At 38.4% G+C, this 72089-nt stretch overlaps 4 protein-coding genes across 10 annotated transcripts; 2 read left to right on the top strand and 2 right to left on the bottom strand.

Moving 5' to 3' along the window:
* Positions 1-22503: 22503 nt before the first annotated feature.
* LOC149753017 (uncharacterized) lies at positions 22504-25832 on the top strand. Its single transcript, XM_089924938.1, has 6 exons — positions 22504-22563; positions 22743-22800; positions 24780-25024; positions 25141-25344; positions 25447-25539; positions 25629-25832. The coding sequence occupies exons 1-6, from the start codon at positions 22504-22506 to the stop codon at positions 25764-25766; spliced, it is 798 nt and encodes a 265-aa protein (XP_089781064.1). The 3' UTR covers positions 25767-25832.
* A 3030-nt stretch (positions 25833-28862) lies between these two features.
* LOC149753016 (uncharacterized) lies at positions 28863-43205 on the bottom strand. Its single transcript, XM_089924937.1, has 4 exons — positions 43122-43205; positions 30053-30467; positions 29252-29933; positions 28863-29172 (listed from the first exon to the last, which is right to left on the bottom strand). Exons 1-4 carry the CDS (start codon positions 43203-43205, stop codon positions 28863-28865), a joined length of 1491 nt encoding a protein of 496 aa, XP_089781063.1.
* Positions 43206-51364: 8159 nt separating this feature from the next.
* On the bottom strand, positions 51365-53486 carry LOC149753015 (putative F-box/LRR-repeat protein At1g56400). The gene is made up of 4 exons (XM_089924936.1): positions 52545-53486; positions 51901-52080; positions 51517-51798; positions 51365-51385 (listed from the first exon to the last, which is right to left on the bottom strand). Exons 1-4 carry the CDS (start codon positions 53484-53486, stop codon positions 51365-51367), a joined length of 1425 nt encoding a protein of 474 aa, XP_089781062.1.
* A 16538-nt stretch (positions 53487-70024) lies between these two features.
* Positions 70025-71336, top strand: LOC149753014 (uncharacterized). Of its 7 annotated transcripts, none has more exons than XM_089924869.1 (5): positions 70025-70164; positions 70254-70359; positions 70514-70610; positions 70698-70727; positions 70809-71336. In XM_089924869.1, exons 4-5 carry the CDS (start codon positions 70700-70702, stop codon positions 71102-71104), a joined length of 324 nt encoding a protein of 107 aa, XP_089780995.1. In that variant the 5' UTR covers positions 70025-70164; positions 70254-70359; positions 70514-70610; positions 70698-70699; the 3' UTR covers positions 71105-71336. The 7 variants fall into 7 exon arrangements, with proteins under 7 accessions (XP_089780995.1, XP_089780997.1, XP_089780993.1 ...); XM_089924871.1 differs by having other exon boundaries at positions 70675-70727; XM_089924867.1 differs by having other exon boundaries at positions 70506-70610.
* Positions 71337-72089: the final 753 nt, after the last annotated feature.

Here is a 72089-nt window from a genome sequence, read left to right as displayed (position 1 = left end):
GCATATTCTCAAGAGTTGAGAATTTGAGCCATGTATCATTAGTGATTAATTTCTGAACGCTCCTGATCGATGGATCATCACGAGGACGGTGATCGATCCGATGAGATCAGTGCACAGATTACTTTCCTTATAGATGGACGAGACTCGAGTCCACAGTGTGGCGACACTGAAGTAATAGTGCAGGTGCTTGTTAAGAACAAGGGTAGTGAGCGTGACAATTACAAGAAGTCATTTGGATGTCTATCCACTCGTCAGTGACTTGCTTGATGTTGCAGTAGTGTGACTGGTCCTTTGACCTGCGATGCTTCGGCTACTCACAGTGAGGTTATTGTAGTTTGACTGCACAAATACATGGTCTCTAGCCATATGGGTCCATGCAGTGTAGATTGGCTACAGTAGGTTCACTGTAGGAGTAGGGTATGCATCTACAAGGAATCTATCGACCTTGATAGAAAAGGAGAGATCCTATGTGATAAGACTGAGTTCGTAAGACCTCGGCCGGGGCAGATTGCACAGTGGAGAAAGAGTTCTCCACTCTCGAACTTAAGTCGAATAAATCTTCACATATGACAGACGATGGGGTTTGACGAGTTGTCCATGACCTCCGTCCTGTAGGGATCCACGATAGTAGGACTGTATCACACGTTAACTGCACCTAGAGGTTCATCATTCTATTCTGCTGGGTAGCCACTACATGCTGCTAGGTATCATTGGTGGATGGTGGGACTCATAGGGATTATCTCGATGATCGATAAATCCTAAAGAGTAGAGTTGGAATCGTTCCAATCCATTGAAAGGAGTTTTCAATGATATTGTGATAGAGATCATAATATATCTCACCACCAGTCAGAGTAGAACCTATGGGGTCACACACACTAGAAGTATTGACCGATCCGATGGTTGAAAAGTGATTATGAATCACGAGTAATCAATTCGATTGATAATAAGTTGAAGAAGGAATGGAAATTGATTAATTGGACTTAAAACACGAATCCTACTTGGAATAGAATTCCTAGAGTCCTAATTGGATTAGGACTGGAAATCCTAATTGGAGTAGGACTGGGATTTCTACTTGAAATAGGATTCCTACATTCCTAATTAGATTAGAAGTTTTGAATTAAAATTGGATTCCTACTTGGAATAGGATTCCTAGAAGTCCTAATTGGATTAGGACTTCGAATTCAAATAAGAGTCCTAATTGGATTAGGACTAAAATTAAATATGTCCTAATTTGGATTAGGATTTCTTAAGTCACAATTAATTATTAATCTAATGAATCAATAAGACTCCTAATTGGATTAGGATTGAAGAGTTCAATTGAGTCAAAATTGATTTAAGTTCTAACTGGATTAGGACTTACCTAGATTGGATCCAAATTGGTTCACCCTTGGGCTAAGCCTAATTGGATTAGGGCTTGACCACATTAGGGCATTCCAAACCCTGCTTAATGTGGATTAGGGTTTACCATGAGGAGGGGCGTATGCCCCTCCCCTTTCCATGTGGTGAGGGATGAAGAGAGGGGGCCGGCGCCCCCTCTTAGGAAATAACTCTACGGCTCCTAGATTGTAGGAGCCCTAGATGGCTTTAAAAGGGGAGCAAGGGCCGGCGCCCTAAGTAGAAGTGAATTCCTCCTCCTCCAAGCCGTGGCCACCCCTCTCCCTTCCTTGGTTCAGCCGCCATCAGCAAAGGAAAAAGAAGAAGAGGCGTGCACCTCTCCTTGGCCTCCTTCCTTGGTTCCAACGCAGGGAAGAAAAGAAAGGCTGCAGGGGCTTCGTTCCTCTTCCTCTATCCCTCCTTCTTCTTCCTCCTTTCAAGCACATTCAAGAGTTGAAAGAAAGAGAGGAGATCAGCCATCAAAAGAAGTCTTTGCAAGGGAGCTAGCACCCCGGGAAGACAAGAGAGCTTTGATCAGATCTCTGCTTCGTGTGGATACTCGTAGAGGCCGGGCACTTGAACAGCTTCAAGCGAACCTTCATCCAAAAACCACGATCATCAGTTTGTGGTGATCATCTACCCGCACAAGATGAAGATCTGATCTTCTAATGTTTTTAAAAGTTTTTAATCATTACCCATCTACGAACGGTTCATGAAACAACGTTCATGAGATGAACGTCGATCCCGCACATGTCGATTCCGCTGCCATCTGAATTTTTTTGAATTTTCTGCGGCATGGGCGGGTTCCCAATAGTGGTATTAGAGCCTAGGCATCGTAGATTAAGGTAAGGATTAATTATTAATAGGCTTAATAGATCTGAAAATTGAATGATCATGCATGCTGAAAATTTTCTGCATGCAGATTTTTTCTAGGGTGCTGATTTTTACATGCTGATTTTTATGTGATAAAAAGATGATTCTAATTGCATTGTTAATGGGATTACAAAGTTTAGAATCATGATTAGCATGATCAGCAACCTATGTCATGAGATAATCAGTTAGTTTTCAGATCTGAAAATTATAATTGTTGCATATGGTGATGATCATAGGATTCAAACCCTTTTGGTATTAAATGTAAAGACCTGCGATGTGATCTGCAATGTCATGTAATTTTTCAGATGCTTGCATGCATCTTATTTAATATTTTGAGAGGCCTGCGTGCCTCCTAAAAGGAAGATGTAATTTATTTTATTTTTATTTTATATCTGGTTGTATTTCTGTGATGTGATGTACGTCAACGATCAAGTCGAAGATGATGCATGAGATGAGCAGGGGTCTAAGCGGTTGATGGCGATTGGATCAAGAGTTGGTCAAGGATCGAATCAAGGAGGCTTGGAACCAATTCAAGAGTTGAAGACTAGTTGATTGATTGACGTGCATGTGCTTGTAATACGACCTAACTAGAATCCATGATCATCACCTATTTAAAGTTTAGCTTTAATTACTGCTGCGATTATAACTGTCTGCAACGTGCCGTTTGCATGTGATGTGAATGAGAGTCGGGTAGATAGGTTTACATGTGATGTAGCAAACCCAATTGAGACCTAAATTAAAACCTCCTCAATCAAGTCGAGAGTGAACCGACATGAGCAAGTTATATTAGATTAATTGATCTAATTGGTGTCTAGGAAAGCATGAAAGATGGTTACTTAATTAGGACCTTACTCTCTGAGTAAGGAGAGCCTCCCACCTGCTTACCTGGCCAATTGTTCGATTACCTCTTATGAAGAGCTCAAGTTGCAAACACTAAGACCTGATTAACCAATATTAAGTCAACAGGTCTTCCACTGTAGTAGAGCTGCTAAGGCCTTTCTGATGTTGATTTGTCTCGGCTGGACACGGTGGTCAAGTTGCATCGGAGGGCTGGACCTCTCTATAGACATGAGATGTTGTAGGGTAAAGGTGCGGTTGGGCACCAATAACTATTAGGTGAGGACCCAATGGCGACTTTATTCCTACGGTTATACAGTGGGTCTGACTTAACTAAGAAATGGGACCAATAACTGTTAGGTGAGGTTTTCATGGCTTAGAGACCAAGTTGCACTGCAACATGCTTGAGAAGCATTGTACAAGAGTTGTACACTCATCTATCTATGTGTCGCCAATAACTATTAGGTGAGGTGTCATGTAAATTGGTGAGACCGCAGTATCCACTAGAAATCCTAGTCGCGTAGGATTTCCGTTTACTTACCAGGGGAGTGTAAGGGATTCGAGAAAATAGTGGGAGGTACATTTGTTCTAAAAGACCTTAGAACAGATTAATGATCAAGTACAAAAGTCTAACTAGAATCTTTACTCTCTGCAGATACAATGTCAGCTTCAAACCCTTTGACCCGTATTCTTGAGACCAACCGACTGACCGGAACTAATTACAAGGACTGGCTTAGAAACCTCAAAATTGTTTTGGACTGTGAGAAAATAGGCTACATACTCGATTCAGATATCCCCACACTACCAACACATCCTACTGATGTTCAGCGACAGATGCATCAAAAGTGGATGGATGATGACATTAGAGTTAAATGCTATATGATGGCATCTATGTCAAATGAACTCCAATGCCAGCATGAAAATATGAAGACTGCTAGGGACATACTGGCACACCTGCAAGAGTTGTATGGTGAGCAGAGTCGCACAGCTCGATTTGAAGTGTCCAAGAGGCTCTTCAAGACAAAGATGCGCGAAGGGCAGTCTGTCCATGATCACGGTCTGACTATGATCAAGGACCTAGAGGAGCTTGAGAAGCTCGGAATGAACATGCACAAGGAATTGCAAGTGGATTTGATCCTACAGTCACTTCCTAATTCATTTGGTTAGTTTATAGTAAACTACCACATGAATAAGATTGAATGCACTAAGACTGAACTGATCAACATGTTGGTAACTGCTGAGGGAGCCTTGAAAGGTTCAAGGGGCAATGTCCTTGCTGCTGAGTTGACTTCTGGTTCCAAGAGAAAGTCTACTTGGAAGAAAAAGAAGCCTGCTAAGAAGCAGAAGAACAAAAAGCCAAAGAAGGAAGTTCAAAAGAAAAAGGCTAACGACAAAGGAAAATGTTTCCACTGCAATGTCGACGGCCACTGGAAGAGAAACTGTCCTTCATACCTCGAGAGCCTGAAGAACAAGAAAGGTGACACACCTTCAGAAGGTATAGACTTGCTCATAATTGAAACTAATCTAACGGTTTCTTCTACTTCTAGTTGGGTTATAGATTCTGGTTCTAGTGCTCATTTGTGCACTATCATGCAGGGTCTAAAGGAAAGTAGAAGGCTGGCGGAAGTGCAGTAATCCTTCGGGTTGGCAACGGGGCAAAAATTGCTACTGTGGCTGTGGGCACCTACCATCTGCGACTACCATCTGGTTTTAGTTTATTACTTAGAGACTGCTATTATGTACCTGTTGCTAGCAGAAATTTGATTTCTGTTTCATGTCTAGCACAGGAAGGTCATGTTTTTATATTTGACAAAGACTGCTGTTGTATTTATTTAAGAAATAAAATAGTTGCATATGGTTTTATGATTGACAGTCTCTGTCATTTACATATGGATGCATTTGTGAATGTTACCGAGCAAGAAGTGAGTGCCAAAGGATCCAAGAGATCCAGGGATGGGATAAACCAAAAATATTTGTGGCACCTCAGACTTGGCCATATTGGAGAGGATAGGATGAACAAAATGGATAAAGATGGGCTTCTCGGCTCGTTGACTTCCGAGTCATATCCAGTTTGCGAGTCCTGTCTTCAAAAAAAAATGGCTAGATTGCCCTTTGTAGGACATGGGGAGAGGACCACTGAAATACTTATCCTAGTACATACAGATGTATGTGGCCCATTCGATGTGCTAGCCAGGGGACGTTATTCGTACTTCATTACCTTTACCGATGATTATTCACGGTATGGGTATGTGTATCTTATGAGACACAAGTCTGAATCTTTTGAAAAGTTCAAAGAGTTCAAGAATGAAGTAGAAAAACAAAATGGAAAACCTCTTAAGGCTCTTCGATCAGATCGAGGAGGAGAATACCTTAGTGGGAAAATCTGGAACTATCTCAAGAAAAATGGCATAGTCTCACAGTGGACACCTCCGGGTACACCTCAACTCAACGGGGTGTCAGAGAGGAGGAATCGGACCCTATTGGATATGGTCAGGTCCATGATGAGCTTCACTGATTTACCTATGTTTCTTTGGGGAGATGTCTTACTTACCGCAGTATATCTACTGAATAGAGTTCCCTCTAAATCCGTTCCTACCACACCGTATGAGATATGGCATGGTAAGAAACCAAGTTTTGGTCATCTCAAGATTTGGGGATGTCCGGCCCACGTCAAGAGACTACAGGCGGACAAACTAGAGGCTAGGACCATAAGTGCTCGTTTTATAGGATATCCTAAAGAGTCATTAGGATACAATTTTTACGTCTCAGAGGATCACAATGTGTTTGTGAGCCGTCATGCCATCTTCTTGGAAAACCAGTTTATCCTTGATAGAGGCAGTGGGAGAAAAATTGAGCTTGAAGAGAAAGTCTCTGAAAAGCAACGAGTCATGGATCCTATCGAACCCATTCATACAGAGCCAGTACACGATGTCCCTCGACCACCTCGTAGATCTAGTAGGGTCTCCCATCCTTCCGATAGATACTTAGGTATACTAGAAGAGGATACCGAGGAAATGTTCCTAGTGGGAGATAGGGATCATACACAAGATCCCAAAACCTACGACGAGGCGATATCTGATATCGATTTCGAGAAATGGCTGGAAGCCATGAAGTCAGAGTTAGACTCCATGCATTCCAACCAAGTCTGGACCTTAGTAGACCCACCAGAAGGTATTGTACCTATTGGATGCAAATGGATCTACAAAAGAAAGATAGGTTCGGATGGAGAGGTAGAGACCTATAAGGCAAGGCTTGTGGCGAAAGGGTATAGTCAACGCGAAGGCATTGACTATCAGGAGACCTTTTCACCTGTAGCTATGCTGAAATCCATCCGAACATTGCTTGCCATTGCAGCATTTCATGATTATGAAATCTGGCAGATGGATGTGAAAACTGCTTTCCTAAATGGATATCTTGAAGAGGATATCTATATGGAACAGCCTTTAGGTTTCACTTCCAGTGATAGAGATCACAAGGTCTGCAAGCTGCAAAGGTCCATTTATGGACTAAAGCAAGCATCTCGGAGTTGGAACACTCGTTTCGATGACACAATCAAAACGTTTGATTTCATCAAAAATGAGGAGAAATCGTGTGTTTACAAAAAGGTTAGTGGGAGCGCTGTCGTATTTCTCGTGCTGTACGTGGACGACATCCTCCTGATAGGAAATGATATTCCCATGCTAACCTCGGTCAAGGTCTGGTTGTCAAAAGAGTTCTCCATGAAAGACCTTGGGGAAGCATCCTATATTTTGGGAATAAAGGTCTATAGAGATAGATCTAAAAGGATGCTTGGCCTATCACAGAAAATGTATATAGAGGAAGTGCTGAAAAGGTTCAGCATGGAAAACTCCAAAAGGGGTCTCTTACCCCTTAGGCATGGAATTCATCTCTCCAAGAAGATGTGCCCCAACACATCTGAAGAGATTCAACGCATGAGCAAGATTCCCTATGCATCAGCAATAGAGAGCCTCATGTATGCCATGCTATATACACGACCTGATATAGCTCTTGCTGTGAGTATCACAAGCAGATATCAGTCAAATCCAGGTGAAGAACACTGGACAGCTGTGAAGAATATTCTTAAGTACTTGAGAAGAACTAAAGATTTATTCTTGGTTTTTGGAGGATCATCAGAGTTGAAGGTAGAAGGATACACAGATTCAGACTTCATAACTGATGTCGATGATAGGAAGTCAACATCTGGATATGTATTCTTGTGCAATGGTGGTACGGTGAATTGGAAGAGTTCTAAACAACCGATCATTGCTGATTCTACTATGGAAGCTGAATACATCGCCGCCTCTGAAGCTGCTAAGGAAGGCTTCTGGTTCAAGAAATTCATTGCGGAATTGGATGTAATGTCATCAGATGCCATAACACTCTACTGCAATAATAATGCTGCCATAGCTCTTGCTAAGGAGCCAAGGTCTCACCAGAAGTCCAAGCATATAGAGCGGCGCTTTCATCTCATACGCGACTATGTTGAGAAGAAGTATGTCGAAGTGCAGAGAGTAGACTCCGCGGATAACGTGGCAGACCCGTTCACTAAACAGCTAAGTCAGCAAAAGACTGAAGTCCACCTTGAGAAGATGGGACTACGATATATGACTGATTGGCTTTAGTGCAAGTGGGAGATTGTTAGATGTATGTCCTAGAAGCCAATTTTGGCTGCCACATTATTAATTCTAGGACATAATTTGTACTTGACTTTATTATTATTGAATAAATGAAAGGCATCTTTTCCATTCATATTATTATTGTGTCTATGAATCGTCCAAGGAATTAATAAGATGATGATGCATATTCTCAAGAGTTGAGAATTTGAGCCATGTATCATTAGTGATTAATTTCTGAACGCTCCTGATCGATGGATCATCACGAGGACGGTGATCGATCCGATGAGATCAATGCACAGATTACTTTTCTTATAGATGGACGAGACTCGAGTCCACAGTGTGGCGACACTGAAGTAATAGTGCAGGTGCTTGTTAAGAACAAGGGTACTGAGCGTGACCAATACAAGAAGTCACTTGGATGTCTATCCACTCGTTAGTGACTTGCTTGATGTTGCAGTAGTGTGACTGGTCCTTTGACCTGCGATGCTTCGGCTACTCACAGTGAGGTTATTGTAGTTTGACTGCACAAATACATGGTCTCTAGCCATATGGGTCCATGCAGTGTAGATTGGCTGCAGTAGGTTCACTGTAGGAGTAGGGTATGCACCTACAAGAAATCTATCGACCTTGATAGAAAAGGAGAGATCCTATGTGATTTATAAGACTGAGTTCGTAAGACCTCGGCCGGGGCAGATTGCACAGTGGAGAAAGAGTTCTCCACTCTCGAACTTAAGTCGAATAAATCTTCACATATGACAGACAATGGGGTTTGACGAGTTGTCCATGACCTCCGTCCTGTAGGGATCCACGATAGTAGGACTATATCACACGTTAACTGCACTTAGAGGTTCATCATTCTATTCTGCTGGGTAGCCACTACATGCTGCTAGGTGTCATTGGTTGATGGTGGGACTCATAGAGATTATCTCGATGATCGATAAACCCTAAAGAGTAGAGTTGGAATCGTTCCAATCCATTGAAAGGAGTTTTCAATGATATTGTGATAGAGATCATAATATATCTCACTACCAGTCAGAGTAAAACCTATGGGGTCACACACTAGAAGTATTGACCGATCCGATGGTTGAAAAGTGATTATGAATCACGAGTAATCAATTCGATTGATAATAAGTTGAAGAAGGAATGGGAATTGATTAATTGGACTTAAAACACGAATCCTACTTGGAATAGGATTCCTAGAGTCCTAATTGGATTAGGACTGGGAATCCTAATTGGAGTAGGACTGGAATTTCTGCTTGAAATAGGATTCCTACAATCCTACTTAGATTAGGAGTTTTGAATTAAAATTGGATTCCTACTTGGAATAGGATTCCTAGAAGTCCTAATTGGATTAGGACTTCGAATTCAAATAAGAGTCCTAATTGGATTAGGACTAAAATTAAATATGTCCTAATTTGGATTAGGGTTTCTTAAGTCACAATTAATTATTAATCTAATGAATCAATAAGACTCCTAATTGGATTAGGATTGAAGAGTTCAATTGAGTCAAAATTGATTTAAGTTCTAATTGGATTAGGACTTACCTAGATTGGATCCAAATTGGTTCACCCTTGGGCTAAGCCTAATTGGATTAGGGCTTGACCACATTAGGGCATTCCAAACCCTGCTTAATGTGGATTAGGGTTTACCATGAGGAGGGGCGTATGCCCCTCCCCTTTCCATGTGGTGAGGGATGAAGAGAGGGGGCCGGCGCCCCCTCTTAGGAAATAACTCTACGGCTCCTAGATTGTAGGAGCCCTAGATGGCTTTAAAAGGGGAGCAAGGGCCGGCGCCCTAAGTAGAAGTGAATTCCTCCTCCTCCAAGTCGTGGCCACCCCTCTCCCTTCCTTGGTTCAGCTGCCATCAGCAAAGAAAAAAGAAGAAGAGGCGTGCACCTCTCCTTGGCCTCCTTCCTTGGTTCCAACGCAGGAAAGAAAAGAAAGGCTGCAGGGGCTTCGTTCCTCTTCCTCTATCCCTCCTTCTTCTTCCTCCTTTCAAGCACATTCAGGAGTTGAAAGAAAGAGAGGAGATCAGCCATCAAAAGAAGTCTTTGCAAGGGAGCTAGCACCCCGGGAAGACAAGAGAGCTTTGATCGGATCTCTGCTTCGTGTGGATACCCGTAGAGGCCGGGCACTTGAACGGCTTCAAGCGAACCTTCATCCAAAAACCACGATCATCAGTTTGCGGTGATCATCTACCCGCACAAGGTGAAGATCTGATCTTCTAATGTTTTAAAAAGTTTTTAATCATTACCCATCTACGAACGGTTCATGAAACAACGTTCATGAGATGAACGTCGATCCCGCACATGTCGATTCCGCTGCCATCTGAATTTTTTTGAATTTTCTGCGGCATGGGCGGGTTCCCAACATGGTATACATCAGGAGGACAAACACGAGCAACCTCCTCCTCTGTCATACCCTCGCGCTTCCAGTCGGCCTTCAACTTCGACTTATATTCTTTCCATTTGCGGTTGAGGGACTTTAGCACCCAATCATGGCTCTCTGGAGGGAGCACAAACTTTTTCTACACCAAAATAAAGAATGTTATAATAATATTAAATCAAAAAATTAAATTTATAACAATATTAAATTCAATTCTTTATCTGTACAAATTTAAGAAGCTCAACTTTATAAGAAGGAAGCATATCATTCCACTTAAGATAGTTGAGCGGACACAACTGACACCTACGCGCAACTGATCCTAAGAAACTTGATAAAAGGCTTCCAGCCCTCTTGATGGGCTGCCCTAGTTCGTTGCATTCGACGACCATCTTCTCATCCTCACGAAGCTGCCACACATCCCGTGCTCGAGAGGAACCCCGTGTCAACCTCACTCTCCCTTGTTCATCTATAAAAAATAATAATTAAAACATTGGAGGCAAATTAATTAAAATAATTAGATTGTAAATGAACTTAATATATGCACTTTAAATCAAATTACCCTGGATATGCAAGTCATCCATAACCTCCTGGCCTGGATGTTGCTGAGACTGGAACTCATGCTGAGACTCGGACTCGTGCTGCTGGGGCTGCTGGATCGCATGGACTGAGCAGAAGAAGATCCCACCTGAGACTGCTGGAACTCCACATCTCTGACTCGTTTTCCTCGGTGCATTTTGTTACCTAAGCAAGTACTTAAGCAATTGAAATCTATTTAAAAATGCAAGAGTAACTAATGTATAAATCATAAAATATTAAAAATTCATGGGGTACTCCACAGAAGGAAAGGCCCTGATCGCTAATGTATAGTAACTGATGAGAGCACAAAAGTGCGATCTACATGCTGCTTAAATTAGTATTACTGCTAACATATAACGATAAAATCACTAAGTTAATACTATATTTTTGTTTGGCACATGTTAGTATAAATTAAAGTCTAAATGCGCATTTGGTAGGGATTAGAGGGATGCATCATGGCCCCAAACCGCGCGGGCCCAATCTTGCTATGATCTGATCGAGTACATGTGTACCCAAACATCCGAGCCCGCATGCGATCTCCTAGTGATCATCGCATTCCCTCCTTTCCGGATTAGCACACACACTCTTTCGGAATAGAGATTCCCACTCTCACTTCATCACAAAGAAAAAGACCTTTTTAACCTCCACTCCTATGAAGATAGCTGAAAATACTATTTATTCCTCAAGTTACTGTTCATGCTGAAATCACTGTTCATATGAACAGTGTTCCGAGATGAAACAACAGTGTTCCGTGAAAACACTGTTCATATGAATAGTGTTACGTGAAAACACTGTTCATATGAATAGTGTTACGTGAAAACACTATTTATATGAACAGTGTTACGGGAACTTTTTTTTTAATAGGGTGTTCACTGTTCTTCTTCCTCCCAGCAGCTTCTTCAGCCCGTAGCTCCATTGCAGACCAGCTGCCATTCCGGATTTCAAGCAAATGAAGATCCCTAGCGATCATGCGTCAAGTTCTTCTTCCTCCCGTCGATCCAGCAGCCAGCCAGCCCCTCTTCCAAGCCTCCCAAATTAGCAAGTCGCTTCTCATCCCGCCTCTGCACCCACGGATCCACGTCCTCCCGGAATCCCTCCTCCGCAATCCGCCCAGCGATCCCGTGATCCACGCCTCCTCCCAGCAAAGAGCCCGGACGACTCCCTTCTCCGTGATCCCGTGCTGTGATCAGGCCGCCATCTTCAAGCATCCCACGGCACCCTCCACAGATCCCGCGTCCGTGAAGGAAGATCCCAGCGCCTCCTTCCTTCCGCATCAGCCCACCTTCCGCTTCCATGCAATCCCGGGCGATTCACCTCCCAGCGATCCCGCATCCGTGGCCCAAAGAAGCAGGTTCACGCCTTCCTTCCGCATCAGCCCGTCCGAATTCCTCCGCATCCAAGCGTCCGTGCCAGCTCTTCCGTGATCGGCACCTCCCAGCGCCCGGATCCGCGTCCCCACCTTCCGCTTCAGCTCCCAGCAGCCGTCCACGAAGCTTCCGCCCGGATCTCATCCGTGATCGACTCCTCCCCGCGTCCTCACCGCGTCTGCCATCACCTTCCGATTCCAGTCCGTCCGCGGCTATAAAAGGAGAAGGAGGAAGAGGAGGGGGTGTGCTCGGTTGGGGCTGGTCCAAGGAAAAAGAAGAGAAATGCTCTGTTTTCTCTTTTGAAAACAGAGCATATTCTGTTTGTTTTTTTTCTTTAGTTTTCTTTTTTTGTTTTATTAAGAGTTTTTATTTGAGAGCAAGTGTTTTGGGATTTTTAGTTTTATTCATGCTAAAGTTGTAATTTCTGTTTTTAATCTACGTTCTTCAAATTATGCAATCTTTTAATTTTTCTTTGATGCAATATATTTAATTTTCCTTCATGCAATCGATGTTCTAGTCTTCAATATCCCTAGCACTGTTTTCATCCATTTTATGCCAGAATTTTCTTTTTCATTAAATATATAAATGATCCTCGAATTTAAGTACCTGTCTTTCAATTAATTTCAATTAGAAAACATTCTCCGGTAGACCAGGGAATCCATCAACATCTTCAAAATAATGTTTTTCTTTAATCATTCAAAAATTGATTTCAAATCCGAGTGAATGTTCTAATTTTTATGCAACTCCAATCGCCTCCCTGTGGATCGACCTCTTACAACCACTATTCTTTGGGTAGAACAGGTAAGAGTAGAATTAAATTTAAACTTTGTTCGTCGGTTCTAACAACGATCTGTCTAGCATATTTTTAGGTAGACAGGAATCGGACGAACAGAATTTTGGCGCCGTTGCCGGGGAGGCAAATCGAGAAGCAAGAACGATCATGAAGATCAAATCAGATTTTGGATACCCGGAGTGAACGCACTCCGGTAGTAAGTTTTTATTTTTATTAATTTTTCTTATTTTGATTATTTTTAGTTAAGTAATTTTGTAGTTATTATTAGTTATTATAAGTTTTTTTTATTAGTTATTCTGAAATTTGAAATTCGAAATTTAAAGTTTTCTAAAAAAGTCAAAAAAAATTGAAAAATTTCCAAAATTCAAAAATTCAAAAAATTTAAATTCAAAATTTGAATTCTGTGATTTGAAATTTGAAATTAAAAAAAAATTTTAAGAAAAAAGTTAAGTAAATTAAAAATAAAAATTTAAAAAACAAAACAAAAAAAAAACAAAAAAAATATATATTATTTTTGCTAGTAATTGATAGGGTGCAATCCCCCGAGGTGATCATACCTCTATTGGGGCTCCTCACGGAGTAATCTCCAGAGCTTATTCAACGGGCATTCGGAGATTGACTGACGCATAAGGATTAGTTTTAGTTTACATTCAAGTTATTCCTATATTAAAAATTAAAAAAAAAACAACATAAAATTAAAAAAAAAAATTAAGAAAAATAAAAATAAAAAAATTGCTTGCTCATTTAATCAGTACAACCTAATGACATTGCATAAACTTTAAAAAATATTGATTATTTGCTGCATTTAGTATTAAGCATTTGCATAAAGTAATTAAGGGCAAAACCCATTAAAAAGATAAGGTCGGGAAGTCATTACCTGTCCTTAGCCCAAAAATCACCACCTTGCATACTTATCCTAAGCCAAATTAAATTAAAATCAAATTAGACGTTGGCCTTAGGGTTTTCGAGCTCAATTAGGCTCTTGGAAAGAAGCGGCTGAAAGCCACTCCAGTGAGGATTTAGTAATTGGTGATGTCTAGGAAAGTTTTACAACAGTGAGAACTGTTACGGGTATTGTGGTATCGGTGTATCCCTTCTGGCACCACCGCACACCCCGGGACTTTCCTGGTCACTGGTTACTAGATCACTTAACTGGTAAGCTCAAGCTTAATCTGAAAGGGAGATTAGGAGCTGTCTAATCTAGAGAGAATTTCAGGAACTTTTTAACCTGATAAGTCTCTGTGCAACTAGATTTAAGAAGCTACTAAACCTCACTTAGCTCTAAGACTAATAGGGTCAAATTGTTATGTGGTGTTGATTGTGGTCATCTGTGTCTAGCCCTTCTCTTCTCTTTTAGGATTTCGTTTAGGAGTCGAGTCTAATTAAGTTATTGATAATGTATGCATGGTAGAAGATCATTAAGGGATAAATTAACCCCATTTGATCCTGAGATTGACAGAACTTTTCATCATAACCTGCGAACTGTAAACCAACCGTCGATCTCTACAATGGGTGAACATATTAGAACCCTGAATGAATTGTTTGCACCCGCATCCGCTAGTCCCCCTACTTGTATAGTATTACCAATTAATAATGCAGCCCAATTCGAGATTCGGGCTGCAACAATAAACATGTTACCCAAGTTTCATGGGTTCGAGAGTGAACAACCCTACATTCATCTAAACAAATTTTTGACAATCTGTCAAACGTTTAGAAATCAAAACTTAGATGAAGAGGGTATTAAATTAAGGTTGTTTCCCATGACTTTAGAGGATCGTGCTGCTGCATGGTTGTATTCCCTAGCTTCGAATTCCATCACATCATGGGAACAACTATCTAGGAAGTTCATGGCTAAGTTCTATCCCATGGTAAGAACAGAAAAAATTAAGGATGCTATAAGAACTTTTAGAGGAAAAGCTGAGGAGGAATTTTCCCAACTTTGGGAAAGATTCCATGACTTGTTGGTCAAATGCCCACACCATGGGCTTGATAAGGCTGATCTAGTACATTTCTTTTACAAAGGACTACCTCCGACACATAGAAACATGATTGAGTCCATGCACAAGGGTAGGTTCATGGACCAAACCCCGGATCAAGCCTATGAATTTCTTGTTGACTTAGCCGAGAACGCCCAAAATTGGAGTAGCTATGGTGAGGAAGTAAATAGAGATGAGTTCGGGTCTAGAAAACTAAGTAATTATGAAATGAAAGCAGACCCAGAACTCAAAAATGTCATGTCCAATCTGGTGACTGGAATGAACAACTTAAGCAAAAAGTTTGATGCTTTCACTGTTTCCACTAGCTCAAGTTCATATAAAGAGTTAAATCCCATCATGAAAGTGGATCATGAGTTACAAAGTTTATGTATCTTGTGTAACAGTTCTGAGCATCTAGTGGAGTGTTGTCCTAGTTTACCCACCATAAAGGCCGAGCAAGCAAATGCTCTAAATTCATATAGTGCCTTTAAGAAGCCCACTCCCAACTCGTTCAGCCCAGTTTACCACCCTGATAATAGGTTCCACCCAAATTTCTCATATAAGCAAAATGAACCTATTCAGCATCAAGGTGGTCCACCAGGTTTTCAGAACAACTTCCCCAGGATAGGTCCACCACAAATGAACCAACCTTTGGTTCCATCTGTACCGCCTTATAATGCCCCTATCCCACAGCAACCTTCACAATTAGAAACCATGATGGCTAATATGATGAAACAACAACAAGATTTTATCAAGCAACAACAACAGACCAATACAGCCCAAGCCCAAACTAACCAATTTCATGCGCAAGCGATTGCAAAACTTGAGGTTAGTCTGAGCCAAATAGCTAACTCTCTAGGGGATAGGAAGAGAGGTGAACTGCCAAGTCAGCCAGTACCTAACCCTAGTAGGCAACAGAATCAAGGGCTGAGAGGCCAGTTTCAGATTGATTCTAATGGAAACCAGAACCATGAAGTCCAAGCAATTACTACTTTACGGTCTGGCAAGCAAGTGGACAATAAGGTTCAACTTCCTATACAAGAAAAAGAAGAAAAGCATGAACCGAATCCCACTCAGAAAAAGGCACAAGAACAGAAAACACAAGGAATAGAGGAGAAACCAATAGAGACATACACACCCAAGGCTCCCTTTCCCAGTAGACTTCAGGACTCAAAGAAACAATCTAACTTTGATGAAATAATGGAAGTCTTTAAAACTGTTCAAATAAATATACCTTTTCTCGATGCCATAAGACAAATTCCCTCCTATACAAAATTTTTGAAAGATCTTACCACGGTTAAAAGAAAAACCAGCATTCCTAGGCAAGCTGTTATGGCTGCACAAGCCTCATCTCTCATTCAACAACAGATTGCCCCGAAATTCAAAGATCCTGGTTGCCCCACCATTGAAATAAAAATAGGAGAGACGATCATCCAGAGAGCCCTATTGGATTTAGGAGCCAGTGTGAACCTACTTTCCTACTATGTGTACCAAAAGTTAGGTTTGGGAAAATTAAAGCCCACAAATATTACCCTTTTCTTAGCAGATAGGACGGTGAAGTACCCCAAAGGGATTGTAGAGGATGTAATAGTGAAGGTAAACGAGTTTTACTATCCTGTGGATTTCGTTATCCTTGAGACCGAACCTGTAATACATCCAGACAATCACACACCTATAATTTTAGGTAGACCCTTCTTAGCCACAGCAAATGCTGTGATCAATTGTCGGAATGGGATGCTGAAGTTATCTTTTGGCAATATGAAAGTCGAACTTAATGTCTTTAATATAAGTAAACAACCACCAGACGACAAAGAAATCAATGAAGTTGACATGATTGAAAGTCTGGTTCAGGAGACTTTCTTACAAACTTATAATAAGGACCCTTTAGAAGCTTACCTTGCCCATTCTGAGGAAGTGGTCGAGTATTCACCCCCTAGTTCTGTTCCTCTTATAAGCATAGATCGTCACCAGCCAACTGTTCTTCCTTGGACTCTTCCAAAACCATTCTTAGATAATGGTTGAAAAAAAAATGGGGATTTACATTTTGTCTGGCTGAAGACATAAAACTTAGCGCTCTTGGGAGGCAACCCAACATGTAAATATTCTCAAAAAAAAAAAAAATGCAGGTTTGGGGGTATTTTGCCCCAATTTATCCGCCCATATCAGGTACCTTCTCCTCTGTCCTCTTACTGCTTTAAATTTTCTTTAACATTGAGGACAATGTTAGATTTAGGTATGGGGGTGAGAATATTTTTGATTTTTCTTCAAAAAAAAAAAAGGGAGAGAATATTTTTGATTTTTTTATGCAATTAAAAAAAAATAAAAAAAATATTAAAATTTCAAAAAAAAAAAGGGGGATTTCAAATTTTTAACTCAAACTCTAATCTTTTTGGGTGTACAAACTAGGAATTGCTCTGACAATAGCTTTGAGTTAAGAAATATGATAGCAGTTCTAGCTTAAGTTTTCATCCCACCTATCTTCTGCTAACATGATACAAGATGAGTTAGCACCTACACGTAAGCACATGAATAGTGGGGTATGTAAACTTACGACTAATATGAATACTTTTAATTTTTGGGATAATTTAGAGTTATATGTGTGATGAACACCCTAGCCTAACCAAAAAAAAAAGAAAAAAAAAGAAAAAAAAAGAAAAAAAAAAGATAAAATAAAATAAAATAATGAGTTTAATTTAAGTCTTCTCACTGAGTAACCGGGCCTCCTGCCTGGCAAGCAGCGAGTGTTCGCGTAAAAAGGTGAGGATGATTGAGATTAAACTCTGAGTGACTAATTTGGCCTTGAAGCCTAGTTAACCTGAGTTATTAAGCCTGTTAGGGTGTCTCTACACCTAGTGCCCTGAGCCATCTGGATCGGGAGTCATTGGCCTAACACTCGCTACATGGGTTAGCTAGAAAGCTTAATAAGGCTAGATATTGCACAAGTCATTCTTCTTAGCATTCAGTCTAAAAAAAAAAAAAGAATAAATAAATCCGGGGTGTTCATTACCATTTAACTCTAGAAAGTCTTGAAAATTGGAGTGATCATGTTGGAAGTAAGTGAAAGCCACTCATTTATATGATACTATCTTGCACCTCACTACATTCTTGACTTGTTAGCAGATAGATGGGGTGTAATGAAACTTGAGTTAGAGTCTGTTTAAATATGATAACAACAAGTCTCTATTGTCCTTGCAATTCTAGTTTCATACAGTAATACTTGTTCAAATTTTGAGTTAAAATTTGGAAATTCCTGACTGATGAAGTTTGTGGGTAACTTCACTGCAAACCCTTACGAGACAACACTCGTCCGCTAGGGTAACCTAGGGGTTTAACGGCTTGTTGCACATGCTAAGTGCAATCGTAATGCTCTACGAAAGTGAGTATTTATCTTAGGATATTTATATAATAAATAACACTTTTGCTCTCTCATTTTATCATTTTCGCACTGAATTGCTAGAGACTAGCAATAAGCTAGTTGGGGGGTGTGATGAGAGCACAAAAGTGCGATCTACATGCTGCTTAAATTAGTATTACTGCTAACATATAACGATAAAATCACTAAGTTAATACTATATTTTTGTTTGGCACATGTTAGTATAAATTAAAGTCTAAATGCGCATTTGGTAGGGATTAGAGGGATGCATCATGGCCCCAAACCGCGCGGGCCCAATCTTGCTATGATCTGATCGAGTACATGTGTACCCAAACATCCGAGCCCGCATGCGATCTCCTAGTGATCATCGCATTCCCTCCTTTCCGGATTAGCACACACACTCTTTCGGAATAGAGATTCCCACTCTCACTTCATCACAAAGAAAAAGACCTTTTTAACCTCCACTCCTATGAAGATAGCTGAAAATACTATTTATTCCTCAAGTTACTGTTCATGCTGAAATCACTGTTCATATGAACAGTGTTCCGAGATGAAACAACAGTGTTCCGTGAAAACACTGTTCATATGAATAGTGTTACGTGAAAACACTGTTCATATGAATAGTGTTACGTGAAAACACTATTTATATGAACAGTGTTACGGGAACTTTTTTTTTAATAGGGTGTTCACTGTTCTTCTTCCTCCCAGCAGCTTCTTCAGCCCGTAGCTCCATTGCAGACCAGCTGCCATTCCGGATTTCAAGCAAATGAAGATCCCTAGCGATCATGCGTCAAGTTCTTCTTCCTCCCGTCGATCCAGCAGCCAGCCAGCCCCTCTTCCAAGCCTCCCAAATTAGCAAGTCGCTTCTCATCCCGCCTCTGCACCCACGGATCCACGTCCTCCCGGAATCCCTCCTCCGCAATCCGCCCAGCGATCCCGTGATCCACGCCTCCTCCCAGCAAAGAGCCCGGACGACTCCCTTCTCCGTGATCCCGTGCTGTGATCAGGCCGCCATCTTCAAGCATCCCACGGCACCCTCCACAGATCCCGCGTCCGTGAAGGAAGATCCCAGCGCCTCCTTCCTTCCGCATCAGCCCACCTTCCGCTTCCATGCAATCCCGGGCGATTCACCTCCCAGCGATCCCGCATCCGTGGCCCAAAGAAGCAGGTTCACGCCTTCCTTCCGCATCAGCCCGTCCGAATTCCTCCGCATCCAAGCGTCCGTGCCAGCTCTTCCGTGATCGGCACCTCCCAGCGCCCGGATCCGCGTCCCCACCTTCCGCTTCAGCTCCCAGCAGCCGTCCACGAAGCTTCCGCCCGGATCTCATCCGTGATCGACTCCTCCCCGCGTCCTCACCGCGTCTGCCATCACCTTCCGATTCCAGTCCGTCCGCGGCTATAAAAGGAGAAGGAGGAAGAGGAGGGGGTGTGCTCGGTTGGGGCTGGTCCAAGGAAAAAGAAGAGAAATGCTCTGTTTTCTCTTTTGAAAACAGAGCATATTCTGTTTGTTTTTTTTCTTTAGTTTTCTTTTTTTGTTTTATTAAGAGTTTTTATTTGAGAGCAAGTGTTTTGGGATTTTTAGTTTTATTCATGCTAAAGTTGTAATTTCTGTTTTTAATCTACGTTCTTCAAATTATGCAATCTTTTAATTTTTCTTTGATGCAATATATTTAATTTTCCTTCATGCAATCGATGTTCTAGTCTTCAATATCCCTAGCACTGTTTTCATCCATTTTATGCCAGAATTTTCTTTTTCATTAAATATATAAATGATCCTCGAATTTAAGTACCTGTCTTTCAATTAATTTCAATTAGAAAACATTCTCCGGTAGACCAGGGAATCCATCAACATCTTCAAAATAATGTTTTTCTTTAATCATTCAAAAATTGATTTCAAATCCGAGTGAATGTTCTAATTTTTATGCAACTCCAATCGCCTCCCTGTGGATCGACCTCTTACAACCACTATTCTTTGGGTAGAACAGGTAAGAGTAGAATTAAATTTAAACTTTGTTCGTCGGTTCTAACAACGATCTGTCTAGCATATTTTTAGGTAGACAGGAATCGGACGAACAGTAACTACTAATGCAATTGCAAGAGTAAATAATTACAGTCCAAATCTTCCACTGGATAATGAATCAACCAAACTCAGAATCATTTGATTCAGTTCTCACGAAATAATTTATGGTTCGATTATGTCACAGTTATCTACTTCTGATGGGTGGACTCCCTGTCTCAGGAGCTATTATTCATCTTATCTGAATGGAAAACTGGTTTCGGTCCTGAGATACAATCAATGTTGAACACTCCGAGTCCAGTCATGCACCTTCAATCGTCTGTCAGAGTCTGGACTTCTGATTATGTACTCTGTCACCTAAATTGCACACAATATATTGCAAAACCTTGAGAATGATATATCAAATGTTAAAAAAATACTGAAGTGAGAAAATTTCAAGCATCTAATTGCAAACAGTGGATGAAGCACAAACCTTTCCTCCAACTAGACATTGAGGTGTAGAAGAATGAAGTTTCAACAACTACTAATAAGTTACCCATGTATGAGATTTGCAAGCTGCATTAAGCTCCCGACCTCCTCTCTTCTTTTTTTGCATGCAGAGTATGAAGTTCCTTATCATCTATAATCACTGAAGGCTTTTCAACATTTAAATCTCAAAACTAGTCACCCGAAATTTAACATATGCTCATACAGTATTTGTTATGCTCTAGTATATGATATTGTTCTGACACCACTTCTCTTAGTTGGTTAAGCTTTATTTGTTGAAATGTTCTTTTTTTAGTGCAGGAAAAAAGTTTTCTGGCTCTATTCAACTAACATCCCTAGCATTATGGGTTGGCTGAAAAAAATTTTTAAAGGCTCCAGTCATAAAATTTTTAAAGGCTCCACCAAGTGTGAAGGTGTTATGTCTACCACTGCATGTTTCGGAAATGTTTCATTCAGCAAATAGTGGTAGTATTGCTTTAGAATGAGTCCTAGTGTTTAGTGTGTCTTAGTGTTATTTTATATGGGGATCCATGGGAATCTAAATTCTATGACCATACACTACAGGAAAATGGTCTTTTCCTGACGCTTTTCTACCGACGCTAGGAGAAAGCGCCGGAAAAAAGTTCACCGCCAAAATATTTGCCGACGCTTTAATTAAGCGTCGGTAATTCTTAGGAATAGACGACGCTTATTAGCGTCGTCGTATATTCCGGCCTAAAACGACGCGTATAAGCGTCGTCAAAAGTCAAATTCACATCAAAACCAGTGGCCACCCCTCTCCTCCTCATTTTGCATCTCGATCGATCAAGCCCTAGCTCCTCTGGCTCCTCCTTCCTCCTCTCCGACGACGAGCGACCAACCGACCCTTGTCTTCTCCGGCGCCGAGCGACGTCCGATGCCAAGCTCCTCTCGTCCTCTCTCCTCTCCGGCGGCAAGCGACCATCCGCATCCTCCTCTCTTGTCTCCGGCACCGAGCGACCGGCCATCTACGACAAGCTCAAAAAGCGAAGAGGCTCCGGACCATCTACGACAAGCTCCGCTCGAAGGTTTCTCTGCCGATCAAATCGAACAGGCTCTCTCTGCTCTCAAGGTTATTTTTCTTTTCTCATGTACTTTTTTTTCTCCTCATATCACAAAATTCCCTTTCTCAACTTGGGGTTCAAGAAACACAAATTGGTTGATTATTCTGGTTGAAACACAAATTTATTGCAATTCAGTGCCTTGAATCTTTTTTTATTAATCATTTAGAAGTCACAGTCCCGGATCCAGTGAAACACAGTGTAGTTTCACTGTGTTTTTTATTGTGCTTCATCATATACATGGTGTATATGATGAACATTTGCATTATGTAGTTGAACAAATTTTACTATTTATTAATGATGAAAATATTTAACTGAATTCTTATTGCTATTATATGTTTGGTTTAAATTTTGGGTGTAATTGAAATATTGTTCGTTCTGTAAGACTCGTATGCTCTTTAAGAGTCATGCAGCTGTGTCACGTAGCCAACTTTGAGAGTGTGAGAAGCTGTTAGGGACAACGGAAGATACAACTTAAATAATGGATGTCACTCATGAATCCTTCATTAAAGAGTTTTCTGAAGTTTTCCAGCTCTCTTGATTCGGAGTAATCTCTGAATTGGACCTCCCTGAGGAAAGTTTGTTTACAGGGAAGTCATTTCTTCTGAAAGAGCACTCAATTTGAAAACAAACTGCATTGCTCCCACCTTCTTGATTAAATGACATAAATACTCCTCACAATTTTATGTAATGAATAGGCTGTATTTACAAGACTAAACATTTAAATCACAATTATAATAAAGGAGTTAAAAATGGATGGGCAGCACAGGGACATTGAAATATCACAGTCCCACATGTATGTGCATGTTTGTGTATGTTCATCAGTTGATTAGTATAGTAATGCATTAGTCATGCCTTTTATTTTTTACGGTATTTACCAGTACTTTTCTGAGAACTTGCATTGATAAGTGTTGAATATGGTCTTATTATAACTTCTGTAGCATGGTTTTATGATGTTGTTGTTGTTGTTTTGTGGACCTATTATTGTCAGTCTTCAATTTTTGACCTTGAATCTTCGAATATGGCATGCTTGTCGATATCTGTTGCAGGCAAGAAGTGCAGCAAGGCGCCCAAGACTCAAAGGCTTGTAACTCCCCTGACTCTCCATGATCTTATAAGACCAAGATCTTATACCTTGCATGCTTACTTGATGATCTGGCTTTCTTCTATTGTGGCACCGGTAGACCATGATTAATTGATGAACTTTTCAAATAATGGAACAACCAAATGATATTTAGAAAATATTGTTTAGCAATATGTACCAATAAAAATGTTGTGTAGACTGGCATCAATTAATTTACACATGATTTAAATTGTAAAGGTACAAGATGTCTTTCATGGCTAGTTACAATATCAATAAAGTAACCGATCTAGCTGATACATCCTTTAGATCAAGAAAGTTTGTTGTCTTATATCATGTTCCTTAGTAAACATTCAGATCACATGATATTGGGTTTCTTTCAAATCACAGTAATAAGATTCTTTACCTTTTTAATATTGATTTGTGACACATGCTCTTTTCCTTGACATTCATAGTGGATATTATCATTTCACCAAGATATTATCTTCTTCCCTTTCTTGCTAAATTCATCTCAGTGTGCTTGATTTGGTGACTTATTGCAGCTTGGTCAAAGGACAGCAAACGTTCTAAAAGATCTCTTTCTAGTACCTAAACCAGATTCCAAACGCATAATCACTTTTGCTAATCGGAGTGATTCAGATCACATAAGTTTTAGTAATTATGATATAAATATAGTTTATAATCTCATGTAAAGGTAACCTTCATAATATAGTAATTATGACAGGCTACTTAAACATGTCAATATTTTTCACTAAATATTTTGTGCAAAAATAATTAAATATTAAAGGCAAAGTTATAAACATCATGCACCCAGTACCAACATTCGTTTGGTAAGGGCACAAAGCATTAAACCAACCCTTGTTCCAAACAAACTCTTAGTCCAGCTGATTTGATATATAATTGCTGGACCAGTCCATTAGGGAACTGGTGCTACCCTTATGGAATAAAGTGCTTGCCTTGAGCATGTAGTGTAGCAGCTGCTATAGCATGTTTTTTCTTGATATATTCGGCAACTTTTACCCAAGTGCCACAGAGTCCCAATGAAGCTTAGTGTAGCAATTTTGGGTCAAAATCACTATGGCAGCTGCTATAGTAGGTGCAGCGACCACTTTTTGAGACAATGGGTGGAAGTAGAGAATGTAGTAGAGAATGTAGAACATGTTGTTGTGAAGAACCAGTACTTAAATAGAGGTCCATGGCAATGTAGAGACCAGTACAGTTGACTTATAATTTATGGAATGTAGTTTGTTTCTTTTTATGTTCAATTGCATGTGGTCATCTAAATGTAGTACTACTTTCATTCTTAATATTATCATCAAAGTGTATAACTTGGAAAAACATTTGAAATCTTTTGGACTAGTGGAATGGGAACCCAAGAGAATCTTTTGAATCTTATGTCTTGAGAACTCTTATGGAAATTAATAGGCTGCTCACTTTCATCTCGCGTACAACAAGACTTCGTTGTTTCAATTCTTTATGGATCTTCATCCAGGTACGGCAGCAGTTAGTAAGTGTTAGATTATAAACCAGGAGATGTTAAGCAACTAGTTTGATAGTTCAGGTTGATAGTTTGATAGTAAGTGTTAGATTATAAATGTGTTTGATTGATGGTGTTGATGATCCTATTTTTGTTTGTTAGCAGTTTAACATCAAGAGATCCGCAGCTAAAGATGGGAGGACCGGGTAGCAATATGAAATTTAGTATAAATTTATCATTTAACCAAATATTGATTCTTTTTTGTGCATACCAGGTAACAATATGCCCCGAGGGAGACGATTTAGAGATGTGGAGTTCCAGCATTCTCAGGTGGGATCTACTTCTGATCAGTCCCTGCAGTCCCAGCAGCCATGTGAGCTCCGGATCCAGGGTAATTCGATTTAAAGTTCATATTTTATGTTCATATTTGTCTTCAACTTTTTAAGACATATTTTATTTAAATTTAATAGATGGACAAGGGACGGTGAGGACGAGACGGGGACCCACTCAAGCAAAGGATGTGTGGAAGCTTCCTCCGGGTGAGAAGATTATCATCCGATGCAACGAATTGGGGCAGCCCATCAATAGAGCTGGAAGTCTACTATCAAGCTTTTTAGGATCGGTTGCACGCAAGGGTCAGCTGTGTCCACTCAACTATACGAAGTGGAATGACATGCTTCCTTCGTATAAGGTTGAGCTTCTTAGACTTATACAGGTAATGAATTGAATTTATTCTTTTTAATTCGACACCTCCTGTATATTAATTTGCTTAGTATCATAATTTTATTTTAGATGTTTAATATTATTATAACATTCTGAATCTTGTTGTAGGGTAAGTTTGTACTCCCTCCAGAGAGCCATGATTGGGTGCTAAAGTCCCTCAATCGCAAATGGAAAGAATATAAAGCAAAATTGAAGACGGACTTCAAGCGCGAAGGTATGACAGAGGAGGAGGTTGCTCGTGTGACTCCTCCTGATGTATACCCTCAGCAGTGGAGGGAGCTTGTTCATTACTGGTTTTCTGAAAGAGGACAGGTCACGTATATTGTTTCAATATCTTCTATTATCTTTATTATTAATATAGATTGCAAATATATACATTGAATCATATTATACTGTGTGCTTTTATTTTGGCAGACATATTCTAATATTGGTAGAGCTGCACGAGCATCTCAAGCAATTCCTCATACTTCAGGCTCTAAGAGTTATGCGAGACGTAGAAATGAATTCGTAAGTTCTTTTGAAACTATTTGAAACTCTACTAACATATAGCACGTATCATGATATATAGTTTGCCCATATACTTTCCGTATGTGTAGATAGTAGAGCATGGAAGGGAGCCTGGTGAGGTAGAGTTTTATAAGATGACCCACACTCACCGAGATGGCAGCTTTGTCCGGGACGAGTCGAGAGATATAGTTGTATGTATTATGTATTCATTTTTTATTTTATCATAATTTTTTAATTAATTTTACTTCTTTTAAATTATTAATGTGACTGTTTGTTTTTTTGAGAGAGATATAGGAAAGAGCTACGTACAAATCTTATTTCAGAGCGTGTCGGGGAGTCATCATCATCCGACGCGGCCAGTCGCGTCGAGGCTCAGGTGTATGCTGAATTGATGGGCCCAAAACGTTATGGTCGCGTGAGGGGTTACGGTGTCGGAGTTACCCCCACTCAGCTGTCTGCAGTGAGCCGATATACCCAAGATGCCAGACAAGGTACTAGCACTGCAGAGGTTTGTAGTTTGAAGACAGAGATGGCACAGATAAAGCAGTCATATGAGATAAGGATAGAGGAGATGAGGCAGAGTCATATGACTGATATGGCGGAGTTGAAGCAAAGCCAAGAGTTGAAGATACAATCTTTGCAGGACCAGCTTGACCATATTTCATCCTTTTTGCAGAGATTTGCTCCTCCGGTACATAACTAAATCTATTTGAATATTTTATGTAATTATAATGTATTCTTGTATGAGCGTGATGACTTTCGTATTTTTAGTTTCTAAAATATTTTTTTTTCTTGTAGGTTGATGATACTTCATCTACTCGTAGAGATGATGATGCCGACCCTTGATACATATTGTAGATTGTGTACTTAGGAATTTGACTTGTATGTTTTTAAAATTTTGGAGATTCCTTTGATTAATCTTGTATGATGATCATGAGATCTTTTTTGAGCAACATGATAAGTAGAATCTATCAAAACCTATGTGCCTTCTTCCGCTTCCCTTCATTGTTAGAATGGAATGCAACATCCATTCATTTGCTTTTCTAATTAATTGCTGTGAGTTCATTTTGAATCATATTTTATTCTATGAGCAGGTCACTTGACAGCTAGGAGTGATGTCTACAGCTTCGGGGTTGTCCTTCTTGAGCTCTTAATAGGACGCCGGTCTGTGGACAAGACTCGCCCGAGCAAGGAGCAGAGCTTGGTTGACTGGGCTCGCCCCAAGCTTAATGACAATAATGTAGAGATGATGATGCCGACCCTTGATACATATTGTAGATTGTGTACTTAGGAATTTGACTTGTATGTTTCTAGAATATTTTTGAAGTACAATGTAATCAAATATGATAATATGAATGTAATCAAAGTTCTTGTTTGTGACTCGTATTTTGTTATATATGTGATTCAGTGTATTTGTTTCTATTGTTTTGTAAGAATTTAATGTACACAGAGTATTTAAAAATTACTTTTACAAAAAAAAATTTTAAAAAAAAATTTAATGCCGACGCTTATAAGCGTCGGAAAAAGCAACAGGAACATAAACCTAATGGCACGCCTTTAACGACGCTTTTAAGCGTCGGCCTAAAGCCGTAGTAACCAACCCTTCTCGCCGACGCTTATAAGCGTCGGAGTCTGATAGAAGAAACGACGCTTAAAAGCGTCGGAAAAAGCAACAGGAACGTAAACTGGCACGCCTTTAACGACGCTTTTAAGCGTCGGCCTAAAACCATAGTAACCAACCCTTCTCGCCGACGCTTATAAGCGTCGGAGTCTGATAAAAGGAACGACGCTTAAAAGCGTCGGCATAGACCAACGACGCTTTTTTAATGCGTCGGATTAAACCCGACCCACGCCCACCTGCCCGACGTCTGACCCACGCTTTGCGAAGCGTGGGCTGGAAATTCGCCGACGCTTATAAGCGTCGGTAGAGACAAAAAAAAAAGCGCCGGGAGTTATTCCTTCTTTTGTAGTGATATAGTCTTGTGACATAATGAAATCCTAATCACCGATGACAAACAAGAAAACTTCAGAATTATGTGCTTTGCAGCCAACTACACTTAAAGCAAATTCTGCATAGAGAGTAAAGAGCTCTTCTAAATGATTGGTGTTCACTGTTTGTGTCCACAGTCTGATAGGCAGAACTTGTACAATAAGAGCCGGTGCCTCCACCAAAATAATTCCAAGATCAAAGATCATTCATTACACATGACAACATAATATTCTTGTAATTACGAAAGGAGAGAATCCAAAATAACATACTGCAAAGCTAAGGGAATGATGATTACAATTAGTTTCTTCTTGCTCCACGAGATGCATGAGATGTTGCTTAATAGACTATTCCTAAGCCCCCTGATAGCACTGAAGTATATTCCAAATATTTTACATTATTGGTTAAACAATTTGCAGTACCAAAAGTAGCAATAAAACAAATTCATACGCTACTAGTAGAAAAGTCAGTATCGGTAACATAGAAACAGACTAGAAAATTTTTCTTACCATTACGAAACTATACTCTTTCATTGTCCATCAGTCGGCATAATATTAAAAGGCATACACTGAGTATAAGTCTCATTATCCTCCTCTTCCAACCCTTTTTCTATATCATACAAGTCCCTAGGTTTAGTCTTAATGACAACAAACCAATCTTTATTTTTTGAGTCTTGTACAAAAAACACTTGTCGAGCTTGAGATGAAAAAATGAATGGGTCATCTTTCAATAGCACACCGGTATGTATCAACTTTGAAAAATTTACAAGTGTGAAACCATTTATGTCTTGTCTCAAACCTCTAGATGAGTTTATATCCACCCAATCACATCGAAATAGTACTACCTTAAAGTTTCCATAATAATCCAGCTCATAAGTATCCTTCAGTGCACCGTAATAAGTTTTTCCCTCCGCATCAACCATAACCCCACTGTTTTGGGTTTTTCTAAATTTCTCACATTCTTTAGTATGAAATTTGAAACCATTTATAATTAACCCATCATATCTGTTGATAATATTATTCGGACCTTGAGCAATGACTATTAATTCATCGGAACAATTTTCCTCCATCATCGTGGGCACCTAAAAAATTATAGAAGCAATGATTAATTATTCAATGACAATGTATTAAAAAATTATGAAAATACCTAATGTATTAAATGTCTAACCTGTTTGAATAGCCATTCAGGAAATAACTCAACCAACCATCTTTGCTCAATCCTTGGGGTAAGACGAATGTTATTGTTGATGCTTTGCTGAGTTACTAAAATTCTCTGCACGATCAGAAACTCTTTAGTTAAGCATTTATATCTGATATGACAGATAAGAAGATTACAATCATACTAACATGCGATACTCGGATATTATATCACTGTGAAGTAACACATAGCGATGTGCTTGTGCTAATGATTTTTGGTCAAGAACAACACTTTTAACTGTCCCCAAAACTCTTCCCGCAGATGAGAACTTGTAAATTTCTGCATTCTCTACAATATCAAAATTTCTTGGAGGTCGATTGAGAGCAGTTTCAACACCTTCAAGATATCTCGAGCAAAATGTCAAACACTCCTCAGCAATATATCCTTCAGCAATCGAGCCCTCGGGATAGGCTCGATTGCGTACATAATCCTTTAAGCGCATCAGAAACCTTCAACGAGAAATTTTTAAGATCAATATCAACATCGATATGATTTATAAATATAGACATTAGAGTTTAGCAAAATCACCTCTCAATAGGATACAACCATCGGTATTGAACCGGTCCACCAAGTTTAGCTTCCGCCGCTAAGTGAATGAGTAGATGAACCATAATAGTAAAAAATCCAGGAGGAAAGATCTTTTCCATATGGCATAATGTAAGGGCAACATTAGACTCCAATTGATCAAGCACCCTAGGATCAAGAACTTTTGAACACAATGCTTTAAAAAATGATGACAACTGAGAAACAATTACAAGAACTTGTTTCGGCGTTGACGATCTTAAAGCCAATGGAAGTATATCTTGCATCAAAATATGACAATCGTGACTTTTAAGATCTGAAAGTCTTCGCTCTTTAAGATTTACGCACCGTGAAATATTCGATGCATACCCATCAGGAACCTTCATATTTTTCAGAACCATTAGAAAAAGATCCTTATTTTGAGTAGACATTGTGTAACATGCAGGAGGTATAAAAAATTTATCATTAGCAAGCTCTTTCGGATGAAGCTCTTGTCGTATGCCCATATCTTTCAAATCAAGACGCGCTTTCAAGTTGTCTTTGGTCTTTCCATCAAGATTTAACAATATTCCAATCAAGTTATCACAAACATTCTTTTTTATATGCATGACATCAAGATTATGTCGAAGAAGATTATACTCCCAATAAGGTAAATCAAAAAAAATACTCCTTTTTTCCATAACTGTTTCTGTGTAGAAGCAACCAATGTGTCATCATCATTTTCCTGTCCATATGCATTGTCATCATTCTCAAAAAAGTTAGCATCCTCTAAAATCTCTGACATTAACCCTTCATTTAATGAGCTACCAACATCCTCCCTTCCCTTCTTCTTTAAACATTTGGAGACCTTACCAGGTATGTAATTTGTGCCATGCATTTGTCTAAGAACTTCGATACCAGTTGGTGGAATAGGGGCAGAATGCAACTCTGTGGTACTATCAAACAGATCATTCTGAAATCGAAATGGATGGTTTGGTTCTAACCATCGACGATGGCCCATATAACAGAACTTTCCTCCATTTTTTAACCAATATGAATGGGTTGAATCTCCACAAGAAGGACACGCAATACGCCCCTTAGTGCTCCAACCGGATAAATTAGCATATGCAGGAAAATCATTAATAGTCCATATAAGAGCTGCACGCAATTTAAATGTTTGACCAGTAAAAGCATCAAATGCATCAATACCCTTCCATAACTGTTTCAATTTCTCTATTAAAGGCTGCAAAAAAACATCAATATCATTACCTGGGCCCTTATCACCTGGAATAACCATTGACAAAATGAGTGAAGACTGTTTCATACACATCCATGGTGGTAAATTATATGGAACCAAAACAACCGGCCAAGTGCTGTATGTAGAACTCATAGTTCGAAAGGGATTAAACCCATCAGTAGCCAAACCCAGTCTGACACTGCGAGCATCAGAAGCAAATTCGTGATGCCTATCATCAAATGCTTTCCATGCTAAACTATCTGCTGGGTGTTGTAACATTCCATCTTTTGTACGGCCTTCGTCATGCCATCTCATAGAGGAAGTCGTCTTTGATGATGCATACATTCTTTTCAATCTAGGTATGAGAGAAAAATATCTCAACACTTTAGCCGGTCTTTTCTTAGTCTGTGCAGCATCCACTTCATTCAAAAAGTCATGCTCATCTTTAGATTTTTTTTTTTTTGCTAAAGTCATCTTTAGATTTCTCCCATCGTGAAGATCCATATATTTGGCACGACTCTTCGTTAATATTTCCACCACGGAATAAAATACAGTCATTCGGACAACTGTGTATCTTCTCGTATCCAAGATCCAATTCTTTTACTAATTTTTTGGCTTCATAAGAAGATAATGTGGCAAAGTAACGCCTTCCGGAAATGCATCATTTAATAATTGGAGAAGCATAGTAAAAGACTTGCTAGACCACCCATTCAAATACTTCAAATGGAATAAATGCACAAGAAAAAAAATCTTTGTAAAATTCTTACAACCCGGATATAGTTATTCATCACAAGATTTCAGCAAGTTATGATACCGAGCTGTGTCATCATCAAAGTGTATATGTTCTTCAACATGCATAAAATCAGTTGCTGTACGCTCATCACCTATTTCAGTTGCTTCTTGTCCTCCACTAATATCTGTTAAATTTCTAATACTATGTCCAAGAGCATCTCTGAGTAAGCCCCTTATATCATCTTCTCCTACAGGTTTTTTTTCTGTATTACTGGATGCAAAACTAGAGGTGTCTTCTATATATGAGGGTTGGTTATATGGAGATGACAATATCAACTCTCCATGAAATACCCATTCAGTATAACCTCTTATAAAACCATTCCACACTAAATGTTCTTCAACAGTTTTTGGAGCAAGAGAAGAAGCATTTACACATTTTCAACATAGACATAAAATCTTCCCATTCATATTAGATTTTTGAAAAGCAAATTTAATGAAATTCTGAACTCCATTCAAATATTCGTCAGTGTATCTCGGCTTATTCATCCAACTTTTGTCCATTCTAAGAAAAAACAAGGTAAATGATACAGTCAAAAATATGCACGCGTACACTGACTCAAGCAAAATTAAGTTAAACAAATAGCACTTAATCAATTAATTCAATGATTGCATAGCCTACATTTAAGAGCTATATATATGTATTACAATATGTCATCCATATTAGATACCGGTATTGAATCGGTATGGTACGGTACGCTCCATACTGTCTAGTTTGAGCCGGTACGATGTACCATAGGATTGATAGTTTATCTATCAATTATCAATATTCGAGTTATTCTTCATATTCATAGATACATATATATATTAGTCATTAGTATACATGCACTAGTGAATGGTACGTGTTGCTAGTAATCATTAGTATGGAATTTCAATTGAGAGATTCCACTATATGGAATCAACCATCTGGTTACCAAAAAAATTTGCTTATCTTCTATCTTATCTTTTTCTTTTAATTTGCTGGATTTCTTATTATGTTTAATAAAGAGTGAGGCTATGTGCAAATTAGAATTCAATTAAAGAAATGCATTCTTTAAAAAAAATTAACATGCTACCTCTGTTCTTTCGTTTTCTTTTTTTGAAATAGCATTAAGTGATTAGACTTGTGAGTCGTACCTTAAGCACCTTTGAAAATTTTTAAGACAATTTCTAAATTATAACCTGAGCATGAATAGTATTTTGGTAGTATAGAATGCACAAAGAAAAATAGCATGGTCCTAATCTTTGGGTTGGATAAAAGTTTGAGTCCATATAAAGTTTTACTGCTTTTCATGTAAAATACAACTTCCAATGAGTTTCACCAATTGAGCAAGGACAACTGCAAACCAAGATAAATAAGAATTAAGTGGTCTGATTTGGTAAAAATATGAGGATGAACCCTTCTTTTCTTGTTTTCAAATGAGGCCTTCATGTTTAAACTTATGACAGTCTACAAGTTCAATCTTTATTAATGAAAAAAACATAGCCACATTCATCGACGAGACCTAAGTTGCTCATCCTTGAATGATGATGATGATGACGGTGATGTTAAGTTCCCAAAATCTCTACCTATTGCAATGCTATAAATTAGTTCCCAAAATTTTGAAGATAGCTAATATAAATAATTAATTTGAAAGTTCCTAAGAAGATCAGGAAAAGAGCAATGCGCATAGCACATCGAGCTCATAACAAAATATCGATCTACGAGGGATTTGAACTTTATGACCTTCGATTCGAATAGCATATTAGCTAACTACAATTCTGTAACTAATATTTATCAAGCCTTAACATGAAGTGCGAGAGAGAAACATTCCATCTCATGATTCTTTTTAATGATTGTTACTAGTCGTATCTTCTTGCTATGTTCGCATTGCCCGTGTGACAAGATGAGAGAGCAAAATTAACAAGCAGTATGCATAAAATAGTGCCTAATAAAAGTTAATAAATAGTTACAAAATAGCAAAACAAATGCATAATCTAATCGGACAAACTCAGTGAAATAAAAGTAAGAGAGCAAACAAAACCATATATTTCCAAGACTACCGCCTCAAAACTTAGAAAACAAGCTAACAAAGCAAAGGAAATGCCAGAATCTGTACATTTACAGAGAATTCTAAAGCATAAACCGGAGATTAAAAAAGGAAAAGAGGGAAACGAGTTCTCAAGTACCTGATAAGAGAGCAAGTCTTCCTTTGATAACTTTCCCAAATTTCTAAGCCAACGAAGAGATCTGAAGAGCAGTAGATCTAGATCGCATGCAATCGCTCCAATCCACTGAAATGAAAAATATTAATATAGTAATGAATGAACATTCCTAAAATAAGGAGACAGAAAGAGAAAGATATATAAATATCTTCAGGCAGAGCTCTCTCCTTCTGAAAGAGAAGAAGATAATCCTATGATCCTATGATCGAAGCAAGAGAAGAAGATAATCCTTGCTGGCTCCAAACTTCAAACGCCGTGTGAGTGCTCTGCGGCGGAGGAGGAGGAAGTCGTCCATGAAGAGGAGGCCAATGGAGAGGGGAGGAGGGGAAGGAGATGCAGCGGAGATAGGTGAAAAGGGCTGAGGACGGAAGGGGTCGGTCGCCGGAAGGGGACGGAAGGGCTAAGGATTTAGTGCTGTGGCCTGTGGGGGGAGGGGATCGATTAGGTCTTGTGGTGGCTTAGGAATCAATTCTAAGCCACTATTTGGGGGATATGTTATCGTCTTGATAGAAGAAAAGTAGGATTGATTCCTAATTAGTAGCTTCGTCGTCATGATCGTTAGTGCTCTATGAAACCGGGTTATTTTAGGCGAGATCAGATCATTGAACACCAATTCAAACGAAAAACCGAAACTGACTTCGAAACAACGGGTTCGAGAGCTTCAAATCCAGCTCAGAGCAGCGAAAAAGGCGAAAACAGTAAGAGCTCCTTCTGTGGCAGACAAAATCGTGGGTATCTTTACTATTGATTCAATTGCGACAAGAGCGCATTCGATAGCATCCTCTTCTGGGCCCTCCTTTCCTTTAGCCATTTGATACGGGATTTCTTTTTCCATCTAATTTCTGAATGTCTAAGGCATACATCATAAAGATTTTTTGCCTCTTTTTCTTCCTGGGCTAACTCCGCAGTGTTTCTATTGTTGGTTCCTATGGAGGTACATTGCAACAAATCTTCTTTTTCTGCAGCATTGCTTCTATGATCTTAGGAGCACTGGCCGCCATGGCCCAAACGAAAGTCAAAAGACCTCTAGCTCATAGTTCGATTGGATATGTAGGTTATATTCGTACTGGTTGGATAATATCCAAATACCAAATACGTTCTATATGTGATTCATGTAAAGAAAAAGAAGTTGTTTTTGGGAAGATCAAAGAAACAACTTGTTCTTCTTCCATAAAAAATTCTTCTAATAATCCCGAACCTAATCTTTGCAAAAAATCGCGTACCTTACTTTTATGTACGCTTATAAGCGTCATCGTATTTTTCCTATGCCAACGCTTATAAGCGTCGATAATGGTTTTTTTCCCGACCCTCTTTACAAGCGTCGGCGATTACTGTCGGAAAAAAAAAATGCCGACGCTTTTATTTAACGTCGGCAATATAGAGTCGCGACAGCCCTTTATTGTTGTAGTGGAGGATAAGGGGCAACCTTGACATAGCCTGATGGTGGAGAAGGACGACCTCTGCACACAGCCAAGAATCCAGCTGATTCAGATCTTGTGAAACCCAAAACTCCAGCATAAACCTGAGAAAGTTTCACCAGACACTATCGTAGGCTCTCTCCATATCCAAGTACATTGCCATGTAGCGCTACTACCTTTGGACACACTGTAGATCCCACATCACCTCCTAGAGAATCAGGACGTTGTCGGTAATGCTACGAGTCCTCACCAACCACCCCTACTTTTGGCTAATGAGTTTAGGTAGCAACGACTTCATCCTGCCCATCATAATTTTTGCCAGTACCTTGTAAAGAGTAGTGCAAAGACTGATCGATCTAAAATGGCTAGGCTCTATTGCATCTTGGTGCTTTGAAATAAGAGTGACGTAGGTTGCCTTCCAGACATCTGCCATCGATGTTGTACTAAAGAATATTTGGACTGCCGCCCTTCGGATGATGCTACAACACCTCCTAAAAAAGATTGGGGGGAAGACGTCGGGCCCCAGGGCTTTGTCATCCGCCAAGTCCTAAAGAACTCCTCGCACCTCACTCTTAGAAACCGGTAGAATCAGGCCCGTATTTTCCACCGTCCTAACTCCGAAGTCCAACGGTGGAAAGCAGGCGGCCACCCCTAAGTTGCTATCCTTCATCCACCTAGACCTGAAGAAGTCAATCAAAATCTATTTTAACCTGCTCTCCTCCTCCACTCTTTGCCTAGCCACATCTCTCATGAATCAGATCATATGTCTTTGCCTCATGATGATGGTCAATCGGTGGAAGAAGCAAGTGTTCCTATTTCTTTTCTGTTCCACTAGACTTTGGACTTCTGCCTTCAAAAGATCTTCTGATGCCACAAGAGAGAGTGATTAATAGCTTGCTTCTAATGAAGAACATGCCATCCTCTGATAGCTCACCACTACTATCCTTCCTTCCTTGAATATCAGCAATGGAAGCCTCCACCTCATCCAAGCGTTTGAAGATGCAACTACCACCTCTCGGTTCCATCTGCGCAGCCTTCACTTAGTGAGCTCCAATTTGTAAAAGACCCTCTCCATGGTATTTCCTCGCACCGGAGTCTCCCAAGATCCTCAAATAATATCCCAGGACCTGGGGTAGACAACCACACCTTCTCGAGTCTAAAGAGTCTGCAATGGCAGGAGTTGGAAATAGTAGTGATCAACAGAGGACAATGATTTGAAGCAATCTGGAAAATAAGGCGAACTTGATAGGTGGAAAAGTGCTAGATTCAACAGGCTGACACAATGACCCTGTCAATCCTCTCCCACACCCTGGCACGGCCTGAGCGGTTGTTGCATCAATTGAATCTCGGCACGGAGAACCAAAATCCACCAAACCATTCTTCGCTTGAATGTTTCGAAACTCTCTTCTCTCCACCTTGTCAGTGTAGGCCTTGTCACCTCTCTTCTTAGCGGGCCCCTAGATGTAGTTAAAGTCACTAGCAACCAAAGTTGGAATTCCCTAAGAAACAAGATTGGTGACGTCATCCTAGAGGGGCCTCCTCACTCTGTAATATGTACTAGCATACAGTCCAGATATAATCCAAGAAGTTTTATTAGATTTCGAAATTACCATTACAACTTACTGGGGCAGTTATGGAACTTATCCATAATAGCAACACCCCGCTTTCACAAAACGATGATGCCACTTAGTCAACAGGAATTTAAGAAAATTTGGATGCCCAAAATCAAAACATGATCAAATATAAATCAGTATTTGGATATTTTGATTCAAAATTGAAATTACTAGAAAGTTGAAAATTAGATCATAACTTTGCTTATCTGAAAGAAATATAATTCAACCTAACTTGGAACAAAATAAATTCTTAAAAATAAATGAATGATTCTAAATAAGTAAATTAGTTAGAACTAAAATAGTGATAAAATGAATTGATTTTGATGTATCTCTTTATGATGCCTCACATGCTTTAATTCTATAATATTAGTATTTGTGTCTTGATACATGTTGTATGCTCTGATACTTACCGGAACTTATTAATATTAACCCCATATTTGGTTTCAATTTAAGTTTTATAAAGTTTCTGATATTTTTGGAACAAATATGCTCTTATCATATACTCTTAATCTTAATGACTTAAGTTGCATTCTAATTTGAAAAAAAGAAAAGCTAAATCAAATTGAATTGCACTGAATAGAAAACATTTGTCTCAAATTATTAAACTAAAAATTGCATTGAAACTATTCACAAATCCTGAAACTTTAAAAAGAATTAATTAAGGGGGAGAAAGAAAACTTAAGGAGGAGAGATTATATGAAACTTAATAGCATAAATTTAAAACTTCTATAAAAATGGGAGAAAGAATACTAAACATATGAAGAAATAAAAAATGATTATCTCTAATAAGCCTCATCTGAAATTTAAATTTGAAATTTGTTCTGGTACACTTTGTAAAACTCAAAGATTGCTATTTGATTGATACATTATATTCTTCGATCATAAACCATATTGCTGCTCTCATATTTGATGTTTTTAGCACCAGTACACTTGATCTTGAATAGATATAATTTAATGAAAAAGGGGGAGAGAAAAGTTACGTATTACTAAGTCTGAAATTTCTAAATAAAACTAACTCTTGAACCTAAAGTGCTCTGAAACTTGATTTGATCTTTCATGCTTGCATTTACCAAAAAAATTTATAGGAATAAACTTGAAGTTGCAATAATTTTCTTGACATTCTCTAAATTTAAAAAGTAACCTTTTGATGTTGTCAAAAGGGGGAGAGAACAAGTTGAGTATATGCTTGTTTGAATATATATTAACTTGAGTTAATTTGAATATTTTATAAAGTATTCGCAAAGTATGGCATCTATTTGTTTACTTCCTGTTTGAGATAAATAAATTAATTATGTATAAATTCTATAAATACAATATGTTTTAGTTTGCATATACTCAAAGTTTTGTCATCATCAAAAAGAGGATCCAGTGGATTAATTTAGATGAGTACAAAATATTTAAGTATAATATTAATAATTTTGTATTCTTGGAGTACAAAAATTAGAAGGCAATGAAATCAGCCCTTCACAAGTCGACCCTCATGAATCATGAGTCAACCCTAGGCAAATTCGAGTCGAGCCCATAGTAACCATAGGAGAAAGATCTAGTGCAGCAAAAATAAGCACTTTTTCGAGTCAACCCCTGAAGAAGAAGAGTTGACTCCTGAAGATCATGACTTGATCCCCGAAGAAGTCGAGCCAACCCGTCTGGGCTTGACAACAGTAACAGTTAATTTTTCTGCGAAACTAGAATGACTATTTTTACTCCCAACAACTATTTCAGCTTCTCTAATGGCTAGAAATGTCTTCTAACCGCTTTTTGAAGATATAAATGCATGGAAAAACCCAAAAAGGACAATAAGAAGAAAAGAAAACTAAGAAGATTAAGTGAATGAGGTAAAGGAGAGGGAATATAAGTCAACCACCACTTCCAGAGCTTCAACTTGAGGATTAATTTGAGAAGTGAGCATTCAAAATCTCCTCCCAATTTAGAGAGAGCTTCCAAATATCTAGAGAAAGAAAGTTTCTGATTTCAATTATTGTGTTCCTTGCAAGATCAACAGCAAGCAAGAAAAGAAAATGGAAAAGCGCTGAATTCCATTCACTGTAAGATTCCAACATTCAGAACAATCAAATTTGAGCTACAACGGTATTAATTCAACCTTTGTAGAGGTTATTTTGTATTCAATGTTCTATCTTTCTTTTGTGCATGTTAGAGAATCTCATGTGGGCCTTTTGGTGTGGCTGACACCGTAAAAAATCAACTTTCTTGTAAGATTGGCTATACAAGAGAAACAACTAAGTTGCTATTGATTATCCTAAAAAATCGACTAAGTTTTGCTGAGCCTGAAAATCAGCAAGGAGTTCCTAAGTGTTGGAACTCGGAGTTGGTTTAGTTGTACCAGCAAAACATCTTGATTTTGATTGATTGCCAAGGAAAAGCAACTGAGTTTGGTTGTGAGCCTGAAAAATAATTGAGCTGTAATCTTAGTGATAGATTATAGTGAAATTCCCAAAGAAGAAGCATTAGGGAGTGGATGTAGGAGCTGATGACTTGTCCTACTACTCTAAAATCTTTGTATTTGTGTTGTTTTTGCTTGTTTCTATCTTGTGCATTTATTTATCACTCATTTTGCTATGCATGCTAAAATTCAGATTGATTTTAAGAATGATTTAAGTTTATAAAAAGTTTTGAAAAATCCAATTCGCCCTACTTCCTCTTGGGTTGTCATCTTGGGCAACATAATGCAATGAGGAGCCTAGTGCAAAAGCAAAGATATTATACAAGTTAGTTAATGATGCCGATTAGGAACTATATCCTGGTTGTAAGAAGTTTAGCAAATTGGCTTTTCTTATTCAGTTAATGAACATCAAATGCATGAATGAATGGAGCAACGGTTCATTCACCTGATTGCTTAGACTGTTGAAGAAGGCTCTCCCAGAAGGTTAAACATTATCGAAAACATTTTTTTAATGCCCATAAGGTATTAAGGACTTGGGATTGGGGTATCAGAAAATTCATGCATGCTCTAATGATTGCATGTTATTTTGAAGGATCATGCTAACTTATTGTCATGTGTTGTGATGTATAAAACTCTTGATTTTCTACGATGGACAATATAATTTCTTTTCAATAGACAATACAATTTGACTGATATTCATGGAATCTATAGTGTTTGTGTGGGGTCCTGCATGCGTATCTTATATGCGTAAAAGAAAGATTAATGGAGGAAGATGAAGTGATCTAATTGCTTAATGTTATCATATGATGCATGGTAGAACTTAAAAGTGAAGACCCAGGAAAGGGGAAGTAGGAGAAAGAGATTAGCAGGGTTAAGGAAATACATGTGAAGTCCAAATCACTATTACAAATAATTCATAGTTCTTTCACAACTTGCCAGTATATAGGGATTTCTAATTAAATACTTCCTACAAATATATTCATGTTAATATATATTCATTATATATATGATTTTAGTTCCTCAACAACTCCATTTCTCATTCTAAAACTAGCCATATTCTATATATATGTTTATATACAACCGAAGTCAATTTATGTATTTTTTTTTCAAAATTGAAATAATTTTGTTTAATTCGATGTAGGGTATCTCATGAAAGACTACTGGATCTCAAGGGAACTGAACTTGTTATTTCCAAATGCCATTATCTGACCCGAATGTCAAAGACTACTGGATCTCAAGGGCAAATCGCCACATCTCTTGCCCTAAAGGACACTTTAAAATTTTTTTGCACAATTTTGTGGGCATGGTTACCTAAGAAGAAACTATGAAACCTGTACGTGCGTTGGCACAAATAACGAGACAGAAGGTGTGCTTGTCATTAAGATGAGGCTATTTTTACAGGTCACTGCGGCTAGTAGTGTCTATCAGCCATAACAAGCAGTTTTAGATAAATGTCAAAGGCTCTATAAACATTTACAGCATCATGCCATCATGCAGCTCAGTGTAAGGATTAATGTCTCCACTTAATTTAAACGATTTGAGTGCTCCCAATAGTACCAATAAGTTTGCAGAATTCAATGACAAAAAATCTCCATGAGGATTAACATGACAGTCAAAATGACAGACGTACGGTTGCCCAAAAGAGAATTTATGACAATTTTGAACTGAAAAATACCTTCCTGTTTCTCCATTGTCAATCAACAAAGCTTATACATTTGGACCTACAATTTGTTAGGGCCTGTTTGGCATCATATTGTTTTTGACTTTTTGTTTCTTCACAAGTTAATGGAATACCTCAAAGAGATTGATGTTGAAGACAGCATCTGCTCAAAACTACTGCAATTTGTTTCACAAAAGAAAGATGAAATAGCTGAAAAGATTTTCAATTGCCAAGTGTATTAATTAGAGAGGTCGCACAAAGAAAAACCAAAGAAATGAAAATTACAAGGCTAAGACATTGCTTGGTTTGGCCAGAAAAAAGAAGGTCCAAAAATGTAAAATGAGGTGCAAAAAACAGTGCCAATGCGATAGTACAGAATGAAGGCATGGCCTTTAATTCAATTCAGCAAAATGTGATAAACGATCCTTCTAAGATCACACAGTGCATAGAAGTGAAGATATAAATGTTCTTATTTGTATGAAGGACAATATATAGCTGTAGTACAACAACACAATAACATGCTGAATACTACAGCGAAGGAAAACAGAAAAGTCGATGTATAAAACCATACAGGGTACCTTATTTTTTGGGGAAAAAAAACACACAGGGTACAGTAAACAACCAGCTGCAGCCAAAGCAAGTTATTTAAGTTCTGATCTCAGAATCAGGAAAGAGGTAACATCTCTAATTATTGAGAAATTTCAATCTCCCACATTGTTTTTCTCCATCCCTCATCTGCATTCTCACTGAAGCATTGCTTCATTTTGAGGACACGTTCAGCTGAAGGCCAGCAAAGTCAAAACAACTTTGGTTAGATAGAACCCCATCTCCTGTCCGAAATCTATTATCTTTTCTCAAGAATTTCAACATAACAAACATGAAGAAATCAATTCACTTAGCGATCAGAGTTTTGATCAATCTAAAATGCATTGCCAAAGACAAGGTCCCAATGCTGGTCATCTTCAAGGATGAGCAGCTGGCTTAAAGGAACAAATTAAAGGCGGACTTAATCATGAAAGCTTCATTCAAAAAGAGAAGGCATGCAGGCAGTTCACCAAAGCAAACGATCTACCAGTAATACTAACAACAGAAAACAATAAAAATAAAATAAAACTTTTTAAATGGACAATTGGAGAACAAAATACTGTCAGTTTGGGTACTGATTGAAAGTTTGCAGACATTAAAGAAATGATGAAAAATGATTCTGTTATGTTTTTTTGTTTCTCTGATTGTTTCGTATCTTCCTTTGTTTTTTATGCAAAATGTAAACTGCATATAAGACAAAAAGTAATATTGCATGATCTTCTTTCCACCCGTATTCTTAACTCTTCTTCAAGAGCTATGAAGTAATTCATTCTTAATATACATGTAAGGATTTGAAGAATCCTACAATCAAGGAGTGGATTGGATCCTTCAAGTGAAGGAGTGATGTCTTTTTGAGGAGTAATGACAGTGCGACACATCTGAAGTTTTTTTTATGGTGTGCTATACATGATTAAGTATCAAAGGTCAAAAGAAGAAAGCTACATGGTCATGGGTGACTAAATACATCTTCATTAGATTACAACAGAACTCTAAAGCATCTAAAATCAAATTGTGAGGACCCATGCGGGCGTGTGTTTAATCCCACATCGATTATTCGCTGAGTAGATCTTGGGTACTTATACAGGATCAAGGAACCCAAATAATACCTTCCTGCTAGCCATTTTGGGTGAGGTCCTAGGTTGTTACAAATAGTATCAGAACGGACCCGGTTCATAACCTATATGGACTAGGGGACACTGCAGCACGGATCCATTGGGGCTGATCACGGGCCAATCGTAGTGTTTGTGATTAGATTTGAATAGATATGAACCCTTAGCCTGACGAGGACGTCAGGGCTTGAACGGGGGGAGTATGTGAGGACCCGTGCGGGCGTGTGTTTAATCCCACATCGGTTATTCGCTGGATAGATCTTGGATACTTATACAGGATCAAGGAACCCAAATAATACCTTCTGGCTAGCCATTTTGGGTGATGTTCTGGGTTGTTGCACAAATGTCCACTAGTAATGAAAGTATGAGTTGGGAGAGATGTGATCCTTCGGACATGTTGGTTTGCCTGAAATTGGGCACCTCAAACTGGGATTAGCAAAGACGTTGTCAGTTTGGGCTGATTGGTCAAGGCACAGTTTGGCCAAAAGGAGACTTCCTATGTAGTTCAGCTATTGTAGAATTATTTGCTCATTTGTGCTACTTTATTAGGGACGGTCCAAAGTGCACCTTAACTAAGGCACTTCTAACACTTCCTTGCAACTAAACTTGTCCTTAAGGGCTGTTAGGAGTCTTGTAATTGGAGCCACATGTAGCTCAATTTGCAGGTGCATGCCAACTTACTTTTCTGAATGCTTACATGTCAAATTGCATGGTAAATTGATTTACTCGTTAAATTACAATTCAAAGCTATCATTGTGATAGGTTAATTTGCAACCAAAATGGCAATTGGATGAGTTAATTACAACTCAAGTAGTTATCTTAATTAAAAAAGATTTTCTCTCCTCCTTGTCGTCTTCCTTCCCTTCCCCTCTCTTTCCCCACCCCTGCTTTTGAGTCTCACCTCGCCGTCTTCCTCGATGATGACATCGGCCCTAGCCACCTTTATAAGGCCCATGGCCATCTTCTCTGCCTCAGACTTCACCATCGTAGGCCTCTCCTCCTCCTTCTTCTTCTTATATCTTTTTCTCCTCTCCAGCCTTGCTCCTCTTCGCCAGCTCCCGTGATGCCCAGAACCATCTCCTCTACCTTAAACATCAAGACACCACCCTCTTCTTCTGCTAGTACCTATCCCTTTTGCCTCTCCTTCACCTTCTCAGCCATCCTTAAGGCCTGCATCATTACCTTCTCCTTCCACATAGATGACTAGGTCTACAACTAGGCCCTCTCTATTGGTAGCTTCGATATAGACCTCTTCATCCAGAACACTCTTCTCTCCATGTACATCGAGTATTTCGATATTGCATCCATTCACAAGGTGTTCAATAGAATGTTTGCTAGAGGCTCCCCTCTTTTCCCCATACTCTCCTTCAAACACAAAAAGTGAGCTTCCTTGTATGTCAATTGCTGCAACTTAAGTTACAATGTGACTTGATTTGTAATACAACGTCAAGGCTCCAAATGCCCCTTAATATAGATGAAAAGTGCTGACAAATTAAAGCAATTATAAAGAAAATTACATAGTATTATGCTCTCACACACTAGCATAAGCTAGAAAAAGATTGTGATAAATTGCTGCACATCCTAAAAGCCTTAGCTCTATCAGACATGTAAAGTTTTCCTACATCTTTTAAATCCAAATATGAAATTCCAAAAAAAGTTACTATAATTATAATAGGAATTGGTAAGATTTGGATCGTCTAAAATGCTAACTTAATAATTTCAACATTAATATTATTTAATAATTTTGTAAATATTAAGGTTAATCATTAACAGTCTCTAAATCATCAATAGATAATTCACAATATTTTGTAATACATAAATAACTCAAAATAAGAAGATCCAACTAAACCTTATGCACTCCAGCACACTACCCATAATCCAACTGCCCCTCAGTATCTTAAAAATAACAAAAAAAAGTAATGAGCTTATAGTCTAGTAAGATACCAACACCTCTAGTTGGATCAAAAAATAATAATATCAGTATTTAGATTAGTGCAGATGTCACTATTAATTCATCAAGGAAGTTGGTTATAAATCAAGATAAGATTTCCATAATTGGTTCACAATGTCAATAACTTAAGCAATTAACCTTTCAAAATAAGAGCAAATACTATGTTTAACATTAACTATCGAGAAACCATAATTTCATAAAATATTCAAGAAATATTTATCAAGATGGCCCCCTCTTAGTCTTTGTGATTACAACAACGATTAGCATCATGACAAGGCCTAAGATCACATTTGGCCCTTAGTGCAGGCCCAAAATCATATTTAGCTCTAGAATGGATGCCTTAAGGAATTAATATCTGAACACATATTTGCCAATGATCAGTCCCATTAGCTAGGCTAGAAGCATAGCTAAAGAGTGACGAAGAGTTTTTCCCAGCAATCCCAAAACTGAATTTTGTACCATAAATATAAGGTTTTGAAATACTCATAAGATTTTTTGATGTATCAATACGAAAATAGTATAATATTGCTACATAATATGCCAATCTAACATGTCCATCTTTAACACATTTACATCATGAAAAATCTGACTAACATAGTTAATAAAAAAAATTATTCTTGATCCATATTTTAAAATTAATTTCTTATATTGGGTTAAATCAAACATAATATATATTTTCAATCATTTTTATAAATAACTCTATAAATTTATTTTTTTTCAAGAACTATTGTCATTTCAAGTGATGGATATATATTTGATACTAGGGATGTAAATATGCTGATTGAGACAATTAGAAATCTAGAGCAACAAGGTCCAGAAATATTTTATGGCAAAAGACTATACAAAACCAAAAATACCAACATAGATCATTAGATTTCCTTCCAAACATCCTAAAGTGTAATCCTTAGAATACAATCTTTCCTTTACTTTAGGGTTGTGAGATCCTCTCAGAGCCTCACAACCTAAGGTCTTTTGCGATCAAAAATGGTGATCCTAGATATGTAAACCACTAGCTCTACCTTTGAATAGTAGATTCCTAATATATATAGGTACACATCTATTGGCCTAACATATGATGATCTCTAACAAGTTATTTATCCTTTATAATACAAGAATATCTAATCTAAACATTCACCAACTAGCTCCTATATAAATAATTAAAAAGAGATATTTCTTGGAGTTCATGTTCCCTAGCCTATTGATCTAAGAGAGAATGGCGAGATCCTACATATACAAATATAGGGAGATAGAATGGAAAGAGCAATATAGAGATAGAGTGTGGGGAGTAAACTATAGGTTGGCAGTGGCTAGTAGTATAGGGAGACATCTAGCAGCACTGCAAGAGAGATGTCTAGTGCCATCATAGATGAGACATCTAGGGGCATCATAGGGAAGATTATTGTTGGTATCACAGGAGTGACATCTGGCGGCATCACAATGTGGTTCTCAGAGAAGCTTTTAGACAAGGAAGGGAAAGAAGAAATAAGGAGGAAGTAAGGGGGTAAGGGTCAACAGAGAGAGAGAGATGCTCGAAAGAGAAGACTTGGAGAAAGCTGAGGGGTGCGAGAGAGAAGATAGAAGAGATGAGGAAGGCATGCTATGTGCATGGGATAAGTAGTAAAGATAGAGAAAGTATCGTTGGTAGGCTAGGAATAGATGCATGGGGTGAAAAAGAACAAGAAAATAGTAGGGATCGCGGGGATACCATGTGTGGATAAAAAAAATAAAATTGTGGCACATGGTGATTGCTTGCTTAGGGAGAAGAATAAGAACACAAAGGGAGAGAGATTGTGCAGGGATTAATGCCTTCCGGATTTACTACGTATGGGAAAATAAAATTAAGAAAAGGCGCAGCATCACAAGCAGGCTGGCATGTAGAGTAGGAAGGAAGAGAGGAAGCTTGACTATCTCGATTTGCAAGAATGATGAAGGAAAGTCATTCTAAATCAAAATTTGAAAACATGTTTTCAGTTGACTAAGTTTTGGTTTTGGTTGTTTCAACAATTTTGAAAATTCCACCATAAATTTTAAATTTTCAAATAAAAAGTAATAAATAATTTAAAAATAAAGATAAACAACTAAAATTATATTCTACAATAGTTTAGATTGTTTTTTATTATATAACTTCTTTATTTATTTAGTTCTATCAATTTCAAGCTGAAACTAATATTGCATATACAAGGGGGGAGCCAGATATCCTTATGAGATGCTATGCCAGCCATCCCTCCGGCATGCATCCCCCGCCAACCCAACCCAAAAAAAAAAAAAAAACATTCCATGCTATTATTTGCATTCTTATGAAATAACAGAAAATTCACTTAGATCTAACTAATCTCCATGTTTACCCATGGGTCCTATGCACAAACAACCCCCAGTTGGGATGCAAAATTTTGAAAAATAGCCGACTGACCATTTCAATGATCAAAACAAAAATTGCAGTGGTTTTAGCATTTTAGGCTTCCTTGCAATTGTCGACTATAACCAACAACACCTAATTTTGATGCTATATTATTTTGAAAATTGACCAATTAACCAGCTCAAAATTAAATCCAAAATTATGGTGCTTTTGGTATTTTAGGCTTCAGTTATGGGTAGTTTTGGCATTCTAGGCCTCTAGCAATTATAAAAAGATGGATGGAAAAGGAGAAAATTGCGCAAAGGCACATCCTCCTCTTCGTTGCCTCTTTTCTTTCTTATTTTACAGTTTTATAGTTTCCATTTTCTCCTTCTTATTCAAGCATATCTGATTTCCCCTTCTGTTCAAGGGTGCGGCATGAAGGATCCTTGCCACTTTACTAGTCGACAGTCAAACCTATTCTAACCCTTGCACATCATAGGTGGCTCTTGTTATTGTTCTCCATTTTCTTCTTTTTTTATCAAGAAGAATTGATACATGTGATAAATATGATAGCTTTGGTTGTTTATTATTTTTTTTTCCTCCTTTCATTTAAGTGGATCCAATCTTATTTGCCACATTCCAACTCCAATCTTGTTTGCCACATTCCAACTCCAATTCATATTTGGATCACAAAAAAAAAGACCATCTTTTTTTTTCTCCTTTTTTTGTTGGGAAGAGAGGGAAAAAAAATAGACCATCTTTCTGTTCTTGTTTTTCTAACTTGCATGAGGCCAATCTAACATGCTTTTTCCAAACAAAACTTGAAAACCTCGAAAACTAATGCCAAACCTACTTGAATGTCAAATTAAGTTTTTAAGTTTAATTTGGAAGAAGCCTATAAAATTGGGCATTATGCAAATCAAAAAGAGAAGAATGGAAAGGATGGTCTAATTTTTTTCCATCCCCCAGCAAAAAAAGAAGAAACAAAAATGTTCTTTTTTATGTGATTCAAGTATATATGGATTGGATCTAGGATGTGGCAAACAAGATCCAATCCACTTGAATAAGAGGAAAAGAAAAAAAAACTCAATAAACAATAAAAGCTATCATTTTTATCATATGTATCAATTCTAGTTGATAAAAAGATGCAGAGAGATGACTAGATATACTTGTGATGAGCTGGTGTTTGAATAGGGCTGATGATCGACTGGCAAGGTGGCAATGATCCTTGATGCAGCACCACTAAAAAGAGCGGAAAAATTAGAGAAGCTTGAATATGAAGAGGAAAATCAAAATTATGAGACTATGAAACAAGCAAAAAAAAAGTAGAAAAGATGAGGGGGATGTCCCTTTTCAAATTTCCTTCTTTTGCAACCAACTTTTTATAATTGTTGGAAGCCTAGAATGCCAAAACTGCCCATAATTGAAGCCTAAAATACCAAAACACCACAATGTCAGATTGAATTTTGAGATAGTCAATCGATCATTTTTCAAAATATCACATCACAATTTGGGGTTGTTTATTATAACTTGTAATTGCAAGGAAAAATGCTACAACAACCACAATTTTTGTTCTGAACTTGGAGCTGGTTAGTCAACTATGTACCTTTCAAAATGTTGCATGCCAACTAGGGATTGTTGGTTATGGTCTATAGTTACTACTACTGTCGAAGATGATATGAGGATTATGTTAATGATGATGATGATGATGAAAGAATCCAATTTCCTTGATCATGATTTAAATTTAGAAAGTACATTGTTTAATTTTGATTTAATAGTAACAATACAAACTAGGGCTGGAAGTGGGCCGGGCTGGGCTGGGCCAAACCCCTACCCAAGCCCGGCCCGAAATTTTTTTCCGGGCTTCGGGCCGGGCCCGGGCCCGAAAAATCTTAAAGGAACCAGGCCCGAGCCCGGCCCGAGCCCGTTTGGGCCAGCCCGGCCCGTTTCTCATCACACCACCTCTGTATGCATTCCCTGTGAGCAAACTGGAACAGGGGAACACCAAATCAGCAATATTAGCAAATAAAGATCATTTTTTGATGAATAGATCTCAAATGAATTCATAGCAAACCAAAACCAGAGATTATTACCTTCAAAGTCCCAGAACAAGCACAGGGAGATTCCATGCTTGTGGAGCTCTCTTCCTCCTCTTCATGACAGATTCTACACAGACGTATGGATGAAAAAGAAGAAAGAATAATAGAAGGAGGAGAGCAAGAGGAAGCCATCCTCCCATCATCTATAAGCAATCTAATTTCTTCTCTTTCTCTGAGTTCCATCTCCCTCTTTCTCTCTCTCTCTCTCTTTCTCTGAACTCAAAAAACATTAGAATATTTAAAAATCCTCTTTCTCCAGGCATTCCTATCAACAATTGCCTCTAATGTTTTTTCAAGCTTTTCTATATCATCACTACTGCCGTACTTCAAGGATTTTTAGATCAAAACCATTCATTAGGCCTTTCAACTTGCAATAATCCTTGAAGTACGGTCGACGACGAGCTTGGACGGTCGAGTACGGTCGACGACGAGCTTGGACGGTCGACGACGCGTCCACGACGGCTGCCTCAGAACTAGGGTTTCACCGCTTCGCCGAGTTTGGATGGAGAAACCCTAGCTCCATGCCTCCGCCGCTCGTCCGCTCTAATCCTCTGCAAATCCCAACCAAAATGAAGAACGGAAGAAGATACTAGGTAATCATACCTCAAAACCTAGCTTGGCCGATGATAGGGTGGTCGGAACTCCTCTTCACCCCTCCGCCGAGCTCGGACGGACGGACGGTCGACGACGACGACGACCGGTCGACGACGACGACGATCGGAGAAACCCGAGCTCCACGCGGACCACGCCTCGTCACCTCCACCGCTCGTCCGCTCCGGCCTCCGCGGCTCCGCGCCTCCGCCTCTGCAAATGGGGTGAATCGGGTGATAGGCTGATAGCCGATAGGGGCAACGGGGGTCGGGACTCGGTCACTCGGGGGCCTGCGAGTATTTCATAGCCGAGTCGGGGCTGGCACTTCATTCGGGCCTGCGAGTCAGGCTGGCAGCGCGCTCGGGCTTGGACGGGCCCAGGCCGGGCCAATGAAATACCCGAGCCCGGCCCGAAATAGATATGGGCTTACTCATTCAGCCCGAGCCCGGCCCGAAATGCTTACTCATTCAGCCCGAGCCCGGCCCGCGAACGGCCCGACCCGATGGGCTTCGGGCCGGCCCGAGCCCACTTCCAGCCCTAATACAAACCTATTGATTTAAATTGTTTACTACATAGTTGACAATTAATTATCTTCACCTGATGTCTTGCTCATATCTTATTGTATACTCTTAGTTGCTTTATATTGAATATCTGAAGACAGGGTTTACTAATAAAGTTTATGCATATACAAGGGAAGAAAGGTGCACACGTAAAAAGCAGAAAAATGTTGAAGAGGTGCTTATGGAGACCGAATATATAGTATACTGCGTTCAAGAGTGAAAATATGGGGGTGGTGGTGGAGAGTGAGCGCTCACCACTTTATTTTGTGAAATGATGGGACAATTTTTGGATTTTGTTTTAGCCAAGGGGGATTTGGGGCTCTATTATTTGACATAAAGGTATTAGACTTTGCCCTCTGCACAAAAATTCTTGCTCTACCCCTATTCATATAAGTGACATTTGAACATTATATACAAATATATATTTTTCATTCATTCTACATAAATATATATTGTTGTTATGAACTATCTTATAAATATTGCTATAATAAGAGTTTTTTTGGAGTCCTTGGCTCGTCAAGAATCACGGGTATTATCATCCTCTTCTTTAATTCGAGAAAACAAGAAACTTGAGGGAAACTTGAGATTATGTAGCTTATCTACCTAAATAGATAGACAAACCCATTATAGTAAATAGCAAAATAAAATATAAAAAAATATATTGAAGATTAGTTTTAGTTACGTTCAGTCAAAACTAGTTGAAACACTTGAAACTAGAGTGAGACTCATCAACTTCTGCCCGCATTTACTAGAACTGCCAAAACTAATTGAAACCCTGATGAGGGAAGGGGGGCAGTTAGTTTTGGTTCAGTCAAGTTTGCCAATCTTATAATGTATCTATACTATTTATCTTTAGTATCTTCTTCTTCCTCTTACAGTCCAACATCAAACCTTGAACCTCTTCACAACAACTTATGCTGGCCAGCTGATTATGTGTTATTAACAATTCTTTGGTGTTCTTCCTTTGCACAAGATATGTTGTTTAAGTGTATTGTTCGTTCCTTTGATAATATTGAGATCAATATTTTCTATTTATATGCTAAGGAGATTTTTTTTCCTTATAAGTGTATTAGGGTTTCTTTGGTGTTATTAACAATTCTTTGGTGTTCTTCCTTTGCACAAAATATGTTGTTTAAGTGTATTGGTCGTTCCTTTGATAATATTGAGATCAATATTTTCTATTTATATGCTAAGGAGATTTTTTTTCCTTATAAGTGTATTAGGGTTTCAATCAAGACCTAACACTTGAGCAGGATCTTAGTAGATGGTTGCCGACCACTAAATCAAATACTTATAATGAGATGGTTTTCTGTTAAACAATTACTAGCGCCATCTACCCATCAGTTACCTTGTATTCCCTTCTGACAGTTACTTCAATATTTCCATCAAATTTCATTAAGATCCATGATTATCATATCATATTCTTGTGCCTGTCGGTCCATATTGTAAACTAGTCAAGCAAATTTGGTGGACGTGGAGTTTCAGAATTCATGCTATATATTTAAGCAAAACTCCACATTATAGATAACTCGATAAAGAAACATAATCAATTTAGGAATAATTAGCACTGAAAAAATAATCAGATAACTCTAAATACCAATTATTCTACACCTTTACCGATCCAATCTGAAAACCAAATTTCACCATAAAAGAGGTCTTACTTTTTTTTTTAATGGGAAAAGGAAGTCTTACTTAAATGCTGCAGGATGCCACAAGTCTTGACGAGACTACCTCAATTAGCATATTATGATTTGTACCATAGGTGAGGCCTTCCTAAAGCTTCGTAGTCCTTGAGCAGCTACTATACATTGATGAATCTCTGGAAGTGATGGACCCTTTGAGATGTCGACTATTATCTTTTCCAAAACTTTGGATTTTTCAAGCAAAAACCTTAAAAACTCAACTTCATTTTCTTCAGCAGTAAATCCTTCGATTTTCACTGTCTTAAGATGGTTCTGAAGGCAAAGGAATGGCTGTGAGGTTAAAGACTCCCAGAATGCTCGACCATTTAGGACTGTTTCATAGGGATATTCATAATCCTGAAATTTGACATAATTATTCTTAGGTAGCAAGACAAAGTAAAATTAATAAGGGACAAGATTTTCATTAGACTGTTACATTTCAAAAGTCAAATTACTAACTTCGATTTCAGTTTTCTCTCCTAGTTCAATCGTGAGGGTTTCCAAGTCAATATAACTTCTTAGCAAGAAGGCAACTCCTGGTAGTTCATCCTGATGCAATTCTGCTGAAAAAAGATCCAGATGCCTTAGACCATTGATTGGTTCATGTAACTGGAATTTGCTCACTCCACTAGTTACGACCTTCACATAACATCGACAGCAAAATATCAAATTGTGATTTTTGTCAGACTCAATGCAGTCTACAAGATCTAACGAATAATAGTTTCAGATCAAATGTGATTAATGTACATAGAAAAAACTAATCTCTTATTTACTAATCAAATTATTTCAGATCAGATGTGATCAAATATGTTCATTATACATACTGATTTAAGAACAACAGTCTTACTCAAGGATTAAATTTAATATATTCAATATGGTATATAATAACAAAAATTAAAACAATATTTTCTCATGGAATAACAAGCTCAAATTGCTAAGCATGCAATAAGCAAATTGATTCTCAGTACAATATATTCTCGAAGTTTAGCTTAAATAAAGACATTGAAGCATGAAGAAAAGTTACTATTGGCTGTCGCATAGACAAGTAATTGTATTTAAATGTATAAATCTGCAATACGAAACTATATAATTTGAAACCTAACCTGAAGGAAATAGCTGCATACGGTCAACGATTTGGCATTGCGAACTCCAGGAAGAAGATCATTGCATATAGCATCACCATCAGGTTGGAACGGTGCCCCTGTACTAAAGTTGAACTCTACTTCCTCGAGACTTGGTAGGTCTCTAAATTCGATAGGATCTAAATCTCCAATATAGCTAAATCTGTTTAGTTTCGGTGTTTCAATGATGTATCCCATATTTGATGGCATGCAATCCCGGAAGTACAAGGTAGTTAGTGACTGATTCTTATCTATGATTTTGATAAGACCCGTTACCTTCATCTCCACCAATGATAGGTCTTTCAGACATCGGCTATTTGCCATCAAGACCACAAGTGTCTTTGAGTCTAAATCGACACGTTCTATGTAAAGCATCCTAAGGGCAGTGAATGCGCTAAACCGATCGGGTTGGAACTCACAGCATAATAGTTTCAAGGTGTGTAATGAACGACACATTTCATAGACATCATGGGGAAACTCACCGCGATTAAACCCAGAAGCATCCCAACCAACTTTATCACTGTCCAAAAAATCCACCTCAAGCTCTTCGATATGCCGTTTGGCAATAAATTTGATCCAATTATTAACTTCTAGGTCATACCTGCGAGGTTTAGAGAAATGAAGGCGAAAGCTCTGAATTTTTGGCTCATGGTATCTTGCAAAGAAGCGGCATGCATAGTTGACGAAGGCTTGCCGGCCTGTCTTCTTGATCCCTTTGGCAAGGGAGTGGCGGCCATCACACCTTAACCGGTGGCGCATGTTATCAAGAGTAAAGGCCGTCTCATCGAGTTCAATATTTGAAGAGCATGGCCAGATGCTTCTGTATCTCTTACCAAGGATTGTTGTTCTTGCACCTTCTTTGAAGGGTAGTTTCCCAAATATGAGAGCAAGGATTGGATCAGGCAGATCACCGAGTCTGTCCATCTCCACCATAGGGTTTTCCAAGATTGAAAAGTAGATTGTGAGGTTCTCTTCTTTTTTCTGTGACAATATCCTCTAGAGAAAGGGCGGCTTTAAAACATTAACCCAAAGAGGAATCCCAGCCAAATCTTTCCTTGAGAGAGAGATGGGGTGGGGATTGTAAATGCATGAACCAGTGCGAGAGAGAGAGCACATGCAATGAACCAGAAAATAACACTAAATGCGACCAATCATAAAATGACACTTGTTGATCAAATGCAGCAAATGAGGTTGATGAGTCGGGGATTGCCTATTTTAAGGACATCATTGCACCTTTTCCATCTGCATGTAATCGTACTGTCACGCCCCGAACCCGAGGCGCGGCAGACGCCGCACGCCCACACGGCGGGCCGCACAGGCGTGCAAGGCAGCAGATCATATCAAAGCAGATACAGCTATTCAAAGATGACATAATTATTTAAATTGTTCAAAAGCGAACTTACAAAATTTCAAAATAACATATGCCAACATAATTCAAATGTCCAAACTAAACTAACTAAAATGCCAATAACTGAAGAATCATCCGAAAATCTAACGCACTCCCCAATCCCGTGCGATCAAGCCTCTGGATCTGAAAAATAGAGAAAATAAAATAATGAGCTACACTAGCCCAGTAAGCAACAAAATATCCCAAAGTGGCGTCAAAGCATATCAGATCAAATACAGGATAATAAAATAAATCATAAATAACATTGTTTTACTATTTTCAAAACTTATTATCATTTTTCCAAAAACTCTGATACCAGAATCTCAACATAATAGGCTACGGCCACGTAACCCAGTGGCATGGGTTGCACAAGGTGCCAAACACCACTATTATTATGCACCGGTGGTACGGTGTCCAAATACCACTATTCTAATCACCGGTGGTACGGTGTCCAAATACCACTATTCTAATCACCGGTGGTACGGTGTCGAAACCGGTTCCTCACAGATACAAGTCGACAGGTCCAATGTATAATCTCCATTGGCGGGGCCAGAACAGAACAGAACAGATCATAGCCATGCTGAGAATGCATATATATATATAAAAATATATTTCATGGATTTCAGAGCATATAACATGATTTTCAAATAAAATTTAACATGTCTGACCCATTTTACTGAATGCAAAACATATATCAAAACATAATCAGTTTATTAAATAATTCAGAAATCACACTTGAAGTATTAAGTTACTTACATCTTCTCGCTTGATTCCTACTTCAGGTAGACGGATCAGGTTCACCTGTTAAAGTTTAATTAATTTCTTATTAATTTCAGACTAAGCAAAATTCAAAAATAATATTATTAGACATGGCCCAACAGAGCCCAAAGTTGGTCCATAATGGGCATGGCCTGATAGGGCCCATATCGGACTCGGCCCAATGGGCCCGCATAGACTCGGCTAAATAGGGCCCCCATGGTTGGCTTCTAATTGGTTCATTTCTGCAATAAAATTTATTGCAGGGACTAATATTTAATTACAGGGTAATGTTCTATAATAAGACTTGAGTGAGAGGACTAAATAACTATTGTTGGGGACCTTTATGTAATAAGTCTTTCCTATAGGGATCAAATACAAATTACTGAAGATCTTATTTCTGAAATAGCATACTGCCAAGGGCTTAACTGCAAATAATCTGTTTACTGGTCTAATGGGTTTGGGTTTCGGGTCCCGGGTTTCGGGTTCGGGTTCGGATTTCAGTTCAGGTTCAGGTTCGGATTCTCGGGTTTGATCTGGGTTTCGGGTTCGGATTTTTTTTTTTTTTAAAACCGGGCCCATGTTGGGCCCACAGTGAACCGGGCCCAGATCGGGCCCACTGTGAACAGGGCCCATGTTTGGCCCTGTTCGGCCCGTAGGGTCATCTTCCTCCCCCATCCCCCCCCCCCACGGCAGGGGAAGACCGAGAGGGAGAGCGGAAGAGGAAGGGGCGGCGGCAGCGGCGGCGGGGTGGCCGGAGGCCACCCCTCAGTCGACGGCCAGCCGGCCGCAGTGGCGGCCGGCGGTCGTTGCGGTGGCTGGGGTCGAGATCAACCGAGAATGCTCTCGGTTGATGGGGCCAAAACAGATGGAGGAAGAGGGCTTACCGGCGGTGGCAGAGGCGGCGGAGGGATCTCGGCCGAGGGAGGCTCGGTCCGGTGTCAGGCGGCGGCGGCGACGCTTGAACCCAAGGAGATGGGTCTCAGAACAGGGGGTGGCTGCGAGGGGGATCTGGGCGGCGCTCGGTCGGGAGGGTACACCGGTCGGAGAAGAGGAGGGAAGGAAGAAGAGAAGGAGGAGCTCGGGATGCCCTAGGGGAAGGAGTAGATGGGGCTTTATAGCCCCATCGTAACGGTTCTCCGCCGCGAAAATCACGGCAGTGGGGCAAAATCCACGGCCGCTCGTGCGGCCGTGGGGTGGCCGCGGAATGACCGCGGGGCTGCCGCGTAACGCCCGCGGCGCCCCGCCCTCGCTGCACCCGAAGAAGCCGGAGGGGATCGCATCTGCGATCCCCTGCTCTGGCCCCTTCCAAAAGAGGAAGACGGGGCTGAAGTCGGCTGGGGCTGCCGACTTCAGCCCGTATCTCACATTCTCTCCCCCTTAAAAAAAATTTCGTCCTCGAAATTTAAGAGATCTATGCCTTTCAAATTTAGAAATACTCAGCCTATTGAGTAATATAAATCCAAGATCTCATTCTCCTCGATCAAAATCAGTGCGATAGATAGCTTTGGATCAACTATCAAAAATTTCAAGATTAACACTAGATAAGTGACTGAGTAAAATCTCATATTGAAATTATCATCTTGATGCATGTTCGCTCGAGGTTGGATCAGGATCGATTCACAACAGGATTGATTAAAATTAGTTGTATTTGGGATAGAACTTGAAATGAAATAGATCTCATACACTTATCATGGTAGTATGCTGATCCCTCAAAGGATAATGACCAACCTTAGAGTTAAATCATTATATTGCTAAGAATATGATTCACAAAATGAACATGTACTAATGATCATTAGATAGCAACGGTCTATCTCAAAAATGATTTGCATCAAATCACAAGAGCAGGTCTGAGAAGGTAAAGTATTGATACCATGATTCAATATGCCACAAAGCTTTTAACTTAAATTTATAAATCATAAGATGGGAGCAGATAATGCATGGTTTATTCAGATATTTAACAAATTAGACCATATTTGGTCAACAATCAACTAACCTGAGTCATGATACGCTCAAATTATTATTTTCTTAGCATACCCAAACATAGCAAAGTTTATATAGAAGATAACATAATCATATCATGATTGACCTGAGAATCAATAAATATTTTTGACCAGTTTAAATTTACTCAGTCCATCAAATTTTCGCTGTGCAACTCCGATCAATATTCTCCAAACTTTCTTAATGATCCCAAATTATCAGCATTTTTTTTCTTTTTAATATCCAAGCAAAATTTTATCCTTGCTTCCCAAGTACACTAGGTCATGATTAACCCTTGAGATAGTTGTCGTACTTATACCATCATATGATCAAGTAATCATATTCTAGATCCAAATTTGAACTAAGCCAATTCTATTTTTCCTTGGCAATTCCATTATACAAGTTGATATTTATTCTAAGCTTTGATAATTAAAAGATTCTAGATTAACTTACTCAGGAGCTTACTCAATCATCCTGAATCTTTTCTTTTAGGCTAAACTCATTTGGCCTCTCATGAAATCCCACTTGCATTTCTCATATGGTGATACAAAATCCACAATCAACTTATGGCCTTGATTTATAAATTTTTAACTCACAAGAATCTAATAATATGGTTCAAAGATTTACAAGAAATTCCACCAAGATATAAGCTCTATGATTTTACATTGAGATCAACTCCTTAAATAAGTAAAATATTTTTATTTGCAGTACTGCAAACATTTCGGGATCTTGTAAATCTACTAAACTTAGAGAATCTACTAATAACACAATGATATCCATATCGATCAAAATCAAAAGTATTATACTTTCCAATAATCTTTTTTTTAATATTATTTTTAACAAGGAAAAGCATCAAGAACTTTTCCAAATCAAACAAGTCCTATTTTCGACCAACCCAAAAACATTTTAATCCACCAATATTCTCAAGATTTACTAATTGACTTTCCATCAAAATATCAATCTTAATTGTTTCAAGTCTCAAGTAGAGCCAAATAAGAACTCTTAAGTCTCATCCCCAAGTATATTTTCCTTCTATATACCAGCTCCATGCATGATCCACATACAGATTTCAATGAATATTTTCTAGTCCAAGCTTTAAACATCTTTTTATATATGAATCTTAAATTGCTACCAAAATAATTAACTTCAACTAGAAGCAATATCCACAGTGCCTGATATCAAGTTAAACTTTCCAAATAATTACATTGCACGATAATATCTCATGATTAATATTCCTTCACTTAATTTAGTCAAAATCTAATTAATCATTGAAATACAAATTGCTCTACCAAGAAAACTCTCAGAATAACTTATTTACACTTTGGTTACAGCCATAATTAGGTTGCATTTTAATTTTAGCATTTCAAAATTCTTATAAAATAATATAAATTTATCAATAACAAAAGCAAATAAATATCTTCGTCTAATGGCCTAATGTCCACCCATCTCTCAATCTTTCCGACGAATCCTAAAGATCCTAAAACTTAAACTCCATCAGAATTATTTCAAACACAATCCCTAAGAATCTGAAACCTGAGCTCTGATACCACCTAATCTGTCACGCCCCGAATCCGAGGCGCGGCAGACGCCGCACGCCCACACGGCGGGCCGCACAGGCGTGCAAGGCAGCAGATCATATCAAAGCAGATACAGCTATTCAAAGATGACATAATTATTTAAATTGTTCAAAAGCGAACTTACAAAATTTCAAAATAACATATGCCAACATAATTCAAATGTCCAAACTAAACTAACTAAAATGCCAATAACTGAAGAATCATCCGAAAATCTAACGCACTCCCCAATCCCGTGCGATCAAGCCTCTGGATCTGAAAAATAGAGAAAATAAAATAATGAGCTACACTAGCCCAGTAAGCAACAAAATATCCCAAAGTGGCGTCAGAGCATATCAGATCAAATACAGGATAATAAAATAAATCATAAATAACATTGTTTTACTATTTTCAAAACTTATTATCATTTTTCCAAAAACTCTGATACCAGAATCTCAACATAATAGGCTACGGCCACGTAACCCAGTGGCATGGGTTGCACAAGGTGCCAAACACCACTATTATTATGCACCGGTGGTACGGTGTCCAAATACCACTATTCTAATCACCGGTGGTACGGTGTCCAAATACCACTATTCTAATCACCGGTGGTACGGTGTCGAAACCGGTTCCTCACAGATACAAGTCGACAGGTCCAATGTATAATCTCCATTGGCGGGGCCAGAACAGAACAGAACAGATCATAGCCATGCTGAGAATGCATATATATATATAAAAATATATTTCATGGATTTCAGAGCATATAACATGATTTTCAAATAAAATTTAACATGTCTGACCCATTTTACTGAATGCAAAACATATATCAAAACATAATCAGTTTATTAAATAATTCAGAAATCACACTTGAAGTATTAAGTTACTTACATCTTCTCGCTTGATTCCTACTTCAGGTAGACGGATCAGGTTCACCTGTTAAAGTTTAATTAATTTCTTATTAATTTCAGACTAAGCAAAATTCAAAAATAATATTATTAGACATGGCCCAACAGAGCCCAAAGTTGGTCCATAATGGGCATGGCCTGATAGGGCCCATATCGGACTCGGCCCAATGGGCCCGCATAGACTCGGCTAAATAGGGCCCCCATGGTTGGCTTCTAATTGGTTCATTTCTGCAATAAAATTTATTGCAGGGACTAATATTTAATTACAGGGTAATGTTCTATAATAAGACTTGAGTGAGAGGACTAAATAACTATTGTTGGGGACCTTTATGTAATAAGTCTTTCCTATAGGGATCAAATACAAATTACTGAAGATCTTATTTCTGAAATAGCATACTGCCAAGGGCTTAACTGCAAATAATCTGTTTACTGGTCTAATGGGTTTGGGTTTCGGGTCCCGGGTTTCGGGTTCGGGTTCGGATTTCAGTTCAGGTTCAGGTTCGGATTCTCGGGTTTGATCTGGGTTTCGGGTTCGGATTTTTTTTTTTTTTAAAACCGGGCCCATGTTGGGCCCACAGTGAACCGGGCCCAGATCGGGCCCACTGTGAACAGGGCCCATGTTTGGCCCTGTTCGGCCCGTAGGGTCATCTTCCTCCCCCATCCCCCCCCCCCCACGGCAGGGGAAGACCGAGAGGGAGAGCGGAAGAGGAAGGGGCGGCGGCAGCGGCGGCGGGGTGGCCGGAGGCCACCCCTCAGTCGACGGCCAGCCGGCCGCAGTGGCGGCCGGCGGTCGTTGCGGTGGCTGGGGTCGAGATCAACCGAGAATGCTCTCGGTTGATGGGGCCAAAACAGATGGAGGAAGAGGGCTTACCGGCGGTGGCAGAGGCGGCGGAGGGATCTCGGCCGAGGGAGGCTCGGTCCGGTGTCAGGCGGCGGCGACGACGCTTGAACCCAAGGAGATGGGTCTCAGAACAGGGGGTGGCCGCGAGGGGGATCTGGGCGGCGCTCGGTCGGGAGGGTACATCGGTCGGAGAAGAGGAGGAGGGAAGGAAGAAGAGGAGGAGGAGCTCGGGATGCCCTAGGGGAAGGAGTAGATGGGGCTTTATAGCCCCATCGTAACGGTTCTCCGCCGCGAAAATCACGGCAGTGGGGCAAAATCCACGGCCGCTCGTGCGGCCGTGGGGTGGCCGCGGAATGACCGCGGGGCTGCCGCGTAACGCCCGCGGCGCCCCGCCCTCGCTGCACCCGAAGAAGCCGGAGGGGATCGCATCTGCGATCCCCTGCTCTGGCCCCTTCCAAAAGAGGAAGACGGGGCTGAAGTTGGCTGGGGCTGCCGACTTCAGCCCGTATCTCACACGTACATCAGTGTTTGGGCCCTGTTTTTTGGAACCAGCTTTGGGCTGGTTGCTTGTTCTCTATGCACTTTTTGCCATCTTTTGTCTCCCTTCTCTTTTGTTTTTGTAAGAGCCTATAATGGCATATGTTTGGTCTCATATCGGTAATTTGTCAGAAAGAACTAGGATGCTTATATAGAGCCTAAGAATCCAAATAATACTTTCAACTAGCCTCTTTATGTGAGATACTGGATTGTTACAATTTCTTATACTATTCATAGTGAACATAATACAACTTTTTCTTAGCTAGTCAATAGAAAGTATAATGCTACTCCCACTAGCATGAGCTAGTATGTGACAGATGGCCGCATGCCGTACAGGGTTTGATTGGTAGGAGAAGCACGGTCTAAGAAAAATTCCCTATAGTGTCAGTTGAGGTAAATGAAGATTCTAAATTTCTTAAAATGATAAAAATTCACAAAACAAGATGCAACATTATTTTAAACTTGATCAATGTCGACTACACAGTGTTTTATTTAAAAATAAAAGGATCATTCCTAGGTCCTAGTTCTCTTGCTCATAGCCCAGTGACCCCATCCGTGCTATTAGTCGGCATCCGAAAAGGAACAAGAGAAAATAATGAGCTAAAAGTCTGGTAAGTCTTCTTTACCTCTGGTTCAATCAATCATAATATGCATAGAATATTATTTCTTGTAATATAAGATTCTGAAAATATAAAAATAAATATTTCAAAGATATTTAATGGATTTTATTAAAAGATATATTTTCAAATTAATGTATCCACACTCTCTCCTAGCCTTTGAAACTATGGCCACAATCGAACTGTGGTAAGTGCAAAATGAGACTAGATTCTGACTATAATATAGCACCCATCAGTATCTGCCAATAATCACCCCACTAGATGCCCAAAAGAAAACTAGCTCTAAAATTATATAGCAAAAATGTTAGCAGTAGCATGTACTAGTGATCGCCCCACAACGTAGCGCAAAAAAAAAACTAGTTTATGATTACAATATGCTCTCAACCAACATGTGCTAGTGATCACCCCACTGGTAAGAACTTGATGCCCCCACCAAGATTCACACTTGGGATCCCTTCCATATGGAGAGCAATGCCAAGTAACTAGATGATTTAAATCTAGTTAGATGTACTTTATTTTTATTTTCTTCTATGTTCATAATAAGAGTATCTAATTGATGATATATGTGTTATCAACATAAGTTGGGAAATTTGATAAATGTTAAAAGATAGGTAAAAAATGAGAGAAACTAGGTAGCCATGTCTTGATTCCTCATGCCATTTTCCATTCCCTAAAAAATCGATGCCTCTCTACCCCAAAAAAAAAAAGCTTGATGTCCCTAGTTATATTCATCATTTTCATATTATAAGCTTCGTTAATAAGGTTTCTTTGGCTCCTTTGACATGTATCTCTCCACTCTGCCTTGATTCCAAATCACCACCCTTTTTCCTTTGATCTTTGTTGCCCCCATCCTTGCACTCTCTTGCAAAGAAACATCTCCAATCTTAGCTTCCTCCTCTCTTCTATTTATTCTTTGTCATCTTCTCCTCTCTGCTCCAATTATATATGACCAATGAAAATTCTACTCGTAACAACTCAAAACCTCACCCAAAAGACTAGCTAAATAGTATCATTTGGATTCTTTAGCTTTGTATAAGTATCTAAGATATACTCAGTATATAGCTGACGTAGGATTAAAAACATACTAGATGAGCCCTCATATACTCTCCTATTTAAGCCCTACCATCCACATATCCATTCAAATCCAATTATAAATGTCACAAATCTAATGACAAATATCATAGTTAGCCAAAAATCAACCTAAATGGACATGTACTCCAGTGTTCCGTAGTCCATATGGGCCATGGATCGGCCCACTTTGATACCGATTGTAATAATCTAAGACCTCATACAAAAAGGCTAGCTGAAAGGTATTATTTAGTTCCCTTAGCCTTGTATAAATGCTCAAAATCTACTGTATGCATAATCGATATTGGACCAAAAACATACCTACATAGGTCCTCACACTACTGTTATTCCATTTCATATTTGATGTCAATATCTATCATAACTAATTGAGACTTTCTAGGCTTCTTCTCCCTTTCTCACTATCTTTTTTCTTTTTGTTTTTTCTTTAAGTCATTGTCCAGTCAATGTTTTGGATTTCATGGACTATGATCATCCTTTATCTAAGAATTTATATTTCAAGTTCCTTTTTTCTTATAAACCCAAAAAGAGGGTTTTTTTCATATATGCCCCTATAAACATCTCATTGCACAATTACCCTCCAAAAATCACTATTTCCTCCTATATTAGATTTTTGTCTAACAATATCAATAAATAACTATTCTAAGTATGAAGAGACATTATTAAATTTTATATTAATAGCCCTAAAAAATGTATAAAAAAGATATAGCTCTTTACATATATAGCAGTTGTACAATTTTTTTAAAAAAACATAATACAAAGGAGTGAAAATTATTTTGCATTTAAGATAGTTATTTGTTGATACCATTAGTAAAAAATCTAACAAGATGATATCCTTGCAAAAACAAGAAAATTAGAATTGTATAATAGAAAATCCAGACATATTATTTTTTTAATCCTACATTGCTAATTGGAGTTGGACGGTAATAGGGTGGATAGAAAGAGGAAGAAGATTGAAGAAAGATAGCTAGTCAGAGAACCGACCACATTTATCTTGGAAGGAAACATATACAAGAGTAGTGAAAGGATGAGAGAAAGTTGGGGAGCAGAGGAGTTGGTAATACGTAGAAAGAGGAATAGGAAGAAGGTTGGGCAGAGATGGTTGGTAAATTTGAAGTGATTGGATTAATCTAGAAAAAAAGAACACAAAGAAAGGCAATAGATTATCAAGAGAGAAAAGGACCCTAACCATTATGCGACAATAGCTTCACTTCTATCTTTGCCACTATGATGAAGGTTGGTTATTTTTCTCTTTACTTACATGATCGATCTGACTCTCCATCATTGCAACAAAGTATAGTCACCCAAATTAGAGGTAATACTACTACCTTTACTTCAAGAAAAGGAGATAATATGAGTAATCAATGTTAAGATAATATGCATACAAGATAAACCCCAAACTAAATGCAAGAAACAAAAAAAAAAAAAGGAAGAAGAAGAATGTTATACAACTGCCTTCTTATTTTGAAGTATGAGATTCCATATTTCTATTTCTTGATTTCTTTCTCTTTCTCGTTGAAGTTTTGTAGTTATAGGTGTTTGATTGTCAATCAAGAGGTTATGTTTGTTAATTGTCTATAAGTTTCCTAAGATAAAATCACTATTTATTCCCAACCAATTCGTCAAATCCATTAACTATTGATAGAGAAATATAGTTCCTTATTTGAAGGTTTTTAATATCAAAACGAGATTCTAGATCTCTCCAAAAATTTGTTTCTCCTAATTGAAACAAATATGCCTTTATTTTTTCCAGATAACCAAAAAAATTGTAAACATATTCAAAAGGTTCAAAATAAACAAGCTTATTTATTTGTTCTCCAACTTACTTGGGCCAAAAGACATAGTCTCCTTCGCAAATGCCAAAATATCTTGGTTGGTAAAAATAGTTTCCTACTTGGTTATAATAGTCTTTGGAAGGCTGAATTTGCGAATTATCTAATGCCTTGTAAAGTTAATAATAGTACTTTGTTAATAATAGTCTATAGCCATGATAATAAACTCATGGCCTATTGATGAAGGTGGATAGATTTGATTGATCAGGTCTTTTTGCCAGCGTCTGAACACCCACAGTTTGATGATAGGATGTAATTCTTCCATTGAACCCTCTACAACATATCTTGGACATACTTGGCACCCCTTAGCATGTCTTATATAATCTTTCAATATTTTTGGCTAGTAATACTTGTGTCTAGTAATTAGCCATCGTATCTTTGATCCTACTTAATAGGTTCCACATATGTTTTCACCGACTTCACATATTACTAACATGGATTTCTCTTCACTAAGACACCTCAACATCAATCTATCTAACTGCCTCCTATATAGCTTATCACCTAATAGAACGTAATTGATGGCTTTCAGCTTTATCTTTCTTCCGATCCTGGTTGAAGGATTTTAGATACTGAATAATAAGGTACTTCCAGTCATTTTAGCTAACATTTGAAGCATACACTTCATATTGCGAATTGGCATGCCTCTTGAATACAGATGGCAAAAGTCTCTTCTCAGTCATAATGAATTTAATATAGATATTTTTATGAATCTTCACTCTTGATGCTTTTTATGCTAATTCATTCACCTCTTGGTTCTCAGGCCAAGGGATGAACTTCAAAGCCACCTCAGTGAAGTCTTACAATAGCCACAAGGCATTCATGTGTTACCACATAAGTGCTTCACTATTGCACTTGTACGCTCCACAGAGCCGTTTAATCATGACTTGAGTATCATCCTCAGCTTCAACTATTGTGAATCCCATGTCAAGCAGTATCTCTAGGCTAACTATTAAAGCTTCATACTCGATCTAATAATTTGAACACAATTGGAAAAAGAAGGTCGTCCTTTTTCTAATAGGGGATTTAATGATAAGCGCTTGCTCATAGGCTATCAGCTAGATCATTGAGAAGGGGTGTAAACACTATCATAATTCACATGGGCTAATCTCTTGCCACTTATTAGTTGTATCATGCTTAAGAGTCTGATACCTGTAACAATTTCTGACAAACATTATAACAAGCTTGTTCACTTTCCTACAATACGCTTTCTAGATGCTTTATATGATTATAAATCTCCATGCTATTAAACCCAAAAAAAATCCTCTATTTGTGATTTATGAATAAAAATAACATTTTTCTTCATATGTTAAGCACAAAAAAAACACTACTTAGAGAAAGAGAAGAACTAGAAGATGACGTGACAAATAGATCACCAATACTTTTGATAGGATAAAGTAAACCATTAGTAGTAGAAATAGCTTAAAAACTGTATAATCATGTAGGGAATCAAATACCTCCCTATAGCTAACAATCAATGATCCAATCATCAATATAAGCAATATCAATCAAATGAGAAGAAGAAGAAGATACCCATGCATGTTGCAATCAAGACAACTAGTATCAACAGTAAAAGTAATGAGAAGCTAACTCTCAGTTCATTTCTCTCTTGCAAGCTTTGAATAGAAGGATATAACATTAGACTATTGAGCTTCACTCTAGAAATTTGAATTTTGCAGCCAAATTTTTCACATCAATGACAATTCCCTTTGAATTTGTATTTTTCTTCTAGGAAGGATTTTTCTCATTCTTGCAATCATCAACCAACCTTTTTTTCATTCTCAAATTGATTCTTTTACTTTTTATTCAGAAAGTTAATGTTTCTTGTTTTGGAGGGGATGTAGTCAAAACACTTATCTATATATTAAGTACTTCTTTGTGTAATTGGTACATCTTTGTGTATTCAAATTGTTTTGGAGGGGATGTAGTCAAAAAGGAGGTTAAGATGGTGTTATGTGCTTGGAGATCCATGCCCATCCTATGGTTGGGGAGGTGGCCGATCCAACCTATATCCAGTTGACCATCGCCAAGTATCTCTGTCTGTATAGATAGATCGATGGATGGATAATGGATTTTGAATCTTAGATCCAGTGATCCATAATATTGAGATCATTAGCTTGAATATTTATTTAATTTTTCAGTCCATTAAATGTTAATTCAGGATTAAACAAAGCTTGAGTCAAGCTTTAACTCAAACTTAAACCAAGCTTGGTTCAAGCTTGAGTTAGTTTCTAGCTTGAAAAGGTTTTCAAGCTATTCAATTTGTCCCATGTTTGGGTCAGCTCGAAATTAAACTCAAATTGAGCTTAAAATGTAGTAGACATGTCAATCTTGATCTCAACTTTTCAGATTAAAATTAATTTCAAACTAAACTTGATGAAACCAAAGCTCAGTAATTGGCTCCTCCCCATTGCTAGTTCTAAGTGGTACAAAGAGCCTTTGGCCAAAGGTTTGTGATATTCCCGATAGGCCGGATATGGTGAAATATGGATGGCTTGGACGTGAAGACCAAAGTTGGTTTCTATCTATCGGAGATTTTGGATTGTCAGCCTGAATTTATCCACTAATGTTGGTGGCATATTCAGTTATTAGTAGGCAGTTCATATTGACAGAGAAGAAAAGAAATGAAGTAGCTGATCAACTTACAATTTAAGATACTCTCATTTTAGCGAAAAAATGAGCTAAACTCAAGAATCAAGTTTTGGCTAGGATTCCATCTCGTTTCATTTGATGCACCATGTATATAGGGATTTAGGCCCCGTTTGGCAGAGCTTTTGGAGGGGCAGAAAGCTTCGAAAGAACTTTTAAATAGAATAGGGATGTTTGTAAAAAAAATTAAAAAGATGTTTTAGCTTTGCTAGAAAGCTAAAACAGCTTTTTGGAAGAAACTCTATTTTGAAGATTCTCGAAAAAAGCACTTTTTGCCTCGTCGAAAAGCTATTTTGAGTTATAAAATATAATAATTACAGAAAATAATAATATTAATTTATAATGATAATAATTATAATATTTTATACCTTTATTATTGTATTATACTATAAATAAAATATTATATTATATTATATCATAATACATTGATATATTATGTTATATAATATCAAATTATGTTATATTATTATGCTATAGTATACAATATTATACTACTATATTATAATAATATTATATTACATTACAGTAATATTATATTATATTATATATTTATGTATTTATATATATTATATTTTATTATGCTCTGTTTTATAATACTATGCAATGTCCTTTATAGTCATTTTGTTATACCAAAAATACTTTATCAGTTTATTTACCAAACATATATTAAAGTCTCACAACACTTTAGAAATGTAGTTACCAAACAGCAAATAGCTTATTTTAAAAGCTCTACTTCAAAAAGATCTACTGCCAACAACTCTACCAAATGGGGTCTTAGTTTGAGGATGTGTGGGGGAATGTAACAATATACACTACCAGAAGATACGCGTATAGTGACGGAAAATTAGTGACGGACCGTTATCAGTCACTATTTGTGACGGATTAGTGACCGACAGAAATTTGGTCACCGTGGTGTAAACTTAGTGACAGATTAGTGACAGACCGGTCACAGAATGCGCAGGTAGGATGGGCGCCAAAACTTAGTGACCATCATAGTGATGGGATATCTGTCAGCAAAATGATAACCGAAATTGCAACAAGACAGTGACAAATTTAGCCGTCACAAATATCGTAACCCAAGTGTTTATAAATTTTTAAAAAAAATATTTTTGGCAGTGACGGGTGTTTGACAAAAATTTCCGTCACCAAATTTAATTTTTAATTCTAAAAATATTAAAAATATTATTTTTGAGTAATTTTAAATTTTTAAAAAAAATAAAAGGAAGAAAATCTAAAATGAAACTAAGTGTACCCGCCATTCCGTCCAAATTCCTTCGATAACCCAAATTCGGCCATGATCCATTTGCACCCCTACTGCTACTTTCATGCAATGGGATTGGATTTTGGAAGAAGGTGTGGGATTTTTTTTTTGTCCTCGTGAGTGGGGAACTGGGAGACATCAAGTTCCGTCCAATCAGCTTTATAGATAAAAAATAGTTTCATATGAAATTTGGCTTGCAGACGGACTTACCCAGTCCCGATTTGGAGCCAATTCGAAGCACTTCCTATCAGCCCGGTCAGTATAACACATTGGCATCGCCCGATTGGAGGTTTAGGAATTTTGGCATCGCGGCTTCCCCTTTCTTCTCCCCTCTCCTCTCCTCCACCTCCGCCCTCTCCTCTTCGGCTCCCCCTTGCCGACCATTTCTGCCTACCCGTCGACGGCGACCATGGATACATCACGCCCCGTAATCGGCCGATCCAACTCTCACCCGGGACAAGATCATCGCGGCTACATCACCCCGTCGACGCCCCCCTCCTTCTTGCTCATCGGCTAGGATTTTCAGAACCCACATTTGGTTCTTCCCGGAGCGAGGTAATCCCTAACCCTGTTTCCTTTTACCCCATTATAACAAAATAAAAGAAACGAAGAAGAGGAAGAGGAAGGGGGAAGGAACCTACCGAGGGTCTCCGCCTGTGGATCCGGCGCCGCGCTTGATCGCCGCCGTGGCCGCAGTTATCGACGGCCGCGCTAGGGTTCTTCTTTCCCTCCTTGAGGGGTTCTTTTCCTTCCCCTGCCGCAGGTAGGCAAGGCAGAGAGGGTTATTCCTCCCCCCTCTGCTGCGGGTAGTCCCTTTTCAAACTTCTCTATCTGGAAGGGGGAAAAAAGAGACAGAGTGACATTGGTTTGTGCTCTGTATCTGATCTAATCTATTGTTGGAAAAAAATGCAAAGACGGTTGACAGGGTTTGTGCTCTATATATTCTTTGCCGATATAGTTGAATATTTTTGTAAATAATACTATAATAAAAATCTTATTTTTCTTTTGGATATATGGTCTTGGACCTAAACCTATTCTAGTTTTAGAAGGAGGTCACTGTTAAATGTCTTGCAGATGCTAGCTTTTTCCTTGATGAGTATGTCTCTAACAATATTTTGTGCACTTTATGACTAATTCTTGCAAAGCACTTCATGGCTATCTCTTGCATGCACTGTTTTAGAGTGGATTTCTCACGTCTTCTAGTTGGTTACCTTAAGACATTTAAGTTGTCCACCTCAGGGCATCTAAATGCAGGTAGATATTGTGGCTTCTGTAACTTGGACGCATATGCACCTCTCTTTTGAATACATTCCATAGTAACTTTTTGAAGAGTTGAATATTGCATTGTTTATTTATTTCTGTCTGGCCATAGTTGGCCATGGTTGACTGTGACATTATTTTGGTTGGTGATAGTTGACCATATCTAGTCATGTTGGACCTTAACCTCAGAAGGTTACTAAAAGCTGACAATATCAGTATTTGTTATTCCTAGATACCCAAAATTTGAATCCACTTTCTAGAAACTAACTTGAGATGAACACATTTTCAGAGCCTACCAGAACTTGACTCTAAGCTTAGTTTTCGTCTTGGTGGCATTCAAATCCTAGAAAATATTAAATAGGGAGACATGCTTGTTTGTTGGATCCAATCTTGTAGTACATGAATTACAGATGTAACTTAATTCAATTATGCTTACTGTTTTTCTATGTGACAGAGTGTTCTTCTTTCTAACTAAAAGTTTATTTTAGTTCAGATAGTGAATATGGGTAACTTCACTCATTCTGTACTTTATGTATATGTATTAATCAAAGCTTGACAAAATATGTTCAGGTTAACCTGCCTAAGTCAAACTATTTGCATTTTGATCTGATTTTGAGTTCCAAATTTTTGAATCATGGAAATTGTCTGTTTCTTTGATCATTTTTCATGAAGAGTTTCAAGATAAAGTGCAAATATTACTGGCCAAATTGATACATCTGAAAATTCAAAGGTGGTGTTTGTGTTCATATTGACTAGATCTACTTTACTTGTTTTTTCCTCTCTTCTTGCAGGATGGATATTAAGAATTTCTTTTCAAATTTTGCATTTTTTTTTTCAAATTTTGCCTCGAATTTTCTTTTCAGTGTTTCTTTGCACATGAGATTATTAAGAACATAGACACCCCACTCTTTATTCTCAACCCAGCATACGATGTTTGGCAGGTAATGCTTATCCATTATGCTTTCTTTTGTTTATCAATATGTGTAATTTCTCAAATATCATTTCACAATATGGTTTACAATGTATTCAGATACAACATATATTGGCTCCAGAATCATCTGATACTCAACAATCATGGCAAAGGTGCAAGCTGAACATTCACAATTGTGATTCCAACCAGATTGAATCTCTCCAAGGTCATAACTTGCAAAGTTTCATTTTGCATGATTTTTAACTTTCTATTTCTGTTGGCACTGATGATTAGTACAAAAAAATATCTCCCTTGCATTTTTTATTGGCAGGATTCAGGGTTGCCTTGCTTAATTCCTTGAGTGATTTTCAGCATAACAGGAATGGGGGCATGTTTATAGATTCTTGCTTCATACATTGTCAGACAATAAGCAATATCACATGGCACTCTCCAAATTCTCCAAAAATTAATAATAAGGTAGATATCGTTGCCTTATTTCATTACTTTGTCCACTTGGAAATGCTAATATAACTAATTTTAGACTTATAAATTATAATTGTGCAGACATGAGGAAGAGCAAAGGGAAAGCAACAGGTCCACTGATTGTTCTTTACTTTGATTGGATTTGTTGACATTTATATTGTGAAATAACTATAACTTTTTATTGTTGTGCAGCTATGGCCAAGAAAAAAGGAAAACCAAGAGGTAATGGAAAAGCAGCTTTAATACTGGCTGCTACTCAAGTTCCTCCTCAACCTCCTAGGTTGCCTGAGCGTGTCGAGGAATGTCATGATGATGATGATTACATTCCTGATGGGGACATGAATGAAGAGGTGGATACAAATAAAGAAATAAATGATGAGGAAATGAATGGTGCAGTGCAAAATTATGAAGAAATGGCAAGAGGAGGTTCTTCAAAAGATGAGAGAAGAGATTGGCTTTGGACCAAGGCATCTAGATCAGGGGAGTAATGGTGATTCTGGTTCTGCTGATCATGCTTCATTATGATTGCTTTTGCCTTAGATGATAGGTCTTTGCATTCCTAGGAGGAATGAAATCTCTGTTGATCTCTATGATATATTTTTAGACTTTGATTTTGATGGATTTAGGACATGTTGATGCCTATTTTGAATGATATTTTAAATAACTTTTGCGTAATGTTGAATGCCTTTGCTATTAATGATATTATTATTATTGTTATTATTATTATGAGCCAATCAATGTACCAAATATATCAGGTTATTACATTGTGATTAGTGACCAAATTTTTGTTACTAAATTGTTTACCAAGTATTGTGACGAGCAGTCATAAACTTAGTGACAGGATTTTGGTTAATAAAAATTGATTTTGCTCAGAGCGTTTGTAACAAATTAGTGACGGTAACCTTATCTTGAGGGTCAGTGACGGGATTAATGATAAATATAGTGACAAAATGTGTGACCATGTTTGTGAGGACTAAATCTGTCACTGAAGGTTGTGACAGATCAGTGACCAAACTTGTGACCGCATTTTGTGATAAAATCAGTGATCAAGTTACCTTCGTTACTAACGCCGCAACTGGATAGTGACGGAAAATACGTAATTTTTTAAATATTTAATTCTTGAATTTGTAACGGCTTAGTGACAGCGGTTCTGTCACAGAGGTTAGTGACGGCAATCGCCGTCGTCACTGAGAATTTAGTGACGCGTGTTTTTGTAACCAATTCAGTGATGGAAGCTTCGGTCACAAATTCCGTATTAGTAACCGGAAACACGGTATAGTGACGGGAATCTCCGTCACTATACGCGTGTTTTCTGGTAGTGATAGTTAGGCAATGCAATTACAAAAAACAGAGATAACTTACCCCTCTAGTAATAGGCTATCGTAAATGAAATTTATTAATAGGCTATCGTAAATGAAATTTATTAATACACCGTCAACACTGCACTCTAAGAAAGGTTTCAGCTGAGAATAT

This window comes from Phoenix dactylifera, chromosome 8, assembly GCF_051530095.1.
Source record: "Phoenix dactylifera cultivar Ajwa chromosome 8, Ajwa_hap1_PhDact_Kaust_v1.1, whole genome shotgun sequence".
Lineage (NCBI taxonomy): Eukaryota > Viridiplantae > Streptophyta > Magnoliopsida > Arecales > Arecaceae > Phoenix > Phoenix dactylifera.
The sequence above is the reverse complement of the archived record's forward strand: the minus strand, read 5'-3'. Positions and strand labels throughout refer to the sequence as shown.

What these genes read in the sequence shown, in the direction of transcription:
- LOC149753017 (XM_089924938.1), top strand. Translation starts at nt 22,504, where the DNA reads ATGGATGGGCAGCACAGGGACATTGAAATATCACAGTCCCACATGTAT. An exon ending in ACATGTATGTGCATGTTTGT is followed by an intron (nt 22,564 to 22,742) that starts GTATGTTCATCA and finishes TATTATTGTCAG; the next exon opens with TCTTCAATTTTTGACCTTGA. An exon ending in GGTTTTCTGAAAGAGGACAG is followed by an intron (nt 25,345 to 25,446) that starts GTCACGTATATT and finishes TTATTTTGGCAG; the next exon opens with ACATATTCTAATATTGGTAG.
- LOC149753016 (XM_089924937.1), bottom strand. Translation starts at nt 43,205, where the DNA reads ATGGTGAAGTCTGAGGCAGAGAAGATGGCCATGGGCCTTATAAAGGTG. An exon ending in TCATCGAGGAAGACGGCGAG is followed by an intron (nt 30,468 to 43,121) that starts GTGAGACTCAAA and finishes GTTTTTTTGCAG; the next exon opens with CCTTTAATAGAGAAATTGAA. An exon ending in TGGTTGTATCCTATTGAGAG is followed by an intron (nt 29,173 to 29,251) that starts GTGATTTTGCTA and finishes TTCTCGTTGAAG; the next exon opens with GTTTCTGATGCGCTTAAAGG.
- LOC149753015 (XM_089924936.1), bottom strand. Translation starts at nt 53,486, where the DNA reads ATGGACAGACTCGGTGATCTGCCTGATCCAATCCTTGCTCTCATATTT. An exon ending in GAGAGAAAACTGAAATCGAA is followed by an intron (nt 51,799 to 51,900) that starts GTTAGTAATTTG and finishes GTCAAATTTCAG; the next exon opens with GATTATGAATATCCCTATGA. An exon ending in TTAGGAAGGCCTCACCTATG is followed by an intron (nt 51,386 to 51,516) that starts GTACAAATCATA and finishes TTTGGTTTTCAG; the next exon opens with ATTGGATCGGTAAAGGTGTA.
- LOC149753014 (XM_089924869.1), top strand. Translation starts at nt 70,700, where the DNA reads ATGAGGAAGAGCAAAGGGAAAGCAACAG. An exon ending in GAGCAAAGGGAAAGCAACAG is followed by an intron (nt 70,728 to 70,808) that starts GTCCACTGATTG and finishes ATTGTTGTGCAG; the next exon opens with CTATGGCCAAGAAAAAAGGA.